The 72,089-nt window shown below is 35.7% G+C and overlaps 2 protein-coding genes across 4 annotated transcripts; one reads left to right on the top strand and one right to left on the bottom strand.

The window, feature by feature from the left end:
- The first annotated feature begins 15,976 nt into the window (after positions 1-15,976).
- Positions 15,977-21,130, top strand: LOC136235407 (bZIP transcription factor TRAB1-like). 2 transcript variants are annotated; one of them, XM_066025066.1, is made up of 5 exons: positions 15,977-16,136; positions 16,575-17,835; positions 18,678-18,749; positions 18,833-18,862; positions 20,695-21,130. In XM_066025066.1, exons 2-5 carry the CDS (start codon positions 16,714-16,716, stop codon positions 20,764-20,766), a joined length of 1,296 nt encoding a protein of 431 aa, XP_065881138.1. In that variant the 5' UTR covers positions 15,977-16,136; positions 16,575-16,713; the 3' UTR covers positions 20,767-21,130. The 2 variants fall into 2 exon arrangements, 1 of the variants encoding a protein (XP_065881138.1); XR_010691790.1 differs by lacking the exons at positions 18,833-18,862; positions 20,695-21,130 and adding an exon at positions 18,371-18,470 and having other exon boundaries at positions 18,678-18,750.
- A 377-nt stretch (positions 21,131-21,507) lies between these two features.
- LOC136235406 (THO complex subunit 5B-like) lies at positions 21,508-27,074 on the bottom strand. Of its 2 annotated transcripts, XM_066025065.1 has the most exons (9): positions 26,801-27,074; positions 26,403-26,693; positions 25,839-26,175; positions 25,263-25,600; positions 24,883-25,142; positions 23,948-24,539; positions 23,737-23,865; positions 21,947-22,210; positions 21,508-21,829 (listed from the first exon to the last, which is right to left on the bottom strand). In XM_066025065.1, exons 1-8 carry the CDS (start codon positions 27,023-27,025, stop codon positions 21,971-21,973), a joined length of 2,412 nt encoding a protein of 803 aa, XP_065881137.1. In that variant the 5' UTR covers positions 27,026-27,074; the 3' UTR covers positions 21,508-21,829; positions 21,947-21,970. The 2 variants fall into 2 exon arrangements, with proteins under 2 accessions (XP_065881137.1, XP_065881136.1); XM_066025064.1 differs by having other exon boundaries at positions 21,508-22,210.
- Positions 27,075-72,089: the final 45,015 nt, after the last annotated feature.

The raw sequence follows: 72,089 nt of genomic DNA, 5'->3' as shown, positions 1-72,089 counted from the left end.
CGTAAAATATAATCAAATTAATCACTTGGTTGCAAAAAAAAAAAGTAATTTAAATGCGGAAGATGTATTGCATACGTCTTTAAAAAAAGTAAAGCAATTAAGGTCGGGGTATGATGTTCTAATATTAGAGAAGACAAATTTTATAATTGAGCAAGTAAGAACGTCCTTTTTAATCTATTTTAACTCTCTCAAGAACTGAGAATGCATTTAGGCAAGCTAGAAAGTGTAAACAGAACAAGGTAATGAGTGGTTTAATGAGTTTAAATATGTAAATGGACCTTCTAATTGGAGTAGTTTTATAATTTACCCATCTTATAATTATCATTAAACCAAAATATTCTCTAACGGGGTGTTTGTTAGAAGGGATATAGAGGGTGAGATAGGGATAAAAAAAATACGAGATAAGTTATCCCGTGTTTGTTTGGGAGATAGAAGAGTGAGACAGATGATGGATAAGCCTCTTATCCCTCAAATCCTATACCCAGGAAGGGGTGGTATAAGGTGGTGGGATAAGCTCCTGCGATTTTAATAGGATGGAAAAATCCATCTTATCCCTCAAATTAATGTTACGTAGTTTAAATAATGTTAAAATAGTAAAATGTATTATTTTATCCCTATCCATATTCCACGCACAAACACTGAATAAAAATTTTCGACTATCGTATTTTTATCCTTATCTCAATCATTTATCCTTGTCTCTATCCCAATTTTTATCCTTAACCTTACCCGAATAGAATACCAAACGCCCCGTAAGTAAATACAAATATTTATTTTAATGCTGAACATATATTACCTTATGTGCAAAGCATATAACAGTTAACAAAATGAAAAAAAAAAATGTAAGTTTCATTTCTTTAAGAAAAAAGTTAGATTATTTTTCTATTAGCTTATTTGATTAAGTGATTGTATAAATTTGTTTGGTAAAATTTAATTGATCGTATAGAATGATAAATATGAATATAATAAAGTCTTTATTTGAGATTAAAGGATAAAAATATCCTTCAAAAGAGATGGACCAATAAGCTAATTGAAAAAATTCATAGGACTATTTTTTTCAAAATTAGCTTTTTGGATCTAATAAACTCTTTCAAATATCTTTTCACCAAACTTGTTTTGTCTGTTATCTACCAAAAAAAAAAAATCTTTTCACCAAACACTTCTATTAAAAAATTTAACTAATTAAAACTTTTAAAATAGTTTAAATCTCTAATTTTATTTAAAAAAATTCTTTACCAAAATATGTATAGGAGGTCCTCCATGTGACAGGGAGAACCAGATGCTTCTAATAATTTGCTCATGGTTTAGTGTTCTTATATTAAGCACCCAGTCTTCCATATCACTCGGAAGACCCCCAATTCATATTTGGACACGTGTAGTGTAATCCCACGTAATAGTTAAAATAGTGGGATCTCTTATAATATATATGGGTCCGTGTTACACGTGTCATGGAGAACCGTATGTTTCTAATAATTTATTCGTAATTTAATGAGTTGATTACGATAATTTGTCTAAGAAAATGGAAAATGCAAAGTTTTGACTTTTGGTTTGGATGAGGGGAGAATCCTTATCCCTTTCAATTTCATTTCATAGGTAGAAATTAGGTGGAATATGCTTTTCCTCCATTTCCATCTCTCAATCACCACATTATTAATTCGAATTCCTAACCTACAACCCTAATCTTCGCTCGAGTATTACACTCTCTCCTGTCAATTCAGTTTTGGTGACATTTTAATCTTTAGCAGAATATATCATCGCTTATGAATTTAGCTAAATGTTTAAAATTACTTATTATTTATCTAAATTTATTTAACGTGATATATTGACTAAAGACAATTGCAAATATTTATTTAGCATAAGATAAAATTATTTTGTAAGCTTTATATGATATAGACGATTATAAATTTCCTTATTTTGCAAAAAGAGCCATAATTGTTAAAAATAAAATACTACTTTTAATAATATAAATTAAGTTTGATTTTTTGGGGTCAAACTACAAGGTAATTTTGGAGGATTAGTATCATTACAAATGTATTTTTAAGCTATATTTATATCAAATTAATCTTCGTTTGTTGGTTAGTAGGCACTTTAAATAAGTGAGACAGCTGATTCAAAAATTTAAGATTGCTACATATACCCAAGATGAGGCTCGAATCCTCACTCTTTTGTTAAAAGGCGGAAGAATCCATTGGATTTAAATTAAGTTTGATAATATAAATTATGGATAACTCCGCCTGTGAGGGTCACTTGGTGGCCTTTACAGCCGGTCCCAAGCCCGGACAAAGGAGGAGGGTTGCGGTAGGTTTGTGGCGGCCAGCGTAAAACTTAGCCACATCTTATGACATGAACCATACTATAAATACCGTTGGGGCGTTTCCTACTCAGCGACGCGCTGCACTTCCTAGACCCGGGTGTAGTGATAAATGTGCAAGGGTTGCTAGGTTGTCGCCTCGAAGTGGCGCGCCACCCCAGGACCCGGGGGTGGTGTCAAATATGCAAGGGTTGCGGGTAAATAAGCTAGTCCGCGGTAATGGTAGGGGCAGGGGTAGGGGTAAGGGTAGTAGGTTACGCTTTGGGACATGGAACATAGGTTCGTTGACAGGAAGATTAGCTGAAATTGTAGATGTTATGAAGAGGAGGAGAATAAATATAATGTGCCTACAAGAAACCAAGTGGGTTGGAGCCAAGGCTAGAGAGATAGCTCCTTGGGGTTATAAGCTTTGGTACTCAGGAAAGGATAAGGGTAGTGATAGGAGATGAGGTTGTGAATGTCATTAGTGCATATGCGCCACAAATAGGATTAGATGTCTCTATAAGACAAGCTTTTTGGGAGGACTTAGAGGAAGTGGTGCAACAGGTTCCTAGGGATGAAAAAATGATGCTGGGGGTGATCTCAATGGACACGTGGGTTCTAGGCGAGATGGGTTTGAGAGTATTCATGGAGGGTATGGTTTTGGAGATAAGAATGAAGCAGGAAATGATATTTTGGAATTCGCATCAGCCTATGACTTGAGTATCATGAACACATGATTTATGAAGAGAACATCCCACTTAGTGACTTATCGGAGTGGCGGTAATGCGAGCCAAATTGACTTTTTCTTAGTAAGGAGTGCTTGGAGAAAGAGTTATATTGATTGTAAGGTGATCCCTGGTGAGAGTACGACAACCCAACATAGAGTAGTGGTGCTTGATTTTCGAAGTAGGAAATGTATAAGAAAACAAACACCACAAGTAGAGACTAAGATTAAGTGGTGGAAATTGCAAGGAGAGAATCAACAAAAATTTGTGGATGAGATGACCAAAAAAGATGTTTGGACTTGTAATATGGATTTAGATATAGATTCGATATGGACTAAGATGGAGCATAGTATAAGGGAAGTAGCGAAGGAAGTTCTAGGGGAATCTAAAGGTAGCATGCCACCGGGTAAGGACACATCTTGGTGGATAGAAGAAGTACGACAAGCAGTAAAGAGTAAGCGAGAATCCTATAAAATATTGGAGAAATGTAGGAGTGACGAGAACTACGAAAAATACAAAGAGGCTAAAAGGAAAGTAAAGAATGTCATATGAGATGCTAGAGCAAAGGTGAATCGGGATCTGTATACCAGATTGGATACAAAAGAAGGGGAAAGAGACATATATAGAATTGCTCGGATGAGAGATAGGAAGACGCGAGATCTCGGAAAAGTTAAATGTGTGAAGGATGTGGACCAGAAAGTCCTAGTTGGAGATAAGGATATCAAGGAACGATGGAGGTCCTATTTTGATGACTTATTTAATGGAGATCGCATACAAGATGTTGGAGATATAAGTATCCATCACGATATGATAAATCATGAATGCATGCGGAGAATTCAAAATGGTGAAGTCAAAATGGCATTAAGTAAGATGAAGTTGAAGAAAGCAGTAGGACCTGATGGCATCCCTATTGAGATTTAGAGATGTTTCGGAGAAAGAGGAATCGAATGGTTGACGACGTTCTTCAACAAAATTTGGAGAAACAATAAGATGCCATCAGAATGGAGGAAAAGTATCTTAATCCCTTTGTATAAGAACAAAGGTGATGTCCAAGATTGTGCCAACTACCGGGGAATCAAATTAATGAGTCACACTATGAAACTTTGGGAGCGAGTGATCGAACAAAGGCTAAGGAGGACGGTGAAGATCTCGGAAAACCAGTTTGGCTTTATACCGGGAAGATCAACTATGGAAGCCATCCATCTAATGAGACAATTAATGGAGCACTATCGAAATAAGAAGAAAGACTTGCATATGGTTTTCATTGACTTGGAGAAAGCATATGATAAGGTACCAAGGGAAGTACTTTGATGGTCCTTGATAAGGAAAAGCATTTCACAGAAATATATTGACATCATAAAGGACATGTATGAGGGAGCATGCACGAGTGTACGTACTAGTGTTGGGAAGACTGAAGAGTTTTCTATTAAGATTGGAGTGCATCAAGGTTCCGCACTAAGCCCATTTCTTTTTACCATCGTTATGGATGAACTAACAAGTTCACTTCAAAATGGTATACCATGGTGCATGCTGTTTGTAGATGATATTGTGTTGGTTGATGAGACGAAAGAGGGAGTGGAGAGGAAGTTGGAACTATGGAGAGAAACTCTAGAATCTAGAGGCTTTAAGTTGAGCCGAAGTAAGACAGAATATTTGGAGTGTAAGTTTAGCGGCCATAGGAGTAGGGAGGCAGGGACAATCACCCTAGATGGGAGAGTTGTTCAGGCCTCAGATTGCTTCCGGTATTTAGGATCTATTATCCAAACGGATGGAGAAGTAGATGCAGATGTTGCTCATAGGATTAAAGCTGGTTGGTCGAAGTGGAAGAGTGCTACGGGTTTCCTTTGTGACCCCGGCATGCCTAATAGATTGAAGGGGAAATTCTACCGGACGACAATTAGACCAGCATTGTTATATGGCACGGAGTGTTGGACAGTTAAACACTGCCACATCCATAAGATGTCGGTGGCGGAGATGCGTATGTTGAGATGGATGTGTGGTCATACGAGAAAGGATCGGGTGAGTAATGAAATAATTAGGACAAAAGTAGGGGTCATATCTATTGAGAATAAAATGAGAGAAAACCGACTAAGGTGGTTTGGCCATGTGAGACGTAGAGCGCTTGATGCGCCGGTTAGGAGAACCGAAGAGTGGCAAAGGGATGTAGTGGTGAAGGGTAGGGGAAGACCTAAGCAAACTTGGAGGAGGGTGATCGAGAGTGATATGAGTTTACTGGGAATTGAGGAAAATATGGTAGTGGATAGGACGGAGTGGAGGGAGCGAATTTATGTTGCTGACACGACTTGATTTCACGGTTTTATATGATGGTTCATGTTAGCCGATCCCGAATCATTTCGGGACTAAGGCTTTGTTGTTGTTGTTGAATATAAATTACGGATATAATATTTTAAAATGTTAATTAAATCCACAAATTGAAAATGGTATCTATTGTAGGGTAAATTACACTCATGACCACTAAATTTTATCTATTTTAATATTGTGGCTACTGAATTTCAATGTGTAGTCACTGAACTTTACAATTTTTAATACTGATGGCTACTCAGCTTTAACAAACTCCTCAAAATGACCGTTAACGGTCTCAAAATGAAAATATTGAAGAATTAAAGTTGTTCAAAACAACATTTACCATGAAACCATATTTTTTATTTTCCAAGATCAACTTTTTTGAAGCTTTCTCTCTCTAAAAATTCACTATCTCCTAACCAAACAATACCTAAATGACCTCAAAACAAGAAAAAAAAAATTCAAAAATTAAAGTTTCTTAGAATATTATTAACTCTTTGAATTTTTTATTTTGAAGCCGTTAACGGTCGTTTTGAGGCGTTGAGTGGTTACCAATATTAAAAAGTGTAAAATTCATTGGCCATAATGTTAGAATTAAAGTTCGGCAGACATAATGTTAAAATGAGTAAAATTTAGTATTCATAGAGGTAATTTACCCATCTATTGTATAACAATTACAAAATAAAGTATATTTGAAGGTGATATTGAGATTCTAGTGATAGTATAGAAACCGTATTATGCAATAACATGTTAAGTCTCACCAGGTCTTTGATCATTCTCATTTTAGTACATTATTAAACCAATGTTATTTTATTTACAATATTAGCCTGTAATCTTTTATTTTTCTTATCTCATTAAGTCCATATTTAATAAATTAGTTAGTGTGCATTTAGTTACAAAGTATTCCACATTTGATTTGTACTTTTTACTGTTTAAATATATTTTACCGTTTCTTTAAATATTTACAATGTTATTTTAAATATGTTTTACCGTTTTTTTATAACCACGTCACATATATAAAATTATTTTTGAAGTGTTTTTAAACGCTTAATGCTTTATTAAATTTTGGGGCTTAATATAATAAAAAATGAGTGCACAAAATTATAATGATAAGGGAGCTTATGATAGTTTTTGCCTTTTAATAATAAAGTTTGGAGTGTTACGCATCCATAGGCATATTCTACACATCTCATACGACAGGTCAAACTACCATTCCTAATGAGGGATGGTTTATCCATATAATAAGAAAATACAAATATAAAATGTTAGGTTGGCTTTCTATAATTGGTAATCAAAATAGTCAATTATTTCAACGGCCGGATTTATTTATAGTATTAATCTATGCAACTTTCATCATCCTGTATGCATTTTTTGAATTTTAATTATTGATATCTCACCCAGCACAACTAACTCTATATATTATACGTTTCATTTATAATTAATGACGGGATTTTATTGTACTTCAGTTTTTTCCAATAAAAATCTATTATTAAAATGTACTACTTTAATTGCACTGCCTATAAGAAAAGGGACATACTATTATTTCTTTGAAGCTTAGCAAAAGTGACGATTTTTTTGATATATATATATATATATATTACAGTGTCTTATGTGTTTTTTTTTTTTTTTGGTTTGAAGTGTCTTCTGTATTTACTTTGTTTTTTACAAAGTAAGTCTTACTTTGTTTTTTCTACCATTGGATGAGCATACTTTGTCAAATGGTGGAAAAACAAAGTAAGATTTACTTTGTCAAAAACAAAGTAAGCATAGTCTAACACTATATATTACTCCATCCGGTCCACAATAGAAGTCTTTTAAGGTTAATACACACTAATTAAGAAATGCAATTAATTTTAAGTAAAATACTTTGTTATCCTTATAATAATTGCATCCACTAGTAACTTTATCTATTTCCAAGATAAAAAGTCAACTTAAATATGGGTATATTTGGTAAAAAGAAATTAATGTGCATATATTTAAGCAAAATGTCACGTATTGTGGAACAAAAAAAAAACTCTCTAGAAAAACTTCTATTATGTTTACTTTGTTTTTAATAAAGTAAACTTTACTTTATTTTTACCACCATGAGATGAATTTACTTTGTTAAAGTCTATTATCATTCAATGATGAAAAAAACAAATTAAGTTTACTTTGTCAAAAACAAATTAAGTATAAAAAGGCACATGAGTGTAATATTAGACAAAGTGGACAGTAAAAATAACTTATCACCACATAAACATGATCTTTAATCTCAAAAAAATAGCTTTTCAACTTTTCTTCACACAAATCTTGTGCTTTTTGATCTTATCCACACTTTAAAATATCTTTTTAATTTTCTCTTTAAGTAGCAAGTAAATTTTCTGCCCCTAATAATACCAACGACACCCACAATTTCCATTTTTTTTTTTGTGTGGCTCCTGATATTTTTATTTTTTACACATTTGAGTTATATCTTTTCAATTTGATATTTTTTTGAAAGATTTTTCAATTTGATAACTCTCCATTAGTTATAATTGTATACTTGAATATATAATTAATAAATAGTAAGTTGAGAACAGTAAACAGGGATAAATATAATTGGTCCACCTATTTAAATTTGACATTGACATTTTTTAGGGTTGGAAGAGATTTTTATAGAAAAGAATATTTATAAAAAATGTCCAGTTAGACATAAATGAAATACGCTTTAATGTCCACAATTTGTTACAATTATAATTAGTTGTAAACAAAAGTTTAATCTACTCCCAAAAATATCTCAAAAGAAAAAAATCTCACATATATAAAAAAAACTATATATTTGTCTGCTTATGTTCTATGTGACGTCCGGGTCAAATCACTCCAACATGAGGCTAGGCAACGCTACTGTAGCAGCAGGCAACACGGCGCGACACTCTGAGCAGAGAGTGTCTTCCCCCCTATAGTGTGTCTTATACCAACTCGGGACCGTCGTGCAGCAGACACTGCCGAGCCCCACTCACCACAGATTTTGCACCAGGGTCACCGAGCACAACTAGACCATCCAACCAATGAACCAATGGTCTAGAAACATTCAAGGGGGTCGTAAGAGCTTATGGTTCTCTTTGGACAAGGAAGAAGTATTGCTGATTAGGAGAATTTACACGGTGCCATATGGGCGGGCCCGCGGGAACTAGTCAGCAGCCAACTCAGCCAAGTTGCTCCCTACAAGTTGGCCACTTGCTGTAGCTACTCCCAAGGGTTGTGAATCACAAGCATTGCTCCAGAAGACATGGGCAGCCAGTAGTGACATCATCACCACCTAGGCATTCTGAATTAGGCAAGTGGCTGGCAGCCTGACTTGCTGATGTCAGCCACACCATCAGCAGATTTCTAGTATAAATAGGGGACTAGGCTCATTGTACAAATACACTGAAATTGTATCTCTTATTGCTCTGTAAAGCTATTCTTTGTATCAATAAGAAACTCTCTTCCTCACTTGCTTACCTTTTGCTACATTCTGTCATTGTCACTAAAAGTATTCCGCTGTGCATTCAATCTTGCTTTGCCACATTACTTAGCAAGGTTTTGGGTAGGCTGACTAGCATTTCGAGTTAGCATTGCTAGTGCCGCACGGGGTTCAGTTGCCGAGTGAAATTGTGCCTGTGACAGTTGGTATCAGAGCCCAAGTTTTACCGAAAGATTTAGCGACGGATCCGAGTTCATCCAGCCAATCGAGAATGTCTGGAAATAGTGAGGAGACGAACGTGACTGTGGCTCAGACCGAGCCAAAGGCGACAAAGAAGACCAGGAGCCGATCCCGGTCTAGGGATGTCTTTGCCGATTTCACCAGTAGGCTGGACAATGTAGAAATGTCATTAGCCGATGGCCTGGAGAAGTTCGCCGAAACCGAACAGCGACTTAAGCAACTCGACGAAGGGGAGTTGCAGGAAGAAGTGCTTGTTCAGGTGAACAGGGCAGCTGCTGAAAGCGAAGAGCGGACCAGGATGCTGGAGGGTGAAGTTGTTTCCTTGCGCCAAGAAGTGGAGAGGATTCTTGGTGAGCTAGTCACAACGAACAGGGAGCTTGCTGAAACAAAGAGTGAGTTGGGCGTGGTTAAGCTCGCTCTCAGCGGTATTTCCAGCGGAACATCTATTTCGACAACGCAAAAACTAGATGTTCCCAAGCCAAAGCCGTATGGAGGGGCCAGAAGCGCCAAGGATATTGATAATTTCTTGTGGAGCTTGGAAAAGTATTTCCGAGCGCTTGGCATTGTGGAGGATGCCCGGAGGTTAGATGCTGTGCCGCTCTACCTCAACGAGACGGCCATGGTATGGTGGCGTCGAAAGGAGCAAGAGATCCAGCGAGGAACTTGCACCATCAACACGTGGGCCGAATTTCAGAAGGAGCTTCGGGACCAGTTTTATCCGGAATCTCGGGAGTACGAGAAGCGAGCACGGCTTAGGCATCTCAAACAGCGAGGTTCGATCCGAGACTACATCAAAGAGTTTTCGGATATTCTTTTGGAGTTGCCAAACTACCCGCAGGAAGAGGCCTTTTATCTCTTCATGGAGGGATTGCAGAATTAGGCCAGGGAGAAGATCCAGCTTCGGGGTAGTAAGGACTTATCGTCGGTAATGAGCGTTGCTGACTCTTTGGGAGACATCCACCGAGATGGGTTCCGTCAGGAGAAGGACAAGCCTAAGACAAGCAACGACAAAGGCAAGGGAAAGAGTTGGGGAGACAGACAAAAGTCACACTCTTTCAAGACCAACGGAACCAAACAGCCGCAGGGGAAAGACGGCAGTTCCACCTCCAAGCCGAAAGAGGAGGGTAAGTACTTTCCGATAAAATGCTTCTTTTGTAAAGGTCCTCACAAGGCGAGGGAGTGCCCGACAAAGAAGATAGCTGCCATGGACAATTGCGACGAGCAGAGGCAGACAGGGGACGAGCCGGAGACCCACATGGGGTCATTGCAGATCCTAGGAGCCATTCAAGCCAAGGTTGAAGTAGCCAAGGCAGTGAGGCCAGGACGCCTGTTTGTAGAAGTAGGCATCAGGGGCAGCAATATCAAAGCTCTTGTGGACACAGGGGCATCGAACAACTTCCTGGAGGTGAAAGAAGCAGAGCGCCTGGGTGTGAAGTATGCTCAGGAGAAGGGATGGCTCAAGGCCGTCAACTCAGGGCCAAAAGCAATTTTTGGCGTAGCAAGAGGAGTCGATGTAAAGCTCGGTACGTGGGAGGGCCAGCTAGACTTCTCCGTGGTTCCGATGGACGACTATAAGGTTGTCCTTAGGATAGAATTCTTCGATAAAGCCCAAGCAGCGACATTCCCATCCGCTGATGCTATGTGTATCCTGGAGAGAGGCAACGCATGTATGTTGCCATTAGCACGAGAAAATGTTCCAAAATCCAAACATCTGTCTGCAATGCAGGTAACCAAGGGGCTGAAGAAGGACGAACCAACTTTCCTTGTGGCGATCAAGGAAGAATCAGAGGGGGTCTTCGAGAAGGAGATTCCCGCCGTTATAGCAGATGTTCTAGACGAGTCCGCAGACATCATGCCACCGAAGCTTCCAATGCAGCTACCACCGAAGAGGGACGTGGATCACAAAATTGAGCTGGTGCCGGGGAGTGCACCAATTGCGGCAGTACCATACAGGATGGCACCGCCGGAACTTGCTGAGTTGCGGAAGCAGTTGGACGAGATGCTAGAGGCTGGTCAGATTCAGCCGTCAAAGTCACCTTATGGAGCACCAGTGCTATTTCAGAAAAAGCACGATGGGTCGTTGAGGATGTGTATAGACTACAGAGCTCTCAACAAGGTGACCGTAAAGAACAAGTACCCAATCCCACTAATAGCGGACTTGTTCGACCAACTTGGGGACGCAAGATGGTTCACCAAGCTGGATTTGAGATCAGGTTACTACCAGGTGCGGGTAGCCGAACAAGACGTGCCGAAGACAGCCTGTGTCACGAGGTACGGGTCGTATGAATTTTTGGTGATGTCGTTCGGCCTCACAAATGCTCCTGCCACTTTTTGCACATTGATGAACCAGGTGCTACGGCCATTCCTGGACAAGTTCGTAGTCGTCTATCTCGACGATATCGTGATTTACAGCCGCTCATTGAAGGAACACGCAGAGCACTTGAGATAAGTTTTCAGGGTGCTCGGGGAGCACGAGCTGTATGTCAAGCAGGAGAAATGTGCATTTGCCTAGCCAGAAGTACCGTTCTTGGGGCACATAGTTGGAGGAGGCAAGCTCCGGATGGATCGAGCAAAAGTGCAGGCGATCCTTGAGTGGCAGCCGCCAAAGAAGGTGACGGAGGTCCGGTCTTTCCTGGGCCTAGCCAATTACTACCGGAGATTCGTAAAGGGGTACTCAGCAGTAGCCGCCCCACTGACCGATTTGCTGAAGAAAGACCGAACGTGGAACTGGAGTGATAGGTGCCAATCAGCTTTCGATAAACTGAAGCAGGCCATGACGGAAGAACCGGTCCTGGCGCTGCCGGATCACCGGAAGGCGTACGAAGTACACACCGACGCTTCCGATTTCGCCATTGGAGGAGTTATCATGCAGGATGGCCACCCAATTGCCTATGAAAGCCGAAAGCTGAATGAAGCCGAAAGAAGGTACACCGTCCACGAAAAAGGAGATGACAGCAGTGGTCCATTGTTTACGCCTTTGGAGGCACTATCTATTGGGTTCCAAGTTCGTAGTAAAGACGGACAACGTGGCAACGAGCTACTTCCTAAATCAGAAGAAGCTCACACCGAAGCAGGCCAGATGGCAAGCATTTTTGGCCGAGTTCGACTTCACCTTGGAGCACAAACCGGGTAAGGCCAATTTGGTGGCCGATGCTTTGAGCAGAAAGGGGGAGCTTGCAGCGCTTTCCCAACCAGAGTTTCCATGGATGCCAACGATCCGTGAGGGCCTAGAACATGATCCACAGGCCAAGAGTTTGAAAGTATTGGCCGAGAGTGGTAAGACTCGCAGGTTTTGGGTGGAAGATGGGATGCTTCTCACCAAAGGCAACAGGGTCTACGTTCCGAGATGGCAGGGACTGAGGAAGACAGTGATCAAGGAGTGTCACGATTCCCAATGGGCAGGACATCCAGGAGTTCATCGAACAGAAGCTCTCATTGAGCGAACGTTCTACTGGCCGCAGATGCGGGACGACATAGAGTTGTATGTGAAAACATGTCTTGTATGTCAACAGGACAAAATTGAGCAGATCAAGCCAGCCGGGTTGTTGCAACCGCTACCGATACCAGAGAGGCCGTGGGAGAGCATCTCAATGGATTTTATTACTTGCCTGCCAAAATCAGAGGCATGTAGTAACATCATGGTAGTAGTGGATCGGTTCAGTAAGTACGGGGTTTTTATTCCGGTGCAGACCAAATTCAACGCTGAAGATGCAACTAGATTGTTCTTCAAGTACGTTGTGAAGTATTGGGGCATTCCGAGGACGATCGTGAGTGATCGGGACACCAGATTCACGGGTCGTTTTTGGACGGAGCTGTTCAAATTGTTGGGATCGGAGTTGAATTTCTCAACGAGTTTTCACCCACAAACAGATGGCCAGACCGAACGGGTGAATGCATTACTGGAGTTATACTTGCGGCACTACGTGAGTGCTAATCAGAAAAATTGGGCGAAGTTGCTAGACATTGCCCAATTCTCGTATAACTTGCAGAGGAGTGAATCAACGAGGGCGAGTCCGTTTGAGATTGTGATGGGGCAACAGCCAACAACGCCTCAAGACATTGGTGTTGGTGTCAAAAGTCCTAATCCAGCAGCATTCAAGTTTGCCAAAAGTTGGCAAGAGAGCCGAGAGTTGGCCCGATCTTCTTTGGCCAAAGCAGCAAAGAAGATGAAAAAGTGGGCAGATGCCAAGAGGCGGCATCGAGAGTTTGAGGAAGGAGATATGGTGATGGTGAAGCTACTTCCCCATCAGAGCCGACGGATTGCCAAGTTGCACAAGGGGTTAGTGCGACGTTACCGGTGGAAAGGCGGGTAGGCAAGCTAGCCTACAGGGTCCAATTACCGTCTCATTTGGAACTACACCCAGTGTTCCATGTGAGCTATCTCAAACCCTACTACAAAGATCAGGAAGATCCGAGCAGGAATGAGTCAAACCGGCAGCCAACAGCCATCACGACTCAGCACGACCACGAGGTGGCGGAAATATTGGGACATCGGAAAATCAAAGCTAGGGGCAGCCATCCTAGTTATACCGAGTATTTCGTCACGTGGAAGGGACTTCCGGATAGTGAGGCGAGCTGGGAGCACGAACTCAGCTTGTGGGACAGTAGTGGTATTTTGGACAATTACCACCGAGAAGCAACGGGGTCGTTGCTCGTTGGAGTGGGGGAGAATGTGACGTCCGGGTCAAATCACTCCAACATGAGGCTAGGCAACGCTACTGTAGCAGCAGGCAACACGGCGCGACACTTTGAGCAGAGAGTGTCTTCCCTCCTATAGTGTGTCTTATACCAACTCGGGACCGTCGTGCAGCAGACACTGCCGAGCCCCACTCACCACAGATTTTGCACCAGGGTCACCGAGCACAACTAGACCATCCAACCAATGAACCAATGGTCTAGAAACATTCAAGGGGGTCGTAAGAGCTTATGGTTCTCTTTGGACAAGGAAGAAGTATTGCTGAATAGGAGAATTTACAAGGTGCCACATGGGCGGGCCCGCGGGAACTAGTCAGCAGCCAACTCAGCCAAGTTGCTCCCTACAAGTTGGCCACTTGCTGTAGCTACTCCCAAGGGTTGTGAATCACAAGCATTGCTCCAAAAGACATGGGCAGCCAGTAGTGACATCATCACCACCTAGGCATTCTGAATTAGGCAAGTGGCTGGCAGGCACACATGGGCAGCTTGACTTGCTGATGTCAGCCACACCATCAGCATATTTCTAGTATAAATAGGGGACTAGGCTTATTGTACAAATACACTGAAATTGTATCTCTTATTGCTCTGTAAAGCTATTCTTTGTATCAATAAGAAACTCTCTTCCTCACTTGCTTACCTTTTGCTACATTCTGTCATTGTCACTAAAAGTATTCCGCTGTGCATTCAATCTTGCTTTGCCACATTACTTAGCAAGGTTTTGGGTAGGCTGACTAGCATTTCGAGTTAGCATTGCTAGTGCCGCACGGGGTTCAGTTGCCGAGTGAAATTGTGCCCGTGACATCTAGCACGGGTGATGAGTTCTTTGTCTGGACCGGGAAGTTGGGAGTCTGTTCCCCCTTCCTTCTTGATTGATTCGTTGATTCCTTCTTAATAATAGTTACGTGTTTTCTTCAAAAAAAAAATATCTACCTCACTCTAAAATAGTTTTTAAATTCAGTAATATGAGATATTTAATATTAATTACTCTTTCCATTGTATTATATATCTATCATTTTCGTTATTTTCACTAGAAGCAATGAGTTATTAACAGGGACATGCTGACTCTGTGGCTGGAGGTGGGCATGACCCTTCGAATCCGTCCAAACATATATTTTAATATGAGTGGTGAATTTTTTTAACTCGGTTGAAATTTCCAGATGCCTCAGGCAAAATTATCAAACTTTTAACCTAGAAGGGCTATATAGTTAAACTAAATATTATTCTTGTCTTAGAAAAATTCAAAAGGGGTAATTACAAATCTAGCCCAACTAAGAGGGATCATTTACATATCTAATCCACTTTGCTTCCATTTTACCAAGCTAGACAATTTCATCCACTTTGGACAAAATTACCTTTAGTTCTATTGATCGATGGATCGATTTCTGATATCAATTGTTAGCGATTTTTGAGATTTTTGAAGAATTATGTTCAATTTCCCATAAAAATTGTATGTTTTTAGCTTATACGTTTGCTTTTCTCGCTGGTCTTACCTCTTTCTTTATCTGTAATGGTATCGTTTCAATTTTCTCAATTTTCCACAATTTTCCTCCATTATTATCGCATTTGTGACGAAATTTATCGCATTTCGTCACAAATGCGACAACAATTGTCGCATTTCGAATGAAAAGAGAATGGTAAAATTGAAAAAAATAAATAAAGAAAATTTCTTTGAAAATATAAAAACGTCAGATAAATAAAATTTGAAATTTACATAAAAACGAAAAAGAGAATAATAAGTGTACTGGGAGGGTTTTATTTTTTATTACTAACCTTTTTAACCTTCTTGTGGGCCTAAGAAGTGTACTGTCCTGTTATTTGGGACAGTACACTGGAAAACTAGTGTGAATCTTCCGCCAGGCCAGCCGGCCAAGTGAATGTGATACCAGAAAAGGGGCAATTTCGTCCAATAAAACAATACTAAACGACAACCGGTTTCCATATATTTCAACAATTTAACTGTAAAAATAAATGTTTTACGGACATCTATAATTGTCGGCTCATAGCTTTGACATTCATGAAACGGATAAACATCTCATTGTTTTACAAAAATGCCCTCACGTCCCCATGTGCGTGAGCCAATTTTATTATTTTATATGAGCAGATCGCAACGTGGACGGATTATATGAGGCCACCTATCTTTTCTCAATTGGCTACACATCGCATCAGCCTCCGTAAGCCGTTGCGATTGGTCCACGTCTCGTCATCCAGCTGGCCCACCACTAATAATAACAAATTATAATATTGGGCAACAGAATAATACAGACTTAAATTAATTAATCCAAAATCCTAACATTTGAATAAAATAATGTCTATACAACAAAAAGGGAAAAATAGTAAGACAATCGACACTTGGCGCCTTCACCATGCCCTAAATAACCGAGGAAGAAGGACCCAAAATAACGCAGACAAAGGAGCCACCAAAATCACACAGAATATATTTATTTAAAAAAAAAAAAAGGTAAATTCACTCCTCTATCTGATGTTCGTTCACAGTTTGTTTCCTTTAGTAGATTGTTGTATGATTTTTGATATTGATTAGCTAAAATTTTGGATGACTTGATGATCTTTTGGTGCTTTTATAGTGTTTGTTTGTCCAATTAAGTTCTGTTTTTGTTTTCTTTGGTTTTTCTGTTATCTGTTCTTTCTAGTTTTGGAAATGGCTTAGGTTAGGGTTTGAATTGATTGATGGTTGTATCATATTTTGTATTCTTTTGGTGTTTGTAGCTGAGATATTTTAGTTGAACAAGCAATGTTGAAGTTAATCTTTAATCACGAAATTTTTTCCTGAAGCAAAACCATTAATCGCCTGTTAAGATCTATTTTCACCGATAATTGATTATGAAGTCCGAGCTGTTACTCTCTGATTTGATTTTTTTTTTTTTTTTTTTGGTACTAGCTGCTAAGTGAACTTGAATTTCTAGCTAGAAGTAAAGCGACAGAGGAAATCTGAAAATTGAAAGGGAAAGTTCAGGAGTTTGCTGTTTTTTGATTTCGTTTGGTGCTAGTAAGCACTGTTTTATTCAGATATTTATGAAATGGGGACAAATCTCAATTTCAAGAACTTCACCAATGATTTCTCTACGGACGCCGGTGGGGGAGCTGGCAACGGAAGCCGGCAACCCAACTTTTTATTGGATAGACAGTCTTCGGTCTACTCTTTGACCTTTGATGAATTTCAGAACACCATGGGGGGAGTAGGAAAGGATTTTGGTTCGATGAACATGGATGAGCTGCTGAAAAACATATGGACTGCAGAGGAGACGCAGAACATGGTAGCCTCATCGAGTGCCGCCCAAGAGGGTCTCCAGCGCCAGGGGTCTTTGACCCTGCCGAGAACATTGAGCCAGAAGACAGTGGATGAGGTTTGGAAAGACATATCCAAGGAATATGGGAATGGAAGCAGCAATGGAGCAGCAGTTGTGCCCCAGAGGCAGCAGACTTTGGGGGAGATGACTTTAGAGGAGTTTTTGGTAAGAGCTGGGGTTGTGAGAGAAGATGCTCAAGTAAACGGAAAGGTTAATGCCAATGGTGGTATTTTTGGTGAATTAGCTAGGTCCGGGAACAATGCAGTTTTAGGGATGGGGTTTCAGCAGAATAGAGGTTTAGGATTGAATAATAATAATAATACCAATCAGATTTCTTTGCAATCCCCAATTTTGCCTTTGAATGTCAATGGAATTAGATCAAATCAGGCACAGGTACAACACCAACACCAGCATCAGCTACACCAGCACCAGCACCTGCCCCAGCAACACCAGCACCAGCAGCATCAGCATCAGCACCAGCACCAGCAAATATTTCCCAAGCAGCCTAATTTGGGATATGCCGCACAGTTGCCTTTGCAAACTAGTCCTGCAATTAGGGCGGGCATCATGGGTATTGGGGATCAGGGGATAAGTGGTGGTCCAATTCAGGGTGGAGGGATGGGAATGGTTGGATTAGGTGTTGCAACAGGATCACCTGGTAACCAGCTTTCATCTGATGGGATTACAAAGAGTAACGGGGATACGTCTTCAGTATCACCAGTCCCTTATGTTTTTAATGAAGGTGTGAGAGGGAGGAGAGCTGGTGGTGCTATAGAGAAGGTGGTGGAGAGGAGGCAACGAAGAATGATTAAGAACAGAGAGTCTGCTGCAAGATCACGAGCTCGCAAGCAGGTGACGATTTGTTTCATATGCTACTTGTATGTTCCAGGTTTAGCATATGAGTACCTACTGTTTCAGGATGGAACCTTTGCTTAATTCATATAAAACAAACGCCTATGTAGATGCAATTTTGAGATCTTAACGAGTTCATAGGTAGCGCTCGTTATGTATTAAATCCTTAGATGAGACTCCTGCTACAAATTTCTCAGAAATATACATTGTACTTAGGAAAAACGTGTAGCAGGTCGTGTAAAAACATACATACCTTATTCAGTTGACTTAAATTACAGAACAGTGTAGAATTGCATGCTTATAAATGCACCTCAAGTGACAAAAAACGAAGATGAAATATTTTCTTTCTGTATGTGTGTTAGCAGCAGTCAATTTTTGTGAGACAATATATATTCACTTTTTTTTTTTGCAAAATTAACCAAACAATTCGAAATAGAGAAAGGAAGTATAAACAATGGGTGAGTTTTGCCAGTCTTCCATCTTTTATTTTATCATCTATGGACATGCTTCATGCTAAAACTTCATGAAAGATTAGGTGGAAGAATGGTAATGTGATAGCAATCTGACATGAGAAGAGATGAAAGTTTTGAGAAGTCAAGGTCATGAGAAGTTATAAGGATCCAGTTTGTTACAAGGTAATGGAACATTTGTTTTAAGGATCATCACATGAAAAATGGACTAGTATTTGGCCAAGTATAGTTGAAAACTCAGTGCTTTTACTGAAACGGAGAACAACAAATAATAAATTGATTATGTTGAAGTTTGAAATTGTTGTGATATTGGTTCTCAACGTATTAACAGTATTAGTACTTATTATTATTGTTTTCCTTTGCTGCTGTTAGGCTTACACTATGGAGTTAGAAACAGAAGTTGCAAGGTTAAAAGCGGAGAACCAAGAATTGCGAAAGAAACAGGTAATTTTGTTTGTGTGGAGCAGTCCCATTTTATGTTTCAAATACTTTGGCTAACTATCATCAACTCTGGTTTGACTTCTCAGGAAGAAATGATGGAGATGCAGAAAAATGAGGTGCGGTTCATTATACTTGTTTTTGGGTTATTAATGGTAGTAGTAACAAATCAATTCATGATATGCATCCGTCCTTAGACCAAAAACTAACAATTTTGAGTATATTCTGTAACAAATATAGCTTTCAAAGATAACATGTAAAAGCTATATTTGAACTATTGGTGGATAGTTCAAATCTTGACAAACATGGTAGAGTGGACATACAGTATACATGCTTTAGGTCACTTGGTTTCTTGACAATTACATGGTTAATTGGTGAAGGAAATTATATGCTATCTAATATCTCATTTATTTATTTTTTTGAATATCTGTTTTGTCATTTATTATTTTTTCTTTTTACTTCTTTTAGCCTGTATATCAATGCCCAATATCATAAGGATATCCTTTTTTCCTGTCTACTGAATCTGAATTGAGGATGCATGTATATATATATATATAAAGGGCGGCCCTGTGCACTACGCGTCCCCGCTGAGCGAGGGTCCGGGGAGGGGTCCCACCACAAGGGTATACTGGGGGCAAACCTTCCCCTGCCAATTTATTTGGCAAGAGGCCGCTTCTAAGACTCGAACCCGTGACCTCTTGGTCACACGACAACAACGTTTACCGTTGCGCCAAGGCTCGCCCTCGTGTATATATATATATATATATATAAAGGGCGGCCCGGTCGCATTACGCGTCCCCGCTGAGCGAGGGTCCGGGGAGGGGTCCCACCACAAGGGTGTATTGGGGGCAAGCCTTCCCTTGCCAATTTAATTGGCAAGAGGCCGCTCCTAAGACTCGAACCCGTGACCTCTGGTCACACGGCAACAACGTTTTTACCGTTGCGCCAAGGCTCGCCCTCTATATATATATATATATATAAGTGAAAAAAAATGTCTTAACCTGACAGAAAAGTGGTTAACAGATTCTAATGGATTAGATTTAGGTTTTTAAATGCAAACTGATTATTGTGAACTAAACTCGAAAAAATGCTCATGTACCAATTAACTCATATTGGCCAGTAAAAATGTGTACTTCTAGCAAGAAGGATCTTCAGTGTGAAGGTTAGGAAACATGGACTGAATTATCTCTTTTTTCCTAGAAGGTAGACAAATCAGAGTGTGCGACTTCATATTTTCTCAAATTGGAATCCATGACCTCCCTAACTTAAAATTTGCACTATTCTAGCTTTGCTTCCCATATCAATTGTCTGAAAGTGATTTGCTCATCCTCTGCACAATATATGTTCATAATATTTAAGCTAGGAATCTCAGTAGCAAGCCCTCTTACCATACTATATTGGAGATTCAATAAACTTTAGGAGTAGAAAAGAAAACGTTTATGGTTTCATTGTCTTTAGGGGGTGTACTTGGAGGTTGATCTCTGGTTCTATTCAGATTACCATTCTCTATTAATTTTTAGAAAACTTTAAATGGCCGAATAATTCTAAACCCGAAGAAAATGAATGAATTGCTACCACTAGTATAAACTTTTGTATGAGGCTCACTCCTGCAAATCGCAGAACCTACAAAGGGATATTATTATCTGCAAATCACAGTGTTCTGTGTACTTGCCTGCTGATGCCTATTTTCCCTCAGGCAATTAAGAGTTCAGCATAACTCTCATATTGCTAGAAACAGGAAGAGTCGGATGAAATTTTTTGTTTAGTAATACCCATTAAAATAATTGATTTATAATAACAGGACAAGATTCATATAAGCTCAATATAAACTTCTTGCAATCAGATATTGATTTCTCATTTCTTGGTGAAAGTTTACTAGTGACTACCCGGTTCATGTAGTAAAAAGTATTCCTGGAGTACTTCGTTTATGTTATTTTGGTGGGCATTGCAGGTGGTGGAGGTGATGAATCAGAAGCAAGTTAAGAGACATTGCTTGAGGAGGACCCAGACTGGTCCATGGTAAAGGTCACAGATGAGATGAGATTGAGGTTTGTGATCAGTTGGAAACATGGAGGCTGTACATATCTAAGAAACACGTATACTTCTGTAGATTAAGAAGATGCGAGTTTACAGTGGAGAAAAAGAGGAGAGTTGTATACTTCCATTGTTGATGTAGATTAATCTTCCAATTTATCTGTTGGCCATTTGCTTTCTATTGGATGACTAGAGCAATGGAAAAGGAAGCAAAATGATTTTCTCTTTGTTGTAGTTTATTATATATATTTGAAAGCATGTCAAGTTCTCTAACATGACCAGTTAAAGTGGTTTTTCCTCAACCCTTGGAATATTTTCCTGATTATTCCCTTTAACATAGGGCCCTTTTTGCAGTCTTAGTTTCTTCTCTTGGATTTGGGTTTTATGATGTCATGTCAAGGTTTGATGCCCTCTAGAAATGCCAGATGAATACAAGGGAAATCGAATTTCAACTACAATACTGAAAAAGTATCCAAATAACACAAATAGAACACGGTCTAATTAAGTACACTCAGAAACACAATACATATTCCGATAACAATTTAACTGTCACAGTAGTCAGAAACTTGGGAACTTTTGGTTCACTTTATATATTGTTTGTTGTTACATTTGTTAGTAGAAATTAAATATTTTTCCTTTTGAAATAGCCATTTGCACTTGTTTCTCCATCATAATAACTAAACACTTCTACTCTCTTGTTTAAAGTGAAAAAACAAAAAGGTACAAAAAGGAGAAGCAAATCTTAATCTTTTACAAATTGACAGTACAATGAGTTCCCGCAGCTTTTCATACATACCCATAACTCAATCGCAAAGTTGGATTCACAATTTGGCACTAGTAATACAGATAATTTTATCAACTAATTCTCGTGACGTTCTTCAGAAATTAGGAGGAAAAACTCCTGAGATACCCAATTTTGATAACTTATCATGTTATATTGGCACAAACGTCTGCATCACGAAGTCCCTTCTTCGATGCCAAGTTTGTAAATGGCAACAGACAATGCCAAAAATAAATAATCTGAAGCAGCAACCAACAATTCCAGCAGGAATCTGAAAAACATCCTTTAATCAATCATGACCGATCTGTAATGTACCATAAATAGTACTTCTAACATCCAAGTAGCATTAAAATTTCTCATAGGGCAATATCTTTGGACCAAAGTTCACCTGTCAGAATGGGTGGCCACAAGTTCATTCCATGTCCTTCCAGGATATCATTTTCCTGCGATCCCTTCCTCTAAATGATCTGGCGAGAAGTTTGCCGATAACAGGCTTACACAAACCAACATCGACCACAGAAGTACTCCTTTTTTGAAATGGAGATGCCTCATCCATCAAGTAGTCAAATAACATTGCAAGGCAGCGCACTTGATGGGCTAAAATATAGTTCTCTTGCTTCGATGGTAAAATTCTTAGTATATAAAGATTGACCTGAAATCATAAAAGATGAAGAGTGATTCGAACATTTTTGAAATGAAATATTATGACGAGGAAATCAACACAGCATGATTATCAAATGAAACCACACCAAGAATTTATCATGATTACATGATACAGTTTCACCACATATTTAATATCAACATCATACATGAAGCTACAGAATACATGTCTCTTACTTTACCTGACCTTGAGAGGCTTTCTAATGTGAAGGAATTTCAACTCTAAATGCATTTTCAGTAAGTTTTAGGCTCTGTTTTTTTTACTGAAAAAAATTGAACTGAATGCTACTGAACTGAATTCTACTAAAACTGAAATAATAATATAGTTCTTTAAAAATAGCAATAATTATAATTAGGGTAAATAATTTATTAGTCCCCTAGTTTTTACCTAACACACTGTTTAGTCCCCCTATTTTGAAAAACACATTTTAAGGTCCCTATCTTTTGCTAATATTAACTTTGTGGTCCTTTTATCTATTTTTTTAGATTTTTAACCGAACATATCTTAACTTTTAGGACAACCACAGTACAATACAAGTTGACCATGTTACTCTGTTATTTTATATCTATCTGTTTATGCTAAAATATAACGATTACAAGTCTAAAAAAACTAGACAAAAGGACTAAATGGTTAATATTAGCAAAAGTTAGGGACTTTATAATGTGTTTTTCAAAATAGGGGGACTAAACAGTGTGTTAGGTAAAAAGTAAGGGACTAATAAATTATTTACCCTTATAATTATAATAAGTAATGATAAGTCTGAATGCTACTGAACTAATTGATACTGAAATTAAATAACAAAAACAGGGCCGCCCTGTTTGGTTTCTAGCAATGAGATACTAGTACCATCTTTTGTGGCATAAGGCCAAAAAATCACTAAAGTGTCTAGTGAAAGTAATTTTGGTTTCAACTTTTCAAAAGATATCAAACCCTTTTTCTTTGCAGTATTCGTCAATTAAGCCCCCTTTTTGTGGCATAAGGATCCATCAGTTTTCTTAATTTAGAGGAGAGAGAAACCTAAGAACTATGAATTTTTCATAAATTAAAAAAGTGACTCTCACCTGTACAAGTAGACAGAGACAGCCCACCAATTTGGTAAAGAACTATTAACTCCATTAAAAAGAAAGGCTTAACTAATAACACCTGAAATTATACAGACTTAATTGACGACTTCTCCAAAAATTGCAATCAATTTGACTTCCACGATATACTTTGGGGATTATTTTTTGGCTCTATCCCATTCTTAATTGTATCCTTTACATGGCTCATAACCTTTTATAAACAGATGACAACCAAAAAATCAGAAGGGAAGGTTTCAATTACTTATTTTCAACGTCACAGGAAAACTAGATATTAAAAACAATAATGGGTATTCCCGTTCTCATTTCCATAGTTTTGTTTTGGCAAGCACGGAGGAGAATAATGGCATCCAAATTACTTCCATTGTAAGTATTGGGTTGGTTACCTACTGTATTTATTTTCAACTACCAGCTACTCCTAAGAAATCAATTGCTTACCTCTGCTTCCATTGCACGGAGTTCATTGCAATATTCAGAGCCAACAGTCTCGTCATGATTTTCTCCAGTTGAATGAAGACTCAAAGCAAAAAGCGGAGGCCGAAGAGGATACTCCATGCTAATTTTAATCTGCAACAGCAAACATAGCATTCTCCCAGTCAAAGGGCAATCACTAAACAATGCATAGTAGAAAACAACAATCTTAATATACCTTTGCTTCTAACTTTACATTTCCCCCTTTAGCATCCATGTTCCTTGTTAAAACAAGTAAATGTTCCTTAGCCCCATATTCCACCCACAATTTTTCATTCATCTTATCCTGTTCAGCGGAAGCTTCATTCTCTACCTCAGGCTCAAATGATGCAAGATCATCCTGATCACTATCTGTGTCCAGCAAGAGATCAGAATCTTCATCATGTTTCTTGAAACTTAGTGATTTTGTCTTACTAATTGGTGATATAGCGCTCTTTGAAATTAAAGCCAACTGCTTGGTATGTTCCACATTAGAACTTCTTGAAGAATTAAGCTTAACATTATTCGAAACAGAAGCAACCAATGATGGAAGTTCCCCATCTTCTCTCGCACCTTCCAATTCTTCCTTTGAAATACCAGAACCTTTTTGGACATCAACATCCATGAGTTCCAGAACTTTATCTGTGTCAGGCACAGATGAAGTCTGAATAGCTGAGGGCCTAGCAGATGACCAACCATGCAAATTGCAAAAGGGACTATGTAAAGCCCAAGGAACATTTTCACAATTCAATGGCGGCCATTGAAGCTTCATAAGTGAATCAAGCTGTTCCCTGTAAACCAGTGAAAGAATTCCAAAATTTCAACATAACACATTTCTTTTCACAAACATAACCAAAAGTTAAAAGGAACATTCCAAATGGACATTCATAAATGACCACAAAATAAGAAGCATGTTCAACTAAGTCAACAGAAAGCAGAAAGTACTGAAACTAAAAGGAATCCATAACATCAGCTACTTCATATAAATAAAAGATGAACATTACAGTCCTAGCCAAGTAAAAAGAGCTATACGAGCCTATATTATGATATGAGCACAACATAGAATCTATCTCCCATTAATTGAGCAGTCTTCCACTAATGAACCATGACCCCAAAAATACAGAAGTGACTCACACAAGAGCCAGCTGCGCCCTTCTCCGAGAACGAATTCTTTGCACAACAGTTTGCACTCGGTTCTGCTGACGATAAAGCGATAAACCTGATACAACAACATCATTTTTTGCTGTTTCACTGCTTGCATTTTGAAGGTCACTAAGCAATGGAGCAATCTCTGGTAAGAAATCTATCCCTGCCAAATGCTGGGCCCACTTATATGGGCGAGACGTTCTAGTTTCATCAAATGCTGGGACATCTTTAATGAACAGCTTCGCTGACTACACCATCATTGATAAGAAAAAGAATGTCAGAACGAAAAAAATATGAAAAAGGCAAAGACTCGAGGAGAGAGAGTGAGAGAAAAAGTGGTAATCCTTTAGGAATATCAATATCCAAACCTGGTGAGGAAGCTCAGCACCAGTGTCATCAGGAAATAAATTGCATAATATGCTATTCTGAGGTCCTTCATGGGATCCCTCCACCCCAACACATACAACATTCAACTTCAACATGTATTCAAACTTGAGAGTGATAAGCTTTGCCGACTTTGGATCAGAAAACTCGTCATCATATGTATGAAGTATGATCTTTAGTGGATGAACTTGGTACACTCCTGTGTGGTCCAGACTTTCCTTGCTTGGAACCCTCCTTGGCCGTTTTCTCCTTCTCTGACCATCATCATCATCATCAGGTGCATCATCCTCCAACCTGGAAGTCTCCACATTGGTAGATATGCCTGGTCCATTTAGTAACATCCATATTTAGTTTTCTCAATTTCCACTTTTCTCTCTTCCTCTTTCTATTTCGTCTTCATCTTTTATTTAGGTTGTAAGAAATGATAAAATTATAATTCTATCAAAAGAAGGGTTGAAATAACAATGTGACACAACAAACTAATACAGATGGACGCATTTCCTGACATATTTAAATATCATGTTCTTATCCCATACTAAAATATGGATACAATCACTTACCATTATCCTTACTCGCTTGTTGCCGGGCAAAAGCTTGAGCATCTTTCAGACTTCCTACAACCTCCAATTCAATATGTTCTCCAAATGCTTCCTTTTGTGCCAGGAACTGAGAGTAAATTACATATAATGGAGGAGGAAGTAACTCTGCTGAGTTTAGCTGCTTCATTTTTTTCGTGTGCAGAACCCCTAATTGGTTTTGTACAGGTAATGATGCTTTCTTAAGTGACTTGAGGTGTGAAGGAAGACTTGACAAAAACTTCTTGCGGTTTGCAATGGTCTCCAACAAACTTTTCTTACGCTGTTCCAGTTTCTCATGGAGCTGGCACAGCTCTTTGCGCTGATTTAAATAAATAAGAAATTACAAGTTTGAAAAAAATATTCAACTAAACTAAACCCAAAATTTCAGTCAAGGAAGAAGAATCAATCAACTATATAACAAGCTACGCTGAAGAGAGAACAAAAAAAAATACTGATAAATTGAAACCAAGGCTAAAACCTAGCAAACTTCCAATTCAATTAAAAGCAAAGAGAAAGAACGAGGATTTGCAGAAATTTTGATGATACCTGGTGCAGCTCAAAATTGAGCCTCTTGAGCATCAAGTTGTGTGAAGTATCAGGAGACAAAACAGGACCTTTGATATGTTCAGGGGCATCACGGTGGAACTCGTCTTCGGGAACAAGCTCAATATCAGGATATTTAGACTTGAAGTCCTTACAAGCTTTTATAGCTTTACCATAATGACTCTTCTCATACATCAAATTATGAAGTTGCAGAGTCGTAAAATCCACTGGGGCCTTCGCGCGTTCAGTCTGTGTCTTCGCTCTATCCTCTTCTAGTAGAATCGAGCGGTTCGCCTAAACACAACACCAATGGAAACAAACCCTAGATAAGAAACGGAAACAATACTAAGAAGAACAAGAGAATGTGGAAATGCGAGAGGAATAAGAATAACGTTTGGAACCTGGCGGAGGTTGACGAAGTTGAGAAACATTTGGGCGACAAGTTCCCGGAGCTCCGATTTAGGCTTGTTATCTTTTTTTATGGACAGAATCTGGGCTGCGATCTCCTCCACTGAAGTTTTGCTTTCTCGCAGCATTTCATAAGGTGACTTACCATTCTTAGATTGCATAGGTAACTGTGCCTCTTCTTCCATAGCTACTGCTTCCACTATCTCGCCGTCCTCCATCCTCTCGTCTCTCCTTTCCCCGGCTCTGCCCGCTCCTCCCAAGGCAATCTATTTTGATGCTTCAATTGCAAGCCGCCACGGGTGAAACGACGACGCTTCAATCTACAGTCAATTCTGAAAATGACGTCGTTTAAGTTTTGAGAGTTTTCCTTTTCCTTTTTCCGTTTTTTCGAAATATAAACCCTTGTTTGGCAAGGGGTTAATAGAAATAAATGGAAATAGACCTGTATACGGGTCTGAGTACCCGCTCGCCCACCCAGACCAACATCAAAACGATTGGACTTGGATATGTTAAGATCACATTTAGTCCGGCTCGGTCCAAGTCCGTATTAGCCCGCATATTTTTAGGTTGGGTTTGGAATCTGTATAATTATTATGGCACGGTCTGATTCTATAAATAATATGATTATATATTTATTTTTATAAAATATTAGTAAAATTATAAAAATATATAGATATATATAAATATAATTAACATATAATAACTAACTTTAACCACCAACACAGATATAATAAATATTTTTTTTTGAAATATTAACTCCTATTACTAATTCAAAATCATTTGTATTATAAAGTTTTAATTAAAGAAAGTGGTTCTAGACATAGATAATGATTCAACAAGAATCATGGACTCGGAAATTAAAATAGACGGACTAATTTAAAAGAGGAAGAGCACTTACGAAAGCTATTAGGCAATAAAATTTAAATTTAACAGTGGCACAATGTATTTTATATGCAGAAACAGGTGGGCTTTGCTGGGTTGGGCTTGGGATATTGTTTATAGCCCAAACCTGTTTAAAATTTTTTGTGGGCTTGGGTAAGGGATTTATAGATCTAAGTTCGTTAGGCCCGGCCCATGGCCAGGTCTAAATGGGAATAATGGAAAGTTAAATATTAGAGATAAGTACAAAAAAATGTTTATGGTTTGCCTGATTAGCAAACGCAAACTTGTGGTTTTTTTATAAACAGAGGTATGTGTTGAATGCTGTTACCAGAGAATGGATTTTTCTGCTTACACCGTTACTTTTGATGACGTGGCACTTTGACTCATAATTTGAACAGGGGCAAAAACGGTATTAAAATAAAATGCCTAATATAAAATCCCCTAAAATCCTTTTCTTCTCCCTCATTCCCAAATCGTTCTTTCTTTCCCAAAATTTTAAACCCTAATTCCTAATTGGAGACCCAACGTTCCCCCTTTCCCCAAATCGTTCTTCCTTTCCCCAAATCGTTCTTCTTTCTGCCACAAATCTCACTACCCCTTCCGTAATCCCGAACTCGTTCTGGAAGGATGAGTGGAAATTCCTCAAATTCTTGGGTGCAAGGAAATCGAGACGAATTACCAGATCTTCTGAGATACAATTGTGGTTTCATTTCACCAATACGAACTGCTAAGACACCATGGAATATAGGTAGGCATTTTTTTGGCTATGGGCGTTTTCAGGAGGTGAAGGGTTGCAATTTTTTTGAATGGATATATGAATTACCATGTAGGAGGAGAAGGATGGTGTTATTAGCATTAAAGGAGGAGAGAAATTGATGCGTTAGCGGCTAGGATAGAGCTTTTCTACGACGAAATGTATATTACAATAAGTGCGTTACGACTATGGATATGATCTTTCTAAATGCTCTAACTCTACTAGACACCACTACTTAGGGGCAAGTGTACCACGTCGTATCAAGTAATAATCCGGTTAAGACCGGGTATCGAATCCACGGGATTTATAACTACAAGTATTAGACGACTCGATTTTATACGTTATCTAAGCGGTGAATACTTTGAGTTGATTCGGGGAACAACTACAAACTATTCCTAACTACGGGTGAGACAAGTTTATATAACAAAGCTCTGCGAAATGATATGGATGGCGATAAGTTATAAATATGACGAATAAGGACTCTCAATATATAAACGGTTAATGTTTTACTCTTGCAATGACGACTACGTGTAGTGTGACCGATCCGTGAGTTACTTAGACTACGTGGTTCCTAGTCAATGCGTGTCTAATGCTTGGGACCAGAAATTAGGGCCCGTAAGTTCCGTGGTTTGTCAATTCCTACGGTTTCTGGAGCGTCACTTCTGATAAGGCAACACCTATATGAATCCCTAAAGATAGCCCGAATGGCGTCGGAAATCGCATTCTCCTACACAATAATCAATTACGAGTATCAAAACAAGTAGTAAACATCAACACAAATATAGAGAAAGAGATTATGAATCATAAATTATAAATATGGAGAATGTAAATGTGAATTACAACCAAGCCTAGTACATAGGAAGAGTACAAGCTAATTAGCAAGTGAAAAGGGAAGAATCCACCCTCGGAACTAGCTAACCGGACTCAAGGCCGTCTCTTAGGACTTGGAGGTGGAGCTTTCGAGCTTGGTGAACGGAGGTGGAAGAGAATTGCTATATAAACTAAAATCTCCAACTATCTAACAAAAATAACAAAAGATGTAAGGTTCAAGATTACAAAATTAAGAGATAAAAATGTGTCTAAATGAGTGCTAGTCACTCTTATTTATACACATCAAGCTAGGGCAAAGTTGTAATTTCATAAGATACAAGCATGGAGGAACATGATTTTCTACAGATTTCCCATGATACGCCTCGCGTATGGTGGAGTACGCCCCGCGTAATTGCTCATTCCGTCAGAAATCTCCTGCATGTGGACCAAATCCAGATCATGTTGTCTCAATCACGCCTCGCGTGGACTGGGATGCGCCTCGCGTGTTTGAGTTTCTGAGATTTTATTGCTTGATTTGGCCCTTTTAAGCCTCGCATAGTCGAAGCACGCCCCGCGTAAATGAGTCTCTGAGCTTTTTGCATTGAAAAACTTCCTTACACGCCTCGCGTGTAAGGTGGTATGTCCCGCGTAGGGTAGTTAACTCAGAGAGACCTTGCAGTCTGACTTTCAGGATTAGGCTTATCATTTCTGACACATGTTTCCACGCCTCGCGTGGTGGTTGATACACCCCACGTATTGGTGACTAGATCCCACGTGGTGCCTGTGGATTGAACAATTATTTCTGACCAAATGTTCCACGCCCCGCGTAAAGGGAGGTACGCCCCGTGTATGTTGGTGGAATTTCACTCCTTGCTCGTACCTGAAACACAATTCTCGAGAGCCGAGTTAGCTTGACGTTTTTATTTCTAATTAAATCAAAAATAGTGAAAATTAAACATAAGTACGGAATTTATTTTTATTTCGTTATTTTATTTAAAACACTCTATTTTTGCAATTAAACTTATTTATTTCATCTAAAACTAAACCGTAAATCACGCTAAAAGATAGGGACGAAACGCCCCTATCAGAAATACATATGAACAAGAACTGAAAGAAGCTCAGAAAATGATTGAAGAGATGGAGTTGGAGTTGAGGTTGGCGAAAAACTTGCTGGCAAAAGAAGAATTTGATATTCAGCAAATTACTTGACACCGTATTATGTTCATGTGAGGTACCCCGTTGTGCTCGGTCGGGAGGAACTCCGATGCCTAAATTAGTTACTTTCTCTAAGAATGAAATTGTAATCTCGAAGAAGAGATAGAATTGGAAATTGTGTACCTGTAGAATACCTTATGTGAGTGTATTTATATTACCTTTCTGTAACAATCTCATTAACTCCTTTTTAATGCTTTTTTAATACTTTATAGGCATTTCCCTCTTTAGCTGCGCTTGAGGCTTTTAATGTCTTAATGAGATCTTTTAGTGTTATTAACTCTCCATCGTTTCTCTCTTCAACAACTGTTATGAGTCCTCTGGGTTGTTCCGCCTCTTTGGACCTGGCAGATGTTAATCTCTTCCCATGAGGCATACCCTTCTGAGCGGCTCCTTATTCGGGTGTATCCTTTATATACTCGTTGTATGTCCTGTCTCCTCCTGCCAGGTTTTTAACGCGCGGCAGTACCTTCTTTATTCCACGCCTTATATTTTCCGAATGTTATCAGAATTATTTTTGCAGAGGCAGAGGCATATTTCCTAGGAAAAAGGAAGAAGATGGACATGGAAATGTTACTTAGGAAATGTAGTTTGTTTGGTTATTGTCATAATAAGGTTAGAGTTGTATTGGTTGGATTTTGGGAATAATGATAGGAAGTATTTGACACCATGAATTGGACTTTGTTTTTGTGGTATGAATTGGTATTTTATGACAGAAAGTTTGTGGCAATTGACTTTGTTTGCTTATTCTTTGATGTTGATGATGACACAAAATTGATAGAAATATGAAATCAGTGGATCTTTGGCATGTTAACAAATGTACATCAGTTTTGTTGCATTATGCAAAAAAAACAAATATAATTTGAGTAGAGATACAATGTCTAGCACAAGAAGGAAGTAATTCATTGGAGTTATGCATTTAATCTGCAGTTTTCTAGTTGTTTTTTCTATTCATTTGAGTTAATATTCATTAAGGTACAAAGGAAGGAAGTAATTCATTCATTACTCCGAAGACATGATCATTCTATTGAGCTTTCAAATAATGACCATTATGTATAGCTATTTGGTAAAGCCTGTAACATGGGGATAATAAGTTGTTTAGTCACAAGCATTTAGTAAAGTCTGTAACATGGGGATAGTCTGTAAAGTCTATAACATGGGGATAGTAAGCTGTTTAGCCATTATGTATAGCCATTGAAGTTTAATCACAAGCATTATGTATAACCATTGAAGTTTAATCACAATCATTTGGTAAAGTCTGTAACATGGGGATAGTAAGATGTTTAGTACCACATTTTTTACCTAAATTTGTAACTCTCAAACTTGACATAATGATGACACAAAATTGACAAGAAAAATGACATAAAGAAGGTACTTCATTCCCATTGCAGGACATAAAAGGAGGCATTACAAATATTTCATCATCCAAAAAGTTAACATACATCAATCCAAATTTAACATAACATAACATCCAAAAAGTGAACACCAGGGTACTTCATACCCACTAAACACATCCAGAAACTATTTTAATCATCCAAAAAAATGAACATCAGGGTACTTTGTACCCACAAAAACATCAATCCTACTTTAATCATTCAAAAAGTGACATTGCATCTCATCTCATCTCTGGAACCTCTTCAAGATATCCTGAAACTTCGTCCTGCTTCCATTGACATCCTGTGAACTCACCATAGATGGGGTTATGAAGTTGAAACTTCTAGTATGCTTGTAGAGATTGGAGTTTAGGCTGGTTGTGGCTGTGATAATGGTCTTCTTCCACGCCTCCTTTGCAATGCAGAGGATGAAGGCTGAGAAGTTGCAGCAGATGTATTTGTGTTCTTCTTTGGTCTTCCAGCCCATTTAGGGGGTGAGGACTATTCAAAAAACAATATGAAAATGATCTGATGAGGAAGGAAACAACTATGGAAAATAAAAAATCACCATGTATGCAAAATATAATATTACCTGGATATTCAATCCTTTGTTTTTTGCTCTTCTTATCCTCCATTGCCAACCTGTTTCTCCTGTAACAGAAGCAGTACAACCTTTAACATTATGCGCTTCTTTCTTGCAATTCCCACATATGACAATTCCTCCTGCTCTTGTTACCTTGTATGGATTTCTAGGTTCATTAGCTCTCATAGTTCTTTTCTTCTTAGGCCTTCCAACAGGTTTTTTCACAACCCATGGGTGGATATCTGGAAGATCTGTTTTCTCCCATTCCTCTTTGCTTAGTATTGGTGACATTATGTGACTGTATACTCTTAAATAAACAAGTCTTCTCATTGAAGTCAATATATTGTGGACCTTCATCATCAGAGCCCTTCATACTATGCAACTCTTCACTATCATAGCCTTTCTCATTAAATTCTGCCCATATCATCATCATCCAAATCCTTGTCAGCAACATCATCAGAGACAGTTGCATTTGTTCTTGGGAATCTCTTTCACTGTTTCTACTTCTTCATCTAGAGATTCTGGCTCATTTTCCTCCTCATTGCTCTTAAGACTTTGAACATAAGTACTATCTTCAGAATCAAACCCCATGTCATCATTGTCATTGTCATCAACGTCATCAACATCATCAGAGACAGTTGCATTTGTTCTTGGGATCTCTTTTACTGACCCCATGTGATCATTGTCATCAATAACTTGTAATGGCCTTATCTCCAGGTAATAAATGTCTGTATGCGAATACCCTCTATTATGTTCAATGAAGTCTATAACATTCTCATCATTAACAATCTCCTCAATTCCTTCTGATCCAGATAACCCAGCAATCTTATACCATATTTGGCATGGGTGTTCATGTTGGAGTTTAGTGTCCTAAAGATAATTGTTTTAGGATATTAATATTAATGAATAAATTGTTTATTTGATCATTTGTTTGATCAGATATATAGCATTAAAATGTAACTATATATAAAGGCACAAATCTTTCATAAAGAAAGTAATCCTAAGTTTGTTTAAGTAATTATAAAGTGTTCATACAAGCATGAAGTAAGACTGTACTTTATAATAAAATTAATAAACTTAAAGTTAACCCAAGTCAAGTAATATATTATAGGGGTTGGTATATTACTGTTGAGACTTGCATGTAACAGTGTTTTCTGTCGAGACAGAAAGCTGATCTCACAAGCTTTAGATATTTAGATATCTAGACAGTTACATGGATCTGGTGAAAGAGTTCATTAGGATTGGGACCCGACTTGAGATAATAGTATGGATTGATTTATCTAATGTGTCAAATGTTCATCTCATTGGTATTAGTAGGTATAACTAATCCTCAGACTTAAACATTCGTTAATTAGTGATTCTGGATTATGGAGTCTGATACTTTGATTCTGTGCGAGCACGATCCAATAGGTGAGAGCCTGGGATGTGTGAGAGCAGGGTTGGGTATCACACAAAGTAATTGCAGAATAGTTAATGTCAGATTGAGCATTCGTCACTCCCGATAAGTGGGAGATATATCCAAATGGCCGCTTATGTGAATTAACTGAAATCCTTGCCAGGTGATAGAGCTAAGAGTAGAAATGAACATTTCACTTAACTTATCTTTTAGAGTGAATTCAACCTGTACAAGTAAAACCGGACTCTTCGTTATATGTAACCTTGACACGTTCCATGGTTATAAGGAATTGACTGACAGAATATAGTTGATGAAGGATCGTATTGTACTGTACCTAATACGGAAAGGTTAACGTCAGTTATCAACCTGACTTCTTAATTGCTCTGGGGGAATATCATAGGTTCTGCTAGTAACAGCTCGCAACGGTATTCCGTTATATATATGTTGAATTAATCGTGATGAATTAATTTCAAAGGATATATACGGCTAGTGGCAATAAAGAACTTAATGGGTCGCATATGGGACTTGGAACCAGAGGACGAAAGCGTAATTAGTGAGACACTAACATAGGGGCCGAAATTTGTAATTATATTAGGAATAATTAATTTGATTTAATAATTGTAATTAGATTATGATTATAAATTAAATTAAAGGATTATGTGATAATATTAATTAGAAGTTTTTATGTGATTGAAACTCTAATTAATTATCCCTAATAATAATTAAATTATTAATTTGATTAATAATAATTATCTAAATATAAGTAGTTATTGTTTAGATAATAGTAAAGTGTTTATTTAATTATCTAATTAGTAATCCTATTCCGAATAAGATTTTAATTAATTAATTACCTAACACAACTAGGACTAGGGTTTTGAGAAGTCTATAAATAGACTCCCTAGCCTAGAAATTTCGGCCAACACAAGAAGGAGGCAAGAGGAACCCTTTCGAAACCGTCTCGGCTAATTACAATCTTTCTTATTCTCTCTTTGATCTCGTATCGATTTCTATTAGAGGCAATCATTGCGATTGCTATTATTAAGGTTGATTACTGATTAGTTATTGTTTTCTGTGTTGAACAAAAACGTTCGTTGCTCACAGATTGAATATAAGAAGTTGTGGGAACTACGTTTGCAACTGTAGATAGTTCTTCACAAAGGTATTACATTCTATCCCTCTTTATATGAAATAACAATTAACAGATCTTGGAAAAGGGAAATAAATAAAATAGATAAAATTTTATTATTCCGCTACGCCTAGGTTTGTCTATTTTCCTACAGTTCATACCTTACCTCCTTAGAAATAGCCCCTAATTCAAAGTAGCGTATGTAATCAATATCCATTTTCACAGTTTTGGTTTGTCCTCCAACATAAAGTTGTTGCTCCATATCTACCCATTCCCCACCATAGTGAATAACCATCGTATGCATTTCAACCATGATTTTTATCCTATAAACAAGAAAGATCATGTGAACACAGTTAAAACCACAACTTTGAATTTAATGGATATCAAACTAAAGACAAATCAAATGAAAAAAAAATCATTAACACTAACATGCAACCTTAACAACAACATTTATTTCATTAACCATGTCTAGAAATTCGTATGTACTAATTCCTATCACAAAACCCTAACTAAAAGATACCGAACATAACGAAAACGACATTAGAAAGGTGTAAGAACTTTTTAAGTACCTTGATTTCCAAGCTATTACACCATGAAAAAGTGGTCCTCACATGTCCTTCTGTTCCTTGGTTCTTCTTAGGGTTTTTCGTTTTCTCAAAAAATTTGTTGGATTCGAACCATATATGCAGAAGATATCGAAATACTTTTCCCCTCCTAATTTCGCCTTGATTATGAAGTTTTTCACTGGTTTAGGGTGGCTTATACAGTTGAAGTTCAAGGGATGGAAAGGGAGAAGTCGCAACGATTTAGGCTTGTGGTTCTGCGTTTTTTATATTCGGGATTTTATTTTAATACCACTTTTGCCCTTGGTCAAATTATGAGTCAAAGTGCCACATCATCAAAAGTAACGGTGTAAGCAAAAAAATTTGTTCTCTGGTAACGGCGTTCAACACATACCTCAGTTTGTAAAAAAAGAACCACAGGTTTGCGTTTGCAAATCAGACAAACCACAAGCTTTTTTTGTACTTATCCCTAAATATTAAGTTAACCTTGTTTGGGAGTTATTTTTTTAGGTTAAATGGAGGTTAATGGAGTTAAATGTTTACTTTCTCTAACCTCCAAATTGAGGGTTAATGGGAGTAACGTAAAGTTTTTTAAAATTTATTGTCTCTGCAGAGTAAATTTAACATTCATTCCCCTCCATATTTAAACTCCCAAATGAAGTTTTTTTTAATGAAAGAATAATTGAATAAATTTAATAATCAGCCAAAAGGCTTACGAAAGAAATGGGGATAGAAGTGGTTACAATCAAAGAAGTCATATTAAAACCTATGTTCATCGCTTCATCAGCGACTCGATTGGCTTTTCTATGAACAAAACGAAAGCTGCAACTCGGGATTGTACTTGCTAATGCTAAGCAATCTGCTAGAACTAACCCAAGGCTTGAACGGTCATCTTGAACTTCTTGTTGTAGCGCATTAATAACCGTTAGAGAGTCCCCTTCCATGCATATGATTTCCTCCCCTCTATCTTTAACCCAACTTAATGCCTATTGATATGAAATCACCTCAGCCACTGCTGGGGAATAGTTTCCAATAATGGACTCGAATCTACTAGTAATAAAAGAGTCGCGGACGTCCCTTATAACTGCTCTGATACCAATTATTGCTTTGTCTGATCTAACTGAGGCGTCAAAATTCACTTTTAGGCCAAGTTCTGGAGGGTGCCAAGTCCTATCTTCCTGTTGTCGCACATTATTGTTGTTGCTGCTGCTGTCATTTTCCTGGGCTCGCCTCTACCTGTCTAAGAATCTGGATGCCCCGGTCACAATATCAGTAGGGGAAAACAGGCGATTTTCCCATATTGTTTGATTTCGACCGTGCCATATGAACCAAAGGAGAGTGGCATATTCTTTCGCATTTGTCGTATCATCTTTTGTCAATTGCTCCTTCCACCATTGTTCAAATGGTTTGTTGAGCACAATGAGATTGGTCGCTGCAACAGGCGATTGATTCCAAGCACTGGCTGTAATCGGGCAAGTTAGGAGAATGTGTGAGGTTGATTCTAAGACCTGCTGGCAAAGAAGACAAATAACATTAGCACAACTCTGTCTGATATGAAGATTCACTTTGGTTGGTAAAATATTCCAGGCAAAGCGCCATAGGAAGTTTTTAATTTTTAGGGGACAGGACATCTGCCATAGCTTCATCCAAGAGTGATGTGAATCTCGAAAGCACGAAGCTGAGGGCGAAAGAAACCTTACAAATCCCTTTGATTCCTGTTGGGCGAATTACAAGGTCTTAAACCAAGAAGGTTCAAGAAGCATTCAACGGTTTAATGAAGGAAGTTCGGAACATTCCAAGTGAAATATTCTTGACGGAAGAAACTGAGTTTGTCTCAATAGTTCAAGTCCTTCCTAGGGAAACTTAGTCTTATTTGTGATGTACAGGGTTGGTCCAAATGGATTTATTTAAAGAGAGCTTTGGACAAATATATGTTAGGCATATATTTAACCCATTGGGATCTTTATCTAATTCTAAAACTAAGTGGGCCAAGTCTTTTTATTAAATGGTTTAGTTGGGCTTAAATTGATTAGATTAGTTAGGCCAAGTCTGTTATTAATAACGTGTAAACAGCTTGCCTTTAGGGTTAGTCTTTTATTGTTTCCTAGTTGGACTAGGATTAGTGTGCTTGCTTTCCTAGTTGCTTAAGGATTGTTTTATTTTCAGCCCATTTAAGGGTGCTGGACGAATTGAAAGGATTGATTGATTATAATATAATTTGGTTTTTACACCTTCAAAAATTCTAGAAGTCTTTTACTATTTTGAGAGTTAGTATTTCGGCTCTGACTCTTGAAGTATTATTTTGATCGTGATCAATCGTCAAAGCTAGGCGTTTGAGAATCAACCCTGTCACAGGTTCTTTCATCCAATTCGAAAGGTTGTTCAGTTTCATACTGTTTTGATTGTTCGAGTTATTTGTTTGGATTGGTGAACTTATTGTCGTCCTTCTACTTCCTTTTAGTGTGTTTATTATCTGAACCACCTATAATACGATTCTGTTTTTTATTATCTTTTGTGTTTATCTTAATTCGACGGTCGGGTAAATCTAAGTTGAGTCCGATTGTTACACCCGCGTAATCCGATTCACATCAGTTGGTATCAGAGCACTCAGGCGAATTAAGGTGTATCGTTCTAACGTATTTGCAACTTTATTTCATCAACTTTATTTCATCGAGTTCCGCAACTGTTTGATTCTAGAATAATTTAGGGTTCATTGTGTAGCGAATTTCTTTCCTTCTTTATCAAAAAAAAAATCTCTATTTGTGTGACTTATATCTCATTTAGCCGCTAATTACGTGATGTCTTAAAAAAAATAAAAAAAAAGGGTTCAGAATTGTTCCTGAAGGACGAACAAAGTAAGGTTAAATCATTCAAAACCTTAAAATAAATTGTAGCAGCAAAGGCTTTCCTATTTTAATAAAGTCACACTCAAATACCTCAATTTCTTGAAACCATCGTCTCTTGTTGTCCAAACCGTCTACCCCAATCTTTAGTTGTCCGTCAATTTGTGTTTCGTAAAAAAATTATTTGTTATCGTTGTTTCTTAGTTATCCGCTGTTCGTATATTCTTTTTTCTCTTACGATTTGCTTCTTAGTTATTCGATTTTGCTTGGCTTGTGTATTGAGATCAATCAAAATAATACCATAGAGCACGGAACCATTGTGAGTATTCTGAAACTTCTCTCTCAAATTCTATATTTGTTATTTTGTCCAAATTAACATCATGGCAGGAGAGGAAGAGAGTGCTAATTTCAAAGATAAGAAGGTGGAAGACATGTATAGAGACTATGCGGGAAAATTCAGGCAAATGGAAATAGCAATAGCCCTCTTAGAGGATGAGCTATTACGGGTAAAGTTGGAGAAAAAGAGACCAACACGTCCTAACCGAAAAGATGATTTTGAAGATGATTTAGAGGAAGAACAATCAAGTTCTCATTCTAGGAGAAACACCCGAAGGGGGATGAGGGAAGACGGTAATCTGAACACCATCAAGATGAAAATTCTGTCGTTTCAAGGTAAAAGTGACCCCGACTTGTATCTTGAATGGGTGAGAAAGGTAGATGCCATATTTGATATCCACTATTATTCGGAGAAGAAAAAGATCAAGTTAGTTGTTTCCGAGTTCACTGATTACGCAGCCATTTGGTGGGATCAACTTCGGAAGAGCCGACGTAGAGATGGAGACCCAGCCGTTGAGACGTGGGGTGAAATGAAGCGGGTCATGAAAAAGAGGTTTGTTCCTTCTTATTATTACCGTGAAATCCTTAACAAGTTGCAAGGCTTAAGGCAAGGAGATAAAAGTGTGGAAGACTACTACAAAGAAATGGAAGTCGCTATGATGAGGGCTGATGTCCAGGAGGATGAGGAGTCAACAATGGCTCGATTTTTGGGAGGTTTGAATGAAGATGTAGCTGATGTTGTCGAACTTCAACACTATATCACAATGGAAGAATTGCTCCATAAGGCCATTAAAATCGAGAAACAACTCCGTCGGAAAGGGAAATCACGCTTGGGTAATTCTTCTTCTTCATCATCTTAGAAGCCTAATTACAAACGTGAGGAGAAGAGCTCACCTCAGAACCTACAGCCTAATTTCAAGGCTAAAGAAGACTTGCAAAGCAAAGGTACAACCACTGAAACTCCTAATAGAAACAGAGACATTAAATGCTTTAAATGTCAAGGTCGTGGTCATATGATGCGAGATTGCCCTAACAAGCGCACCATGGTGTTGAAACATGGTGAGGTCGTGACTGATACTGAATCTGATTATGATGATAGTATGCCTCCATTAGAAGATTGTAGTGATGTTGAGGAGACCGGAGAGCATATTTTGAATGATAACGTAACCCTTGTTGTTAGGCGAATGCTTAATGTTCAAAATAAGTTTGCTATCGAACAAAGGGAGAATATATTTCATGCTCGTTGTCATGTAAAGGATAAAGTATGTAGCCTAATTATAGATGGTGGTAGTTGTTGTAATGTTGCTAGTACTACCATGGTTGAGAAATTGGATCTGCCTACAACACGACATCCAAAACCATATAGGCTTCAATGGCTCAATGATAGTAATGAGGTGAAGGTTACTAAACAAGTCTTAGCCAGTCTGTCAATTGGAGCTTACAAAGATCAAGTTCTATGTGACATTGTTCCAATGCAAGCTTGTCATATCCTTTTGGGACGTCCATGGCAGTTTGATCGTGAAGCCATTCATAATGGCAAGTTGAACAAAATTACCCTCATTAGGGAAGGAAAACGTTACACTCTCTTACCTTTATCACCAACACAAGTGTACCAGGATCAGCTCCATCTGCAAAATTCTTCATCTATGCAAGGGGGTTCGGTTGAGAAGAGAGAAAATAAGAGTGATAAAATCAGTAAAGGTGAGAAGAGAGAAAAGGTGAGAGAAAAGGCAAGTGAGTTGAGAGAAGAGGAGGTGAGGAGAGAAGAAAGCAAGGGCGTTGCAAAAGCCAATAATTTCAACTTGTACGCCAAAATGAGAGATGTTAAACAAGCTAAAACTAATAAACTTAATCTAGTTTTATTATATTGCAAAGGTTTAAGCTTGTCAGTAAGTAAATCTGACCAGTCTCCTCCTAGTGTGGTTTCCTCTCTTTTTGTAGGAATTTGATGATATTTTCCCCGAGGAGATGCCGAGTGGACTGCCTCCTATTTGTGGAATTGAACATCAAATTGATTTCATACCCGGAGCATCAATTCCTAATCGACCCGCTTATAGAAGTAATCCCGAGGAAACAAAGGAGCTTCAAAGGCAAATTGAGGAGCTGATGTCAAAAGGGTTAGTTCGTGAAAGTATGAGCCCATGTGCTGTTCCGGTCATCTTAGTACCAAAAAAAGATGGGACATGGAGGATGTGTATTGATTGTCGAGCCGTCAATAAAATCACGGTAAAATATCGTCATCCTATTCCTAGACTTGATGATATGTTAGATGAGTTGTGTGGGGCTGTTTACTTTACAAAAATTGATTTAAAAAGTGGGTACCATCAGATTAGAATGAAACTTGATGATGAATGGAAAACTGCTTTTAAAACTAAACATGGGTTATACAAATGGTTAGTTATGCCTTTTGGATTAACTAATGCACCTAGCACGTTTATGAGGTTAATGAACCATGTTTTGAGAAAATTTATAGGTAAATTTGTTGTTGTTTACTTTGATGACATCCTTATCTATTCTAATTCTCTTTCTGAGCACCTTGGCCATATCCGAGCTGTATTAGAGGCACTGCGGAAAGAACAGCTATATGCTAACTTTTTGAAGTGCACATTTTGCATGGAAAAGGTTGTGTTTTTGGGTTTTGTAGTTTCTGCCCAAGGAGTGGAAGTTGGTGATGAAAAGGTAAAAGCAATCCAGGATTGGCCTACACCCAAGTCAGTTACCGAGGTAAGGAGTTTTCACGGCTTGGCAAGCTTCTATCGCAGGTTTGTCAAAAACTTTAGCTCTATAGCTGCCCCTTTAACTGAGATAATTAAAAAGAATGTGGGTTTTAAATGGGGAAAAGAGCAAGAGAGTGCTTTTCATTTATTGAAACAGAAACTAACCACTTCACATGTATTAGCTTTGCCTAATTTTGATAAAACATTTGAAATTGAATGTGATGCATGTGGTGTGGGAATAGGGGCTGTTTTAATGCAGGAAGGTCGCCCATTAGCATACTTTAGCGAGAAACTGAGTGGAGCTGCCTTAAATTATCCTACTTATGATCAAGAGTTATATGCATTGGTTAGAGCTCTAGAAACTTGGCAACACTACCTATGGCCTAAAGATTTTGTTATTCACACTAATCATGAATCATTAAAACATCTTAAGGATCAGCATAAACTTAATAGAAGGCATGCTAGGTGGGTTGAGTTCATAGAAACATTCCCTTATGTGATCCGGTATAAGCAAGGGAAAGAAAATGTTGTTGCTGATGCCTTGAGTAGGCGTGTTAGTTTATTGAATATGATGCATGCTAAATTACTAGGGTTCGAGTTTATCAAGGAATTGTATGCTAGTGATGAGGAATTTGCATCAATATTTGAGGCTTGTGAGCATACTGCATTTGGGAAATTCTATAGACATGAGGGTTTTTTTATTTAGGGCAAATAGACTTTGTTTGCCTAAGTGTTCTTTGAGGGGTTTGTTGGTTCGTGAGGCTCATGGAGGAGGGCTCATGGGACATTTTGGTGTACTTAAGACTTTCAATATGTTGTCGGAACATTTCTTTTGGCCACACATGAAGCGAGATGTGGTAAGGGTATGTTCTAATTGTATTAATTGCAAACAATCTAAGTCTCGGGTGATGCCACATGGTTTGTATACTCCTCTGCTTGTACCTAGTGAACCTTGGACTGATATTTCTATGGATTTTGTATTAGGTTTACCCAGGTCGAAGAATGGTATTGATTCTATCTTTGTGGTTGTTTGTAGATTTTCTAAGATGTCTCATTTTGTTCCGTGTCATAAAACGGATGATGCCACTCATATTGCTAATCTATTCTTCAGGGAGATAGTCCGTTTACATGGAGTACCTAAGAGTATAGTTAGTGATAGAGATTCTAAGTTCTTAAGCTATTTTTGGAAGACTCTGTGGGGAAAACTAGGTACTAAGCTGTTATTTTCTACATCTTGTCACCCTCAAACTGATGGTCAAACTGAAGTAGTAAATAGAACCTTAGGACAACTTTTAAGAGCTCTTATAAAGAAAAATTTGAAGTCATAGGAAGAGTGCATTCCATTCGTTGAATTTGCATATAATAGGGCTGTGCATTCTTCTACTAGCTATTCGCCTTTTGAAATTGTGTATGGTTTTAATCCTCTTACTCCATTAGATTTAATTCCTTTACCTATTGATGAGAGGAAAAGTTTAGATGGCAAGAAAAAGGCTGATCTAGTTAAAAAATTACATGAACAAGTAAAACAACAGCTTGAGAAGAAAAATGAACACTACGCGCATCAAGCTAACAAGAATCGCACCAAAGTGATCTTTGAACCTGGCGATTGGGTCTGGTTGCATATGCGCAAGGAGAGGTTTCCTGCTCAAAGGCGAACCAAGTTACATCCTAGAGGCGATGAGCCTTTTCAAGTTATAGCAAGGATTGGAGACAACGCTTACAAGCTTGATCTTCCCGGTGAGTATAATGTCCATGCTACTTTTAATGTTTCTGATTTATCTTTGTTTGATGTAGGTGATGGCGATTCGAGGACGAATCCTCTTGAAGAGGGGAAGAATGATGTGAATCTCGAAAGCACGAAGCTGAGGGCGAATGAAACCTTACAAATCCCTTTGATTCCTGTTGGGCGAATTACAAGGTCTCAAACCAAGAAGGTTCAAGAAGCATTCAACGGTTTAATGAAGGAAGTTCGGAACATTCCAAGTGAAATATTCTTGACGGAAGAAACTGAGTTCGTCTCAATAGTTCAAGTCCTTGCTAGGGAAACTTAGTCTTATTTGTGATGTACAGGGTTGGTCCAAATGGATTTATTTAAAGAGAGCTTTGGAAAAATATATGTTAGGCATATATTTAACCCATTGGGATCTTTATCTAATTCTAAAACTAAGTGGGCCAAGTCTTTTTATTAAATGGTTTAGTTGGGCTTAAATTGATTAGATTAGTTAGGCCAAGTCTGTTATTAATAACGTGTAAACAGCTTGCCTTTAGGGTTAGTCTTTTATTGTTTCCTAGTTGGACTAGGATTAGTGTGCTTGCTTTCCTAGTTGCTTAAGGATTGTTTTATTTTCAGCCCATTTAAGGGTGCTGGACGAATTGAGAGGATTGATTGATTATAGTATAATTTGGTTTTTACACCTTCAAAAATTCTAGCAGTCTTTTACTATTTTGAGAGTTAGTATTTCGGCTCCGACTCTTGAAGTATTATTTTGATCATGATCAATCGTCAAGGCTAGGCGTTTGAGAATCAACCCCGTCACAGGTTCTTTCATCCAATTTGAAAGGTTGTTCAGTTTCATACTGTTTTGATTGTTCGAGTTATTTGTTTCGATTGGTGAACTTATTGTCGTCCTTCTACTTCCTTTTAGTGTGTTTATTATCTGAACCACCTATAATACGATTCTGTTTTTTATTATCTTTTGTGTTTATCTTAATTCGACGGTCGGGTAAATCTAAGTTGAGTCCGATTGTTACACCCGCGTAATCCGATTCACATCAAAGAGGTTTGACATGTCTCATTTGGAGGCTTCGGGTGTGATGACACCAAAGTATAGTAAGCTGTTTTAACGCTATAGTTCCATTTCCTCTCCCACTGCCAACTCAATTGATCTTCAGTTTCACAAATAAAGAGCGGAATCCGCAATATGCGAAGCCGATCTTCAAGTGAAAACAATGCATTTAGAGTATGCATATCCTATTATCTAATACAGATCAGTCTATCGACCGTCCAAACATCCTCAATATCAACACTACTGCTAGGTCTTCCGATATCTGTATCCAGCCATTGGTCCTGCCAGATTCTGGTATTTTTTCCATCTCCAATTCGAATCCGTGTACCATTTTGTATTAAAACCTGGCTTTTGAAGATGGTCGCCCATACTGTATTTGGGTTGCTACCCAATCTAGCATCACAGAAATCGGAGTTGGGGAAGTACAATGCTTTGAATAATCTAGAAACCAGCATGTCAGGCATTGTAAGGAACTTCCAGGCTTGTTTTCCTAGGAAAGCAGTATTGAATTCATTGAAATGCCTGAAGTTCAGACCACCCCAAGAGTTTCTGACACATAGGTGTTTCCATGCTTCCCACTTTACTCCTCTACCCCACTAGTATCCATTTAGAAGGATTTCAATCCTATCACAGATATGTTTAGGAAGCGAGAATACCTGCATAGCATAAGATGGTATAGACTGAGCCACTACTTTGATTAGTACTTCTTTCCCGCTTTGTGAGGTTCTCTTTCTTTGTCAGCTTCTAAGTTTCAGACGCAATCTATCTAACGTGTAAGAGAAAGTTGCAATACGACTCCTCCCAACCATCGAAGGTAACCTCAAATACGTGTCATGGATTCCTATAATCTGAACCCCTAGTTCCTGTGCCAACTCATGTTATCGCTCATGAGGGACTTTTGCGCTAAAAAATATTTTTAATTTGTCAAAGTTTATTTTCTGCCCAGATGCTCTCTTATAGTCGCTGAAAATCTTTCGAATGCAAGCTCTCTCTGTTTGTGTGGCCCGGAAGAAGAAATAACTATCATCTGCAAATAAAAGGTGAGATATCATGGGGGCACCTCTAGAAATTTGACATCCGTGTATACTTCTTACTTCCATAGCTTGCTGTAGAAGAGCCATGAGGACCTCCGTACAGAGGATGAATAAAATGGAGATAACGGGTCGATCTGGCGTAGTCCTCTTGACGGTTTGAATGGGGAAAATGTAGCATTTGGATTGGTGATTTGGTATTCAACCATCGCAACACAAGTCATTATTAGCTCAACTAATGTCAATGGAAAACCCATACGTATAAGCACTGCTCTGAGGAAATCCCATTCAATTCTATCATATGCTTTGGACATATCAAATTTTAATGTTGCATACCGTATGCGGCCTCCTTTGGCTAACCATAGTGTGTGACCGGCCTCGTAGGCAATCATGATATTATCTGTTATGGATCTTCAAGGTATGAGCGCACTCTGGGCTAGAGAGATAATAGTGTGCAGAAGTGATTTTATTCTGTTAGCCACAACCTTAGTAATGATTTTCATCAGAGCGTTGCTCAGGGCAATCGGTCTGAGGTCTGTCATCACTGCTGGGGGGTGTTTCTTTGGGATGAGCATAATGTTAGTATAGTTGAGTTGTGTAAGGAACGAACATGAGTGTATGCATTCAATGCAAAAGGAAGTGATAGTCGGGCCGATGGTTGTCCAATGTTGTTGAAAAAACCCAGGACTGAGTCTGTCGGGTCCCGGAGCCTTATCGGGGTGCATGGCGAATAGCGTTGCTTTGATCTCTTTCGGTACAACAATAACAAATCCTTCGTCCCGAAATGATTCGGACTCGGCTAGCATGAACCGTCTTACAAAACCGTGAAATCAAGTCATGTTAGTGACATAAATTCTCTCCCTCCACTTCGTCTTATCCACTGTCATATTTTCCTCAAGTTTGCTTAGACTTTCTCCTACCTCTTACACGGTTGCATCCTCCTACTTTTGCATAGCAAATTATATATTCCTTTGGAATCATGATTTCTTGCTCAAAAGTGGTTCAACATTCTCTTCTGGTATCCGAAGTTTATCATAATTCATATTTTGGTATCTAAATTTTATTTTGTTGCAAAAATATACTTAAAGTAACGATGATCATACAATTTAATATATTTTACCGGTCAGTAACCGGTCAATACGAGTTTAACGAATAAATTGCACCAATGGTACCTAAACTTTACCATAATTCGCACTTTGGCACCTAAATTTTTATTTTGTTAAAAAAATACACCTCAAGTAAAGATGGCTCAATAATTTAGTATATTTGACCATCAATGCGAGATTGACTATTTTAAATTGAAATCAAGACCCATTATACACTCAATTAATCGATCACTAACAGGTCAAATTAACTAAATTGTCTAGTCACCTTTACTTGAACTATATGTTTAGGACAAAATAAAATATAGGTACCTAAATGTGAATTAGAGTAAAATCCAGGTACCATTGATGCAATTTACTCATCAAACTCGCATCCTGTCATTTACATAAAATAACTTTTTATTAGATTGATAATCATATAAAGCAGAAGTTATTTTAGCCATTTGCATCAAGCTCGAACTTCCTTCTTACATTAACACACTAAAATAAGAGGTAAAAAATGATTGGTAGTATACTCGATCAAATGAGTAATTTTCTCACATACTGACCGACAAAATATACTAAATTGTTCCATCATTCTTACTTCGGATATATTTTTGGGACAAAATGAAATCTAAATATCAAAATGTGAATTAGGGTAAAGTTCAGATACCATCAGTATAATTTAGTGGGCAGGAATTTTCCTTGAATAATACATTTTCTAAAAAGAAAAATTTCTTTAAAGAAATTTATAGTTAAATAAAAACAATCAGGTCTAATGCTCGTCTGGATTATTAGAATAGTACAAAGCAATGTTTAAAATAGTGGTTGTAAATACAAAAATATCTGGTGATTTAATCACTAAATTCGATAGTGATGCAACTGTTAAACGTTACAACAATTGTTCCGATATCTGACATGGATATTTCAAATACCAATATCAAATATCAGTTATCAACATTTAACACTAAAACCAAAAGTTGATTTTAAATTTGAAGTACACCATTTTGATGCGGTTAAATTAATATTACAATAAGAAAATTTTACTGAACTCTTATTTTTTGATATATTTTCTCGAAATAAGAGAATTCTTCTAAGGAAAATGGATGATAGATTGAAATAAAAAAAATAGTACTTTCATGTATTTATAAATAGATAACTAAATTACATCAATGATATCTGAACTTTACTCTAGTTTACACTTTGGTATCTAGATTGCATTTTGTCCCAGAAATATACATGAACTAACAATGACATGACAATTTAGTATATTTTTTACTGGTTAACACGAGTTTCATGAGTTAATTACATCAATGGTACCTGAACTTTACCATACTTTGGTGTACCTGAATTTTATTTTATCCTAAAAATATAAGTCAAGTAAAGGTGATTGAACAATTTAGTACATTTGATCGGTTAGTGACCGGTTAACGCGAGTTTGACCATTTTGAACTAAACATTGAGACTCATCATACACTTAATTAACATGGTCAAAATCGTGTATGACTTGTAATATTACAAAATAATTATACAAATCAGATTCTAAATACAGCAGCCACTCAGTTAAATAGAGTAGAATCTATAGTTCAAGATTATAATATGATTGATAATAAAACAGTATCATTCCCAAGTACTTCAAAACCAGTTAATGGACAATCATCCTTATTTAAGCCATTTGAATTTTCTCCAGGAACAATGATTAGCCTAAAAGGTGAAGATTCAGTTCTAAAGAAAATCGAAGAAAAATTATCACTATTAAGCCTAAACGAAAAATTAAAAGATAAGCAAATTACAGTTATTAATAAAAAAATTCAATCATAGACTGACGATGAACAATATGATGAAGAACAACAAAATATAAGAGATATAGAAGAGCAATTTACAGTTCAAAAAATAAGGTTTAATACATACACTCCGAGACCTGAAACAAAAAATTTCTATCCCCGACCAACACCACCTGATGTTCAGTGTGAAGAGAGAAATATAGTTCAAGCTAGGTATGATGGTGACTCAGTTTATGAATGGAATATATATGGTCTAACAGAATATCAAATATTAAATACTCTGCAAGAAATGTTTATGGCAGCTACCGCCTACAAAGCAAAAGGAAATATTGAATTACAAGTTGTCCAAGCCTTGATATCTGGTTTTACTGGTCAGTTAAAAGGATGGTGGGATTACTATATTTCCTTCCATGATAAGCAAAAGGTTTTAACCACAAAAAAGATAATTATTAAAGAAGAACATGGTCAAGTTATAGAAACCTCTCAAGATGATATGGTAGCTGTTGAAACACATTTCCACATGATTTTGATTTGACAAAATTATTTAAATTGTATTTAAATTCCCATGATAAAATATTCCAACACATTAAATTTAAATTCTTTGATTTATTTATACTAATGTGTTTGTTCAATGTTGAGTTAATTGATTTATAAGAACCAAAGACATTAAAAGATCAAGGCCCAAAGGCCCACAAGATAAGGTCAAAGCCCAGTCAACAGAACCAAGCCTTGCGGCCAGCAGAATGCAGCTCAGCCCAATAGTAAGAAGAATCGAGAAGGAAGCTCTCAATTACTTTATGCCGAAGCTGCTGAGTCAGCAGACAAGGAAGTCAGGTCAGCAGTTGAACTGAACAACTTGGAGACAAAGTATTTCCACTTTGGGAAATATTCAGATGTAGCAGGAAGCTGTCTGGAAGACTTTGCCAAAAATGTGGAGACACTCTGACAGCGCTGAGCAAAAGCAACTGATACCTGACGAAGACAGAAGATGCAACGTTCTTATTGGCCGAAGACGCTGAGCACTGACCGAGCGAAAGTGACATGAAGCTGTTTCCCTCCAACGGTTATTTCGAAATTTGAAATGACTGGAGCCTCAGCTGTCACTATATATAGGCCTCTCAAATGCTTCATTCGATGCAAATCTTCACCAAGTCGAAACGCTGACCAAATAGCAACTTGAAGTTTCTGTCTAGAAAAGCAAAGCAAAATCTTACACTCATTCCAAGTCTTGTGTAAAATTTTAGATTGTTTTTAGCATCCAAAGTGTTCTTATAATTAGAACATAACTTTATCAATTTTAGAAGAATAGAAGGGAACGCTGAGTTGCTCGGTTATAGCACCCAGTGGTAGAGATGGTGTTGGGTAGAAGAATAGAGGAAGGTACTCTTGTATACTCAGCAGCTATTGTAAGAGGTTTGTGCTCTACCTGAAAGAACTCGGTAGTGGATTAAATCCCAAAAGGAGTCTGGGGACTCGATGTAGGCAGGAGGCCGAACCAGGATAAATTCTGCTGAGTAACTTATTTCTAACTCTTACTCCTTTATATTGCTTGCTGTGTACTGTCTAGTAAAAAGCTAAAAAGAATATAAGCTGAGTTGAGTGACCAGAGTGCTGAGTTCAGGAATAGACTTAAGTGTTATCTTTTGACTCACGATAGAAACAATTTTAGTCACCAGTTGACTAAGCTTGCCTCTGAACGTACTCAGCATCACTGTGCTAAAAGACTGAGTTAAAGTCTTAAAAGAAAAATAAGTCAGCCTTAAACGCGATTTTTTTAAATAGTTCCTAACCCCCCCTTGGAACTAATCTTGTCACGTTACACGGGACCAACAGTAGCAACTTTAGTCTTTGCTATTATGAAAAGTTTTGTAGGAGACCCAAGACAATACCAATATAGAAATTCAGAGATCTTACAAAACTTAACTTGTCCTAAATTACAAGATTTTAGGTGGTATAAAGATTTATTTTTAACCAAAGTAATGTTTAGAGAAGATTGTAATAATGCTTATTGGAAAGAAAGGTTTATTGCATGATTACCCAAATTATTTGCAGAAAGAATCCGAACTAAATTAAAAGCTGATTATAATGGAATGGTTCCTTATCAAGAGTTAACCTATGGACAGTTAATAAATTATATTAATAATGAAGGTTTAGCCATTTGTACAGATTTAAAACTTAGAGCCAAATTAAAAAAAGAGAGTATGTTAGGAAGGGAGGAATTAGGTTCATTCTGCCAATAATATGGTTATGAACAAATAAGTGCTCCATTGGCTAGACATAAGAAAAGATTAAAAAGAAGAAATATTCCTAGAAAAAGGAACCCTATGAGTTATAATCAAAAAGGAGAAAATTATCAAAAGAAGAAACCCGTAAAAAGGAGACATTATAAAACTAAAAAACCCAAACAATATTCTAAAAAGGACATAGTCATTTGCTATAAGTGTGGTAAACAAGGACATTATTCAAGAGACTATAGGGTAAAAAAGAGAATAAATAACTTAGATATAACAGAAGAATTAAAGGAAGAAATAATGAAAATAATGACTAATGACTCTTCGGAAAATAGCGAAATTTCTGATTACTCTGATGATGATTTAAATATTATAAGTGAAGAGGTAAGTACGAGCACTGAAACTGATTCATGTGCTTGTGAAGGGCCATGTCAATGCAATAGTATAAACATGTTAAATAATGAAAAGGAATTTTTATTAGATGTTATAGATAAAATAGATGACCCAGAGATTAAAAGAAGTTATTTGTTAAAGCTAAAAGATATTATAGGAGGAAGAGATAATAATTTTAAGCCTTATAATTTCAAAGAAATATGTGACAGATTTAATGTTCCCAAAGAAACCTCAATTCAAGATCTATAAGAAGAAATAAAAAACATAAAACAAGAGATAAGAATATTAAGGAAAATTCAAAATTTAGAAATAGAAAATCTTCAGATAAGTTTAAGCAATACCATTCAATAAAAGAAGAACGGGGCCTCTTCAAGTAAAATTTTAATTAAGGATGTTGGAAAAGAAAAGGAAGAATATATAAATTATATCTCTCGAATTAATTATAAAAAATGGTATGTAAAGTTAAATATAATAATTAATAATGATTTTCATCTAGAAACTTTAGCGCTCATTGACAGTGGAGCTGATCAAAATTGCATTCAAGAAGGAATTGTACCAACCCAATATTATGAAAAAACCTCAGAAAGACTAAGTACGGCTAGCGGTGCAAAGTTAATTATAAACTATAAATTACCTAGAGTAAAGATTTGTAACAAAGGATATTGTTATAAGACTCATTTGATTCTAGTAAAAAATCTAAACTCAGGAGTAATCTTAGGGACTCCTTTTATAACTATGTTGTATCCATTTCAAGTTTGCGATAATGGCATTTTAACAAAAGTCTTAGATAAAGATATTCTCTTTGAATTTGCCTTTCCAATGATAACAAAATAAGTTAGTCAGTTAAAAAATAATATTCAGAAAATCAATTTAATTCAGAATAAGCAAAAACAAATTAAATATTTGATATATGAGATCGAAGAAAAAAGGATTGGAATCCAATTAAAAGATTTAGAGACTAAGAAAAAAAATCAAAGATGTAGAAGATACATTTTCAAAAGACATTTGTGCTCCTGTTCCTAATGCTTTTTGGAATAGAAAACAACATATTGTAAGCTTACCATATATTAAAGAATTTGATGAGAAAAAGATCCCTACTAGGACTATAGCTATTCATATGTCAGAAGAATTAGAAAGGTTTTGTAGAAAAGAGATTCAAGATTTAAAAGAAAAAGGTTTAATCAGAGATTCTAAGTCTCCATGGTCATGTTCTGCCTTCTATGTTATGAACGCATTAGAAATTGAAAGAGGGACTCATAGATTAGTTATTAATTATAAACCCTTAAATAAGGTACTTTAATGGATTAGATATCCAATCCCTAATAAAAGAGATTTATTAAAAAAGCTTTATAATGCAAAGATTTTCTCCAAATTCGATATGCAATCAGGATTTTGGCAGATTCAGATCGAAGAAAAGGAAAGATATAAAACTGGATTTAATGTACCTTTTGGCCATTTTGAATGGAATGTTAAGCCTTTTGGCTTAAAAAATGCTCCATCAGAATTTCAAAATATTATGAATGATATACTAAAGCCTTTAAATGAATTCTCAATGGTTTATATCAATGATGTCTTAATATTCTCATCTTCTATTAATCAGCACATTAGTCATTTAAATAAATTTTATAATGTTATACACTCAATCGGGCTTGTTGTATCTGCTAGTAAAATGAAACTTTTTTAGACGAATATTAGATTTCTAGGACATGACATTGACCAAGGGACGATAAAACCTATCAATAGGAGTTTAGAATTTACCAGTAAATTTCCCAACGAAATAAAAGATAAGAAGCAACTACAAAGGTTCATAGGATGCTTAAACTATGTTCATGATTTTTTCAAAGATTTAGGAAAATTATGCAAGCCATTATACAATAGGTTAAAGAAGAATCCAGAACCATGGATCGAAGAACATTCTAAAATAGTTAGAGAGATTAAAGAAAAAAATCAAAAGTCTTTCTTGCCTTAATATCCCTCATCCGGATGCTTTTCTTATCTTCGAAACCGATGCAAGTGATATAGGTTATGAGGGTGTTCTTAAACAAAAAAGAAAAGGATTCGATAAAGAAGAATTAGTAAGATTTTACTCAGGAAGTTGGAATCATGCTCAAAGGAATTATTCTACTATTAAGAAAGAAATTTTAAGCATAGTCTTGTGCATTACAAAGTTTGAAGACGATTTATATATGAAAAGATTTTTACTTAGAATCAATTGTTTATCGGCAAAACATGTTTTAGAAAAGGATGTTAAAAATCTTATTTCAAAACAAATTTTTGCTCGATGGCAAGCTCTATTAAGTAATTTTGATTTTGATATTGAATTTATAAAAGGAAAAAATAATAGCTTACCTGATTTTCTTTCTTGTGAATTTTTACAGGGAAAATGAGTCTAAATTCTAATACGGAAATTGTTTTAACTAAAGCTACTCTTTCTAAAATTCTCCTCAGTCAACCAATTCTAATCAGTTTATCTCCCCTAAGAAATTTGCTTCCCTTAGCCCCATGCCTAGACATCCAGCCTTTGCCTCACCTATACTAAGACCCCAATTACCGCAAACCAAATCCTCTACATACTCATCAGTCCTCACACATTCTCCTAATTCTCCAAAGTCTCAAACCTCTCCCTCCACCTCTACTCCCAATAAACCAGCTACCCAATATTTTCAAAATCCCAATCGACAGTTTGTCAAAATCCTTAAACCTGAAGATATCAGTTTGGTAAAAAATCAGAGCTTCTATAGGTTGATCAGTTTTATATTCCCTAATGGATTTCATTTTCATGAAGACGATATGAACAGAATAAGAGAGTTTTATAAGACTATTCTAATAGATATCGAGTCAGTAGAAATTGAACACAACTCTAATTCAGAAGATGCTACTAGAATTGGATATAGCAAGGTTAAAATTATCAAGGTGATCACTCAGAAAGAATGGAATCAGAAACCTTATTCCATGAAGACTTTATCAAGGAAACCCGGACGAATTATCTATAGTTACTATGATTATCAGGAAGCTTGGTATAAGGCGTTTTATTTAAGAAATTATAATCATTCTTGGTTCTTTTATTTTGGAAACAAATTTTCTGGATAAACTCCAAATTGGTTCATCAGATGGTTTAAGTTTTTCGGGACACAAGAAGAAATCTTCCCACAGACAGTTCAACAGGGATATTCAAAATTTTTGAGCTATAACAGTGGAAGTCCTCAAAACCCATTAGCCCCACATAATATGCTTTTAAATTTTTCTGCTATATTTTATGTACCATGGATTATCACCTGGACGTATCATTTTTCATCAGAAAATTCTCTCCTAGTTATTTATCGAGAATACAGGGTTAAATGGTGGGAATCATTCGACGTCAGCAAAGCTAATGAAGAAGCAATATTCATTTATTATTCAAGCGAGAGAAATTCTAAACAACAGCAGCAACAGCCACCACAAGCATTAGAGTTTCAAAGAAATAAAAATCAGTTAATCAACTTATTGTCCTCAGCTAAATCAGAAGCAGAAGTAACAGATATCCTTTCAAAGTCATGTTCAGAAATGAGTACTTCAGACAATGAAACTCCTCCTCCTCAGCCACGTCATTTTCAAGATTCTCAAGATCCTTTTGCAGATATTGTTATGTAAATAATTTTTGAATCAGTAATGTAAAAAAACGAAATGATGAATTATTATCCACAGGTACCCACTCAGCAAAAGCAGACATTATTATCAACAGTCACAATTGCATTATTCAGAAAATGGCAGACAAAGCATTATCTCGAAGAGAAGGTAACCAGATCAAGATAAGATGATTATATTTCCAAAGGATAATAGACCATTCAGGAATCGCCAGCTCAACACATGATAAGGCTCCTCATCAGAACAATTACACTTCTCTTCATCTATAAAAGAAGGCTTTCATTCTTCATCAGGGATCAGAACATATACAGCAACCCAGCGCCCCTTAAGATAGATAAAAAACAGAAAACCCCTCTTCTTATTTCTACCTCTCATTATAATAAATCCTTAGACTTACAACTTGTATTCTCAAAAGCTTGTTCATGTACTACCCCTCCTTCTCCTGTCAACCATTGTAATTCTTCTTCAGATATTAATAATACTTCAGTTATTTTATTCTAAAAATGGGTTATTTCGTTGATCATTTTTACAGATTAGATTTTCCAAATGATCTTAGAGAATTAAAAGAAGAATTATTAAGTTCTCTAACTTCATTACGTGAAAAACTACAATCACATGCAGATGATCATTGTGATTGTGTTGATGTTTGCATAAAACTTTGTTTTATTAGTTCAATGATACGTCTTATTGATAGTATGTTAGCAAACTGATTTTCATAAAGAAAATAATATATTAAAGTTTAGTAGCCAATATGAGTCTTTCATATTCAAACTCAGGACAAAGTTCTAATTCTAATTTTATATCTTCAGATATAGATCAGTTTAATTCATCACTCAGTAGATTGTGTTTCATAAAAGAACATGAAATAGTTTTATTGTTAAAAAAATTAGCCCATTTGAAAGTTTATAATCATGATGCTAACAAACTTCTTCATTATAAAGGAAAATGCAACTGTCAAACTTATAATAGAAGGATTAAAATATTAGATGCTTTAACAGACACACTTTACAACTTTGTATCTATCTAAAAAACGATCATCTCAATATAACTTTTGGTAACAGTTAATAAATTATATTAATAATGAAGGCTTAGCCATTTGTACAGATTTAAAACTTAGAGCCAAATTAAAAAAGGAGAGTATGCTAGGAAGGAAGGAATTAGGTTCATTCTGCCAACAATATGGTTATGAACAAATAAGTGCTCCATCAGCTAGACATAAGAAAAGATTGAACAGAATCCGAACTAAATTAAAAGCTGATTATTTTTACATTTAAAAATACAAATTTACCCTTAATCATAAAAAATAATTAATATATTTATAATGAAATTGTGTAATATATGTATACCAATATTCTATATTTGTATATAATAAATAAAAGAAAGTACATTGTTTATTATCATTTCTCTATTATTTAATATAATATTTTCAAACTAATATAACATTATTATGAATTTTAATAATTACCCAAATTATTTGCAGAAAGAATCTGAACTAAATTAAAAGCTAATTATAATGGAATGGTTCCTTATCAAGAGTTAACCTATGGACAAATAATAACTTAACTCTTGTTCATAACCATATTGTTGGCAGAATGAACCTAATTCCTCCCTTCCTTCCTAGCATACTCTCCTTTTTTAATTTGGCCCTAAGTTTTAAATCTGTACAAATGGCTAAGCCTTCATTATTAATATAATTTATTAACTGTCTAGAGGTTAACTCTTGATAAGGAACCATTCCATTATAATCAGCTTTTAATTTAGTTCGGATTATTTCTGCAAATAATTTGGGTAATCCTGCAATAAACATTTCTTTCCAATAAGCATTATTACAATCTTCTATAGACATTATTTTGGTTAAAAATAAATCTTTATACCACCTAAAATCTTGTAATTTAGGACAAGTTAAGTTTTGTAAGATCTCTGAATTTCTATCTTGGTATTGTCTTGGGTCTCACTAAACATTGAGGCTCATCATACACTTAATTAACATGGTCAAAATCGCGTATGACTGGTCAATACTCTCAATTTTTAATTAAAAATGTTCAAACTCACGTTGACCGGTTACTAATCTATCAAATGTACTAAAATCTTGAGTCATTGTTAAGCCCAAAATATACCAAAAATATCATTAATACTTACATCAGTTTTGCTTCGAAATCGTACTTTTTATATCTGTTTAGAATACTTTTACGTTCGAATATGTTTCTTTCTTGCAAGGTACCTAAATATTTGGTAAAATCCAAATAGGAACGAAAGAGGTTAAAAACAGAATAAAAACCCTACAAAATGAGTCAAAAACGACGAAGATCAATTACACCAAAACGAGGACAAAGACGAAGTCAGAAACAGAGAAAAATGCCAAATTCTCGGTAGAGAATTTGTGGACCGCGACCGAGAATCCCAAATTCTCGGTCGCGACACGCGTCGTCCAACATCTTCTTCCTTTGTTCCGAAGACCAAAAAATCACTTCCCCATTCTCGGCCGAGAATTGATTATTTTCGATAAGATCAGCAGCCTTTGCAGCACAACAAACACATGTTTAAAATCCAATAAACGTGTTCGTTCGGGTGGATAGAAACATCTCTTCGCAGCGGACACGACTCTCCACAACGGACACGACACTTCAATCACGACTCTTCAACATCTATAAATAAAGAGTTGATGGAGAGTTGGAGATATAGAAAAATAATGAGAGAGTTAGATTTTAAGATTAGTGCAAGAGTTATGCATCTGAGTTAGAGATTAGAAGTTCGATTCTGTAAAAAGCATTATGGTGTACACACATTGTTTATTCAATAATAACAAACACAGTAGCGTTTAGATTTGTTCATATTAGTTTACATTTTGGTAGAGGCCGACCGTATCCCTATTACGAAGTTACAACGAGAAGATTGAGTAGAGGATCTGCCCTGAGTCTGACAAACTCTAACGAAACCCAAGGAAAGGATTGACAACCCGTTCACTTGCAAGTCATCGAATGTTTTCATGCTCCTTGTTCTCTGTAAACTTGTATCAAATTTATATTTCATCTAATAAAGTCCGTTCTATTCGATAAATTTTTATGCAGCACTTTGGTAAAGGATCCGAAGTGGATGCTGGTGTTTTCATTAAAACGTAGTTAAATTCAAAATCTTTACAAGGAAACTTTGTTGAACACTTAACAAATTAATATCATCAGTAGAGTATTAATTTGATTAAGGTAGCGATCTTACCCGACCGTAGGAGGATTGACTACAGTTCAAAGCCCTAAAATTAGAGGTTCCGTCATTTATTTCATTGTTTTAATTTATACAAAGTTTAAAGTTGTTTTCTTTGCTTAATGCAAACGAATACATTTGTTTACTTTTCTAAAGAACTAAACGTTCCTGTTTTGTAAATTCATTCCTAAATCAAAAGTATTTTCTAACATTTGTTATACTCTAATCTAACTCTTATTCTAGCAATTTCAAAACCAAATCCAATTAAACGATTTTACATATTATAAACCTTAAAAGTAAATCTAACTGATTCAAAATAAGTTTTTGTAAAAAAACGTTCCCTGTGGGATCAATATCTTTTATTACTACAAGCGTATACCATGCACTTGCGGAAATCGCTCAACAAGTTTTTGGCGCCGTTGCCGGGGAACGCCAAAATTTTTAACAAAAATTTATGTTTTTCGTGTTTTATTTCGAACCTTGGTTTATAATATATGTATTTATTTATTTTTTTATAGTTTTTTATTTTGAGGATGGTCACTAGGACTAAATCCTCGTTGTTATTTAACGTTTGCAATTAGATGTTTGCAGATAAAAAATTCAAGTTTTTTCAAAGATAACCTGGAGATTTGATTATCAATGAAATTCACAGAAGGAGTCTGTAGAAAAGAAATTTGGCTAGCAGATACATCAGAAGGAAAAGAAAATTTTATGAAACAGGATGTCAGACGTGACAGATGATTTTTCCAAAAAATTTACCTCTTCCCAAACACCTTTACCTCTTTTCTATACACTCAATCCTTCACCAAAACATCATATCTCTTTGTTAAGAAATTTATTCAATTCCTACACTAAACCCAAATAATTTCCCTTTTTATCATTTCCTTACAAACACCTACATTTATCTCTCTAAGAAATAGCTAATCAAAGAAAGATATATCAGAAGTAGGATGAAATTACCTTATCCGCCAGGAAGGAGTTGTATACTTTTAATGTAGTTTTGAAAGTTTCAGTTCATGTGCGTAGTTTTTGTTCGAGGCCTGGACCAGAAGTTCGGACATTCAACCGAAATCACTAGATCCTTAAATTGAGAAAACGCTAAAAAAAGCGCTTAAAAAAACGAAAAAAAAGTATAATTTCAAAGTTTGGGATACAGTTCTACTTTTTGATTCCAAATTGAAATTATTTCCAGGTAAGTTAAAATGAACAAGGCCATATTTAGTTGATAAAAATATTTTGAATATGAATGAGCTCCAATTCAAGCAATTGAATTTGTGAACACTTGTTCACAAATTCAATTGCTTGAATTGGAGCTTAGTTTTTACGTTTAGATCTTCATTCTTCTTATCCCTTGTTCATAATTTTTATGTTTATTTGTTTTTAGTTTAATTTATTTTTGTTTTATTTCATAAGTTTTGATTTGTGTATAAACAAGTTTTATTCAATAAAAATTCTTTAAAGTCATGTTTCTAAATATTTTGCAGAAAATTTTATTGTGTTTAGTGAAATTATAGGAATCTCAGTTGAGAATCCAGAAATCTCAGTTGAAATTTTAAGTTTAGGTTTTCAGGAATAGAATAGGAAAATTTATGAACTTACTGAGAATGTGAATTCTCAGTTGAGAATTTTACTTTCTCCGCCTTATAAATTTCTGAACTTACTGAGAATGTGAATTCTCGGTTGAGAATTCAGGATTTCAAAATTTCAAGGGAAAGGAAGAGAAAAACAAAATTTCTGAACTTACCGAGAATCGAAATTCTCGGTAACTTCAGCGAAGCTTAAAAAAAAAATTGTCGCGACCGAGAATCACCATTCACGGTCGTGACATAGGCGTATATCAGACATGTATCTCTTCTTTCTTCTTCAGTTCATGCACCATTGCTGAAAGTTTTGAAAAATTAAGTTTCTTCATGTTCAAATGGTGTGAATTTGCACATTTTCGCCACCAACAGACACTTTAATTCGTCCTAAACATCATTATAAACTAGCTGTAGACTCGTGCAATGCACGAATTTTATTTAGGCAAAAAATATCATTAGGCTCCTGATATTTTATTTTTTGGTTCATTAAGTCATTGATCTTTTATTTGGATACATTACACCCTTGATTATTTATTTTTGATTTCATTAAGCCACTGATGACCAAATTAGTAAGTTTTGAACATCTAATTCGGTTAAAAATACGTTATTAACTTCACCTGTATTTGAAATTATTAAAAAAAATATTTTTTACATTTTAAATTAACGTTTTTACAGTTTTTCTATAAGCAAATTACACATCCAAAATTGCTTTCTAACAGTGAAAAAGTATAAATTTCGAATGTAGGTGTAATGAATAACAGTCTGTTAACCGAATTTTATGTTCAAAATTATTTGTTTGGTCATCAAGAGCTTAATGAGACCAAAAATAAATGATCAGGGACTGAATGTATCTAAAAAAATCAAGAGCTTAATGAAGCAAAAAATAAATCCTCAGGAGCCTAATAATGCTTTTTACATTTTGTTTTAATAAAATTAATATTTTCCTATTAGCTAATTAAGTGGGAAGTCTTTGAAAGTCCAAAAAAATTAGGAAATCTAACTAATATATGAAAAGTTAATCCGATGCACATCCATCTTTTCCTATTAGATTGATTAAGTGGGAAGTCTTTCAAAGTCCAAAAAATTAGGAAATCTAACTAATATATGAAAAGATAATCCGATGCTGCTATTGTTCACAAATAACTTCACTATTGTTCACAAATAACTTCACAATTAAAAAAAAAAAATTGTAATTCATGATGAAAAAATGTAAAATATATAATTACATTAAAAGTGTAGTTTAGTCAGGATCAATTTACTTATACTTTCTAAAAATATACAATTTTACCCCAACAATTGAGTGAAATTAAGTTATTATTTTTCAATAACTTCTTAATAACCATGGTATTATTTTCTCAAAAGAAAGTGATAAGAGCCAAATTTGACCTACCGTATAAAATGATCCAAATTTAACTTTAACATTTCTAAGCAATATTAAGTTTAGACTTTTGTTACAAAAAAATTGAAAAGACTGATTTGACTGTTATATCAAAGTTTCGAAACATCAATTATGTTTAAGATATATAAGTTAATTACAAATTATTGTTGTGAAGTTGTCTAAAATATTTAGGGGATAAGGTATTAAAATAAGTCTATGATTTTTGGAGAAGTATCAATTTAGGCTCCACGTACAAAATAACATCAATATAGGCTTAACGTTTAAAAAAAATACCAATTTAGGTCTCGATTCGGATTGGACACGTCATTCCTATTACTCCGTTAAGTTTTTATTTCTCCCTCCACGTACAATTGGCAGAACTTAACAGAGTAAGATATTACGTGTCTCGTTCTGTTACCTTGACTTAAATTGTTAAACCTATATTGATTCTATTTTGTACGTTGAGCCTAAATTGATACTACCCTAAAATCCATAGACTTATTTTGGTACATTATCCCAAATATTTATTGGGTATGTGTGTAGATCTTCAAGATTAGAATGAGATTGCAATTGAGTATGAAAGATTGTATTGCTATATATGCACGAACCAAATTCCAGAAGACCTTCATTGGTTCAAACCAATCATGGCTGGTAGCATTTGTGTTGTAATTGCAGCTTCAATTCTTTCATTTCCACTTTTTACTTTGTCCGTGTAATTATCATCTACAATTAATCATGGATTCAAATTTTCCAATAATTGAAATCTCGTTGTTCCGCTACCAATTGATATTCTATCTAAACAACTTGCTGCCCTAAGTTCCAATCAAATAAAAATATGAATATCCAATTTGAGAGTAGCAAATCAAGTAACTTCATGTTTTGTTGTCCCTTAACTATAATAAGTTGAATCCTTAATTCTGAAGTGCCCATTTTCTAGATTATAATTGTTTGAATAAAGCCCATTTTTGGGCAGGATTTGTACAAACTCCAGTTAGTAAAGGAAACCAAAACCAATCAAATGATTATGACCAGAAAATTACCAAATCACTATATATTTCATATTCTTGCAATGATTAAAGCATATTATAGGTTCATTGTATATCAATTCTAAAAAGAGAAGCATTTGAAAAATTATAACATCCAACTCTGAGTTTCCAAGTGTCATTTTTATTTCCAGCCTTCATAGATATAATAGATGCTTTCAACCTCAATCCAACTATAACCAGGCTCCTTCTTCACCCCTCGATAACTTTCGCGCTTTCACCACATCATCCCATCGACCTGCTGCAGCATACATGTTGACAACTGTATATAGGTTCCATCATGATGTGGCTTTAGCTCGAAAAGTCGTTCAGTAGCTTGAACACCGAGATGGATGTTTCCATGTATTCTGCAGGCTCACAAGGCATTTCTTACATCACACACTTTGCTTCTGATAATTTTCCAGCTCTATATAACAAATCAATTAGACAGGAGTAAGGAGTAATGATCTGGACCAAAAAATTATGAACTCAATCCAATTTATGGACGATAATATGCTAAGTGACTGAAATATTTGTAAAAATTGTATGATGTTAGTTTCAATTGTAAAATTCACTTATCATTATTCAATTGAATTTCCATTGCTCAGAGAATTGAGGATGGTAGCAATGAAGAATTTTGTGTCCAAATTGTCAAGCAATGAGAGTGAAGAAGAATACCTCTTCAATGAAATGGTGATATTTTGCACTGCCTTCTTTTAAATACAATTTTTCCTTTACCATCTTTGAGTTCAGCTTTATAGTTGCTTCCATTTAGCTCCAAATTCAATAAAAAGATATGGCATCCTTAGAAATATGGACGTATAAATTAGTTCATTACACTGTAATCAACAATTAATAAAAGGGATAATGTACCAAAATAGGCATGTGGTTTTTGGAGAAGTATGAATTTAGGCTTTACGTACAAAATAACACTAATATAGGCTTAACGTTACCAATTTAGGCATCAATAACGAATTAGACACGGCATTTCTACTATTCCGTTAAGTTCTGATTTCTCCCTTCACGTACAATTGATATCAATGATGTGTCTCGTTCCGTTACTGAGGCCTAAATTGATATCTTTTTTAAAGGCTAGTAAGTGGAGCCTAAATTGATATCTTTTTAAAAAGCTAGGCATATATTTGTGCTATTTTGTAACTGGAGCCAAATTCATACATCCCAAAAACCATACGCCTATTTTGATACTTTATCCCTTATAAAACTTTGCACAACTTTTTAAAGAACAAAAAGCATTAGAGAATAAAATGAAAAAAAGGAACTGAACCAATAAAGATACAACAGGAAATCAGGAAAACCTGTGAAAATAGGAAATTCAATAATGTCTCTGCATAGAAGATCTGTCTTTTCTTTCTAAAAAAAACTGTCTTTTCTAAGGTTTGTGTTGCAATCTAATTATCTCCGAAGACGCAGAGTTCAGCAGGTGAGAACAACCATAAATACGGTTAATAAATGAACAGCAGCTGAAAATACAAAGAAAAAGGGGGAAATTGAATGTTAGTAAAAAGAAGTGTATATTTACTTTAAATTTTTTGGACATATAGTCTCCATAATTTAGAAACCAACTGAAACCTCTGCAACCCCACAGAAAGAAAATTATCTAACAGAACAGACGGGTAATTTCTGGTGTAGTTGAGTGGCTGCTCAAGAGCTTGCCTAACATGACAGGAGACCAGGTTCAGTTCAATTTTGTTTATTGAAATAATACACTAAGCACTCAATGTTGGTCCACAAACCAATAAATGGCAGAAAATACCAAGCCTGTAAACATGCAGTGAAGTTGATACACTAAGGACTCAATGTTGGTCTCAGAAACCAAAAAAGGGCAGAAAATACCTTGCCTCTAAACATGCAGTGAATTTGACAATCTCCAAAAATACCTTACCTCTAAACTATTTTTTTCAGAAATATCTAAAATGTATTCTAAATATAAATCCAAGCTACATATCTAGTAAAACAGAATTTGAATAGCCAGAACAACGGGAAACTTAATAATCAGGTTTAATATAAAAGGACAAAACTTTAATTGAAGAGGTCTAACCCCAATTTTAGCGTCTCCCGTGTATGCATCAAGTAATTCTTCTCTTGCCTTTTCTGTTTTATCTGTTTCAAATTAAAGATCATTCTCAACAATATAATCAAGAAAACCATCAAAATGCCATGTAGACAAATAAACTTGTGTGAAATAAAGAATGACAAATGAAATAGTAAGAAATCAAAAGGAACTTGAGTATTGCCTTCAATTTTCACGTGCTCTGACCCAATAGTGCTACCAGGCATCGGGATAGAGAGAAAGAAGAGAAGCAAAAGGCCATTCGTCCTGAAACAGGATACCCTTTACAGCGGACTGAGAAAAAAAAACTCATGGTTTCGATCAACTATACAAATAACAAAAACGGTAGAGTAAAATCAAGGATTATCAAAAGAAAAATGTCACCGAGTTAGAAATCGATTGAGGATGAGAGAAAAAAGTAAATCTAATCATCATATTACCTAGAATCAATCTAATATGGTAATGTCTGATAAGAAGCGGACATTATCAGACACGAAAATAAGGAACTATTGCAATAGTTTCTAACATAAATCTTGCATGATCTCGATCATGGTATCAAGAATCTAACCTTTATAATGGAATCTTGAAAAGATAGAAGCCTGTAATGGTAATTAGATAATATTAATATTAACTCCTGCAGAAATGTTGAGCTACTTGCATTTAGCTAACTGCAAAAAAATAAAAAATAAAGCAGAAACAAATATACATCTTTATGCATATTAATTGCCACCTAATCAAACAAAAAGGGCGAACATAAAAATATGATGAGTAAAAACATAATTAAAGATATGAAAAAGATTAAAAGGAAAGAACTCCTGCAATTTCATCATCTATCTGAGATTACGCACCTCCCAACATCAAATGTAAGATCAAATATGAAGTCAGCCCTTTCCAATTCTTCAATTGAGGGCTGAGGATTTCTCATATCCTTGGAAATGCACACAACATTGGATTTTCCAGCAATTTCTGATAAAAAAGAAACATTTGCCTTAAATAATATCAACTCCACTAACTCAAGAAACAAAAACTGAAATTGAGGTGAAAGTTGAAATTGAAGTGAAAATTACCTGCCAAAATTAGTACCCTGTTGAGACTTAATAATCAACATCAACTCATTGCCAGACTCTGAAATCATTAGACATGCCTTAAAAACTAAAAAAATGAGTCTTTCAAAAACCCAAACAGCACACTCAACCCCCTTTCAATCAAAACTGGCACAGCCAACACACAAAGAATAAAAAATTGTTAGCCAAATGAAAATGGATAATTTGAAACCCCTGGTTAAACGCACAAAGACAAATCAAACTGACCAGAATAATTGGATAAAGAATGTTTGGCATATTCCCGACTGTAATATATCATCTGCAGATAGGCACAAACTGTAACGAATTAAGGATTGATAGTGATTGAATAGAAATGAGAGTGGGAGGTGCGTAAAAAATGAGAGTAGAGGCTACGGTTAGATACGAAATAGAATACCTTTGGAATCGAGAATGAGAACTAATGACCTGCATCATGCTTAATTATAAACTCTCTGAGACGACCTAAGCAGTGAAGATGCCCATCAGTTGAAAGGGGTTATCACCGTATAAGAAGAGATTAAGAAACCATTTCTCTGTAATATCTCATTGTTGTTTACCAAAAATAAATGAATAGAAGCAGTTAATTCGGAGAGAGATAGAAGCAGTTGAGGAAATGGGTAGAGAAGATGAAGATAGGTACAGAGAGAGTGAATCCGGAAAAGCAGATGAGTTGATAGAGATGGAAGGCGGAGATTAAGGGAGTGGGAGAGGAACAGTTGAGGGGATTTTGTGGAAATGAAGTAATCGTGGAATAACAATTCAAAAAATCTTCAGAGTGACACATCAGAAAGTATTAGCTATTAGAGTGACACATGTCAAGTGAGGTTTCTGCTTTAATAGTAGTAATAGATAATTAGAGAAGATCTGATTTCAATACTTTTCATCTCTTTCAGACAAAATCTGATATTCTTCTCCAATTATTCATACCTTTCAAAAAGTTCCAGAGACTTTTTCCTCTTTCCAACACATGACTACCAAGCATCAATCTTCCATGAAGATTACTGCTGCACGCAACATGCGTCCTGATTTATCAGAATACTACGGTGCACCATTTACCATTCACACACATGATGAAGAACGAAGATATTATAAAACTATTTGTTGTAATAAGTTAATAATGATTATAACTTATTTGTATATAGATTTGTTTTTGTGTTTTCTGTAACTTGTATATATGTCTTCTCATTTTAATAAAACTATAAAGTTTGATTCTTTGATTCTTTTTGCTTAAATATACATTAACCATACAAGTTATACGAATACATCCGAATCTAAGTTTAAATGAAACGGTATAACTTTTACAGTGAATCTGTAATTGTTTTGAATATGTATCCATTTCAGAAATGTTTCTGAACATCTGACTTTTCATATATATTACATGCTCATAAATTATAATCATTAATAACTATTGAACAAGTTCATGAACATTCATTTTATATGATAATTCTAAGTTTTGTTTTGTACTTATGTTTTTCAATTTTGATAGCATATCAACTTTGATTCTTTGGTTATTTTTGACTAGTATAAGTTTCTATGCAAGTTATTCGAATAAATCTGTATCTAATATCAAAATGTACCAGTATAAACTTCAAACATAAAAGTTTATAAAATGTTAAAATGACTCTGTATATCATTTTCATTAATCTGCATAAGTTTCAATGTTTCAGATTTAATATGAATAAGTGATTAATAATTTGATTTGTTTAATTTTCATTTGTTTGTTTTTGTATATAGGTTTGTTTTTAATCGTTCTTGTACATATGTTAATATTCATTTATATAAATATGTGTTATGCAAGAAAACTTTGTTTCATTTTCATACTTTAATCTTATGTTCAGGTTTATGTCTGTTACAATTTATAAACTATCAGCAAATGAATCTGTTCATATATATCTTCAATACTAATAAGTTATAATCATTATTAACTATTGAACGTAATAATAAATTTTCATTTTCATGCAATCATTGCGTTTAATTTTAATTATGAAATTATGAACTTATATCGTGTTGATTATTACATATATCAGTATGAACTTATTAATATAAAACATACAATTTTTCATATGAATCTGTATAAATTAGAATACAGTTAATGTTAAGGTTAAATGTTTCATTATTTGAATGTTGATTTAATTTGAATATGGGTCATGTTTAAGTTTTAAGCATGAATACATACCTACATGAACTTACGTTCATTATCTCTTAGAAGATTAATTTCGATTCAAATGCTTATTCATTCAACTTATGTGAATTAATGAACATTGATTCTACATTAACTCTGTTTAAGGCATTTATTTGTTTCATTACTCCAATTTACTAAGGATAAACCTTTGGTTTACCTTGAATTTAATGTTTTAATTTGTGTTTTTAAGTTTCAGATATACATTTACTTAATTATAGGACATATTTACCCAGAAAATTGCACAAACGGAGTTTTTACGCACATTTTATCGCTGCCAGGTGCAGATTCTCGACCGAGAATTGATAATTCTCGGTAACTTCAGCGAAAACGTGAAGTTTTCAGATAGATTTTCTCTCTGAAAATAGCGTGTCGCGACCTGTAGGGGGGTTTGAGTCCGATTTTTGACAAAAATTCAGCTTTTCCTATTCCTACACTACTTCCTAACACATATATAACCCTATCACTTATACAAACATTACACAAACTCTATTTAAACTACATTTTGTTCTTCCACAATCAATTCCTCACCATATCACCTTTACTTTTTACCAAATTTTTAACTATCCAACATATTTGTTTGCCAAACACAACATCCATAACCTAACCCTCTATTCCACACCATGCCTAAACATCAGCAGGTTACTCACAAGGTTTCCTCTACATCTAATAATTGTTTGCATGTTGAATATGGATCCATTCAGCATTATTTCAGATTAGGACAGGCAGCGGTACAAGCACTTTTAATGAACATAACACAATTATTGACTTTAAGGTTACTCTTTCCTATGCTAAAAAGGAATGAGAGGATTTCATTTAGGGATTTAGGTTACTTTTATGAAGTTGGGGATGACGAGATGAGTATTTGGTTTGGATATAATACAAAATAGTTTATTGTTAAACCATCAATTTTCCAACCAATCCGGTTTGGACATAATTTGCCTAGTATTGGATGAACTTAATTCAAAGTACACTTTTAGCAAGATCATTAAGGATAATAGTAATTTCTATTTTAATAACTTTTTATCCTATTTTCTTTTTGGGCATGTTAAAAAGGTAAAGGATTAGAAGTCTGGTTTTGTTTGTTTTGGATTACATCTTCAAGGATTTCGTGGTAGATTAAATTGGATTACCTTTTGACAAATAAAGTCCATGTTTCCATTTTCAACCAATAAGTAGGTTACTATGCGTACTTTGATTACGGGTATTGTTTTGGATGCTACGGGTATTATAAAGTAGTTTTCAATCACTTCCTCCTAATTATTTTTCGATGTTGGATTCTGCTACAACTTTTACACATTCATTTAGTGGTTAGCCAATGTTGGTTAGTTTTGCAAGTTCGAAGTTGATACTTCAAGATCACATAGTCATAGTATTAAAGGGGATGGTAATGAGCATATACATTTGGTGGGGATGACAATATGCATTATGAAGATGAAGAAGAAGGAAAGGAAGAGGAGCATGTTGATGCCTACACACAAGCACAGGGACATGTTGGTGATGAGCACAGTATTGATCAAGTTCATTTGAGAACAAATTTTAGACCATATGAATGCACACAACCGTCAAATGAATTTACGGTTAGACGATATTGTTGAGAGCAACCAAGAGATGATTTCACAATTAAACGCGGTGGATGCCAATATCCATACTTTGAGGTATGAGCACACGTCAACCCGACGCCGGTTGTTCTCATTTTTCCGTCGTCGAGGCGTCGTGACCACACCATCTCCACCGGGTTCCCTTCCCAAATATAGGTTTTATCTTATCTTTTCTCAACTCATTTATCTCTTATGTTCTGTTTAATTACGTTTGGTACAATTTCAATTTCTATTTATCTTGGATACAATCCATTTCATATTTATATATTTCGTCCAATTTTGCTTTATTTCGTACCATTTTTTCGTGTTTTATCAATTTTTGCACCAATGAGGACATGGTCCAAATTAAGTGTGGGAGGAGATATACATATATCATTTTACATATACGAATAAATGCAATGAATAAATTTTTAAGCAACATTTATAAATGCAACACTTGTTTTATGCAAATGCAACATATATTGCAACACAATGTATTTAACATTATTTTTCATAACTTTACATTTTCACATGTTTAAACTATTTTTAACTTATGATTATTTTTAGGTTATCATTATCGATAGAAATAATATTTCTATACGGGCAACATTATTTTTCAAATTTTTCACAAATCTTCAATACGATTTTAAGTAAAAATTGTCTCGAGTGAATGTATTTAAGTAATAAATTCTTTATTTCAATCTCTATTCTATATCATGAAATCATGATACAATAAATCTTATTTTAAATTTTCAATTAGGTTTATAGGCATTAAATTGAACTAACAATTTTTAGCTCGGTTTGATTTCATCTTACATTAACACCAATTGAAGTTTTTAAGGAAACTTTAGCCATAATACATGTTGAATTTTAAGTCAATATAGGATGAATGTGCTATCTTTCTTTTTCCCAAAATTACAATTATAAATTCATATTAATTAATCAATTAGTTGAATTCTTAACTTTTGGCCACGATTGAGACCAACCTTATCACAATCGAGGTATGAAAGGGAAGAAAATTAAGTATCGTTTACTTTTGGCCACGATTGTGACCACCCTTATCACAATCGAGGTATGGAAGGAACGTTTAAACAAAAAATTAAGCGTGTTTAAGTTTAAAGTAACGATTGCGTCCACCCATGGCATGGTCGGTACCTTTTAAGCAAACACTAAGCAATAAAATACGTATAAGGTTACGATCAAGACCACCCTTATCTCGGGCATAACTAAGCAAATAAGATTAACCCATGTACTTATTCATTTAATATATCTCATATATTAGTTTAGGTTTGGGAAAAGAAATTTTGTGCTTTAAAATGCCTTGAGAAGAAAGACTCAATAACATGCATGCTTATTCCGTCCCGAATACTTCAATATTAAAATTGAAATACAAGAAGAATGATATATCGCCTTTATACTAGTTAGTTTGATATTTTGCGTATAAATTTGCCATGCGAAGTTAGTCTTTTCGGCTTAACTAATTTAAAAGGTAATACCAAGATATATGTTTTATTTTTCATAAAGAGATTAGTTAAAGAATAAATTCAGTGAAATTTTGCTCGGGACTAGCAAAAGATTAAGTGTGGAGATTTGTTAAGCCCAAAATATTCCTAAAATATCATTAATACTTACATCAGTTTTGCTTCGAAATCGTACTTTTTATATCTGTTTAGAATACTTTTACGTTCGAATATGTTTCTTTCTTGCAAGGTACCTAAATATTTGGTAAAATCCAAATAGGAACGAAAGAGGTTAAAAACAGAATAAAAACCCTACAAAAGGAGTCAAAAATGACGAAGATCAATTACACCAAAACGAGGACAAAGACGGAGTCAGAAACAGAGAAAAATGCCAAATTCTCGGTTGAGGAACCAAATTCTCGGCAGAGAATTTGTGGGCCGCGACCGAGAATCCTAAATTCTCGGTCGCGACACGCGTCGTCCAACATCTTCTTCCTTTGTTCCGAAGACCAAAAAATCACTTCCCCATTCTCGGCCGAGAATTGATTATTCTCGGTAAGATCAGCAGCCTTTGCAGCACAACAAACACATGTTTAAAATCCAAGAAACGTGTTCGTTCGGGTGGATAGAAATGTCTCTTCACAGCGGACACGACTCTCCACAACGAACACGACACTTCAATCACGCCTCTTCAACATCTATAAATAAAGAGTTGATGGAGAGTTGGAGATATAGAAAAATAATGAGAGAGTTAGATTTTAAGATTAGTGCAAGAGTTATGCATCTGAGTCAGAGATTAGAAGTTCGATTCTGTAAAAAGCATTATGGTGTACACACATTGTTTATTCAATAATAACAAACACAGTAGCGTTTAGATTTGTTCATATTAGTTTACATTTTGGTAGAGGCCGACCGTATCCCTATTACGAAGTTACAGCGAGAAGATTGAGTAGAGGATCCGCCCTGAGTCTGACAAACTCTAACGAAACCCAATGAAAGGATTGACAACCCGTTCACTTGCAAGTCGTCGAATGTTTTCATGCTCCTTGTTCTCTGTAAACTTGTATCAAATTTATATTTCATCTAATAAAGTCCGTTTTATTCGATAGATTTTTATGCAGCACTTTGGTAAAAGATCCGAAGTGGATGCTGGTGTTTTCATTAAAACGTAGTTAAATTCAAAATCTTTACAAGGAAACTTTGTTGAACACTTAACAAATTAATATCATCAGTAGAGTATTAATTTGATTAAGGTAGCGATCTTACCCGACCGTAGGAGGATTGACTACAGTTCAAAGCCCTAAAATTAGAGGTTCCGTCATTTATTTCATTGTTTTAATTTATACAAAGTTTAAAGTTGTTTTCTTTGCTTAATGCAAACGAATACATTTGTTTACTTTTCTAAAGAACTAAACGTTCCTGTTTTGTAAATTCATTCCTAAATCAGAAGTATTTTCTAACATTTGTTATACTCTAATTTAACTCTTATTCTAGCAATTTCAAAACCAAATCCAATTAAACGATTTTACATATTATAAACCTTAAAAGTAAATCTAACTGATTCAAAATAAGTTTTTGTAAAAAAACGTTCCCTGTGGGATCGATATCTTTTATTACTACAAGCGTATACCGTGCACTTGCGGAAATCGCTCAACAGTCATCTTTACTTCAGGTGTATTTTTTAACAAAATGAAATCTAGGTACCAAAGTGTGAATTAGGGTAGAATTCATGTACCTTCGATGTAATTTAATCATCAAACTTGCATTGACCGGTAAAATATACTAAAATATCCTGTCATCTTTACTTCAGATATATTTTTGGAACAAAATGTAATCTAGATACCAAAACGTGAACTAAGATAAAAAGTTAGATATCATTGGTGTAATTTACTCAAATAGATGATTGCGTTTCTTTTTATTGTAAAAAAGAGTTCATGTATTTAGAGAAATAAAAAATTTAACTAACTTCTTTAACTCTACGAACATACAACACCAATTAACGATTCTACATTTCATATTAACGAAATATATATCACGTCAATAAAATCACCTCGTAATTTCGTGTATTTATAAATAGATGATTGTTATTCTTCTTATTGCAAAAAAAAAAAAAATTACATCTTTAACAAAATAAGAAATTTACACGTAATATTAAAGAAAAATTAACACAATGAAACTTCATTGGACTCCACATTTAGGGATGTAA

Source organism: Euphorbia lathyris, chromosome 7 (assembly GCF_963576675.1).
Source record: "Euphorbia lathyris chromosome 7, ddEupLath1.1, whole genome shotgun sequence".
In the NCBI taxonomy this organism is placed as follows: domain Eukaryota; kingdom Viridiplantae; phylum Streptophyta; class Magnoliopsida; order Malpighiales; family Euphorbiaceae; genus Euphorbia; species Euphorbia lathyris.
Note: the sequence above shows the minus strand (reverse complement) of the source record. Positions and strands in the feature narration are given on the sequence as shown.

Coding starts and splice junctions, on each gene's coding strand:
- LOC136235407 (XM_066025066.1), top strand. CDS start 16,714: ATGGGGACAAATCTCAATTTCAAGAACTTCACCAATGATTTCTCTACG. Junction 17,836..18,677: donor GATCACGAGCTCGCAAGCAG/GTGACGATTTGT, acceptor TGCTGCTGTTAG/GCTTACACTATGGAGTTAGA. Junction 18,750..18,832: donor AAGAATTGCGAAAGAAACAG/GTAATTTTGTTT, acceptor TTGACTTCTCAG/GAAGAAATGATGGAGATGCA.
- LOC136235406 (XM_066025064.1), bottom strand. CDS start 27,025: ATGGAGGACGGCGAGATAGTGGAAGCAGTAGCTATGGAAGAAGAGGCA. Junction 26,694..26,800: donor ACTTCGTCAACCTCCGCCAG/GTTCCAAACGTT, acceptor TGTTGTGTTTAG/GCGAACCGCTCGATTCTACT. Junction 26,176..26,402: donor TCAATTTTGAGCTGCACCAG/GTATCATCAAAA, acceptor TATTTAAATCAG/CGCAAAGAGCTGTGCCAGCT.